At 41.3% G+C, this 70,752-nt stretch overlaps 11 protein-coding genes across 12 annotated transcripts; 2 read left to right on the plus strand and 9 right to left on the minus strand.

Annotated features, from left to right (window-relative positions):
* The first annotated feature begins 6,343 nt into the window (after window positions 1-6,343).
* Window positions 6,344-7,312, plus strand: LOC130490644 (olfactory receptor 4D9-like). Its single transcript, XM_056864456.1, has one exon. The coding sequence runs from the start codon at window positions 6,344-6,346 to the stop codon at window positions 7,310-7,312; it is 969 nt and encodes a 322-aa protein (XP_056720434.1).
* A 4,042-nt stretch (window positions 7,313-11,354) lies between these two features.
* LOC130489665 (olfactory receptor 4D9-like) lies at window positions 11,355-14,146 on the minus strand. 2 transcript variants are annotated; one of them, XM_056863436.1, is made up of 2 exons: window positions 14,128-14,146; window positions 11,355-12,265 (listed from the first exon to the last, which is right to left on the minus strand). In XM_056863436.1, exons 1-2 carry the CDS (start codon window positions 14,144-14,146, stop codon window positions 11,355-11,357), a joined length of 930 nt encoding a protein of 309 aa, XP_056719414.1. The 2 variants fall into 2 exon arrangements, with proteins under 2 accessions (XP_056719414.1, XP_056719413.1); XM_056863435.1 differs by lacking the exon at window positions 14,128-14,146 and having other exon boundaries at window positions 11,355-12,293.
* Window positions 14,147-16,060: 1,914 nt separating this feature from the next.
* Window positions 16,061-17,002, minus strand: LOC130490645 (olfactory receptor 4D1-like). Its single transcript, XM_056864457.1, has one exon. It carries the CDS (start codon window positions 17,000-17,002, stop codon window positions 16,061-16,063), a length of 942 nt encoding a protein of 313 aa, XP_056720435.1.
* A 2,609-nt stretch (window positions 17,003-19,611) lies between these two features.
* LOC130490646 (olfactory receptor 4D1-like) lies at window positions 19,612-20,595 on the minus strand. Its single transcript, XM_056864459.1, has one exon. The coding sequence runs from the start codon at window positions 20,593-20,595 to the stop codon at window positions 19,612-19,614; it is 984 nt and encodes a 327-aa protein (XP_056720437.1).
* A 7,989-nt stretch (window positions 20,596-28,584) lies between these two features.
* Window positions 28,585-29,544, minus strand: LOC130490647 (olfactory receptor 4D1-like). The gene has a single exon (XM_056864460.1). The coding sequence runs from the start codon at window positions 29,542-29,544 to the stop codon at window positions 28,585-28,587; it is 960 nt and encodes a 319-aa protein (XP_056720438.1).
* A 2,654-nt stretch (window positions 29,545-32,198) lies between these two features.
* LOC130489667 (olfactory receptor 4D1-like) lies at window positions 32,199-33,131 on the minus strand. The gene has a single exon (XM_056863438.1). It carries the CDS (start codon window positions 33,129-33,131, stop codon window positions 32,199-32,201), a length of 933 nt encoding a protein of 310 aa, XP_056719416.1.
* A 9,608-nt stretch (window positions 33,132-42,739) lies between these two features.
* Window positions 42,740-43,678, plus strand: LOC130489666 (olfactory receptor 4D1-like). The gene has a single exon (XM_056863437.1). The coding sequence runs from the start codon at window positions 42,740-42,742 to the stop codon at window positions 43,676-43,678; it is 939 nt and encodes a 312-aa protein (XP_056719415.1).
* Window positions 43,679-48,705: 5,027 nt separating this feature from the next.
* LOC130490648 (olfactory receptor 49-like) lies at window positions 48,706-49,781 on the minus strand. Its single transcript, XM_056864461.1, has 2 exons — window positions 48,848-49,781; window positions 48,706-48,734 (listed from the first exon to the last, which is right to left on the minus strand). Exons 1-2 carry the CDS (start codon window positions 49,779-49,781, stop codon window positions 48,706-48,708), a joined length of 963 nt encoding a protein of 320 aa, XP_056720439.1.
* A 4,557-nt stretch (window positions 49,782-54,338) lies between these two features.
* Window positions 54,339-55,280, minus strand: LOC130490649 (olfactory receptor 2G3-like). The gene has a single exon (XM_056864462.1). The coding sequence runs from the start codon at window positions 55,278-55,280 to the stop codon at window positions 54,339-54,341; it is 942 nt and encodes a 313-aa protein (XP_056720440.1).
* A 4,618-nt stretch (window positions 55,281-59,898) lies between these two features.
* LOC130490650 (olfactory receptor 6M1-like) lies at window positions 59,899-60,846 on the minus strand. Its single transcript, XM_056864463.1, has one exon. The coding sequence runs from the start codon at window positions 60,844-60,846 to the stop codon at window positions 59,899-59,901; it is 948 nt and encodes a 315-aa protein (XP_056720441.1).
* Window positions 60,847-66,143: 5,297 nt separating this feature from the next.
* Window positions 66,144-67,091, minus strand: LOC130490651 (olfactory receptor 6M1-like). Its single transcript, XM_056864464.1, has one exon. It carries the CDS (start codon window positions 67,089-67,091, stop codon window positions 66,144-66,146), a length of 948 nt encoding a protein of 315 aa, XP_056720442.1.
* Window positions 67,092-70,752: the final 3,661 nt, after the last annotated feature.

The raw sequence follows: 70,752 nt of genomic DNA on the forward strand, positions 1-70,752 counted from the left end.
CTTAACCACTACACTATGCTGGCTCTCACAGTGACTCTTCCTTCCAATGAATCTCTGAATCCTAATCTCACTGCTCATCCACCTTCCCAACAAACCAATTTGCTAGATGTAGGGGTGACAAAATAGAGGTTGAAGGATCCCATTAACCTCTGCAACACTAAGCAATGGTAATTAAAACTAGGGCTTGTATGACTTTTGTTGTTGTGTTTTTATGCCATTTATACAACACTTGTGCACCATTTATAAACGGGGCTCCGACTTACCCGCAGAGCCCAAGGTTGCTGGGCTGGGCTGTGGCGGGTGCAAGCGAACCGGACCGCCCCCCCCCCCCCCCCGCTCCGAGGGCGGGCGGCTGCTGAACAGGGGGAGCCCGGGGCTTCTGGCCGGCGCGGGCTCCTTCACTCCTCAGGCAGCTGGATGGGGGAAAGCAGCGTCGTACCATGTGCTGCTTTTGCAGCTGCGTGCCTGCCCGCCCGTCATTGGAGGGAGCCAGTTTGAACGAGCCAATCAGGCTCGGGCTCCCAATGGGGGGGGGAGCTGGCCTCTGAGCAGCCGGACCTGAGTTTTTCACTCGGGTCCGGCTTCCCGGCATTTAAAGAGGCCGCGCTCAGGGCAGCCCTCAGTCGGCTTCCAATTGTCCCTCCCACCCACCGCTGTATCATACTATTTGAGGTTTGTTTAATTTGTTCTTGCTCTTTCGTCACAACTTTGTGCGGTTTGGCATGGGGGCCGGATCCAGTTTGGGGGGGAAACTGGCCTGCGTGCCTTTTTTCCCCAACAGGGAGGATCCCAATGAGGGATTTTGGGGGAGGCCGGAAGGGGACAGGCCAAGATGGAAGGCTGCCATGAACAACCCGGTGGGGGCTGTCAGGGGGCATGCCTTGCCATGTGCTGTCAAATGGCCTCCTTCCAAGTGGCGGGGGACCACACAGCTGGCTGCCGCCCTCGTGTGTCCCAGGAACTGCCATCTCAAAAGTGGCCCAGCATGGCTGGGTATTTTCATCGGCCTGCTATGGTGGCAGGCCGATGGTAGGATAACGCTCCCATGCCATGCCAATGCCTTGCTGCTGCAAACAATAAAGTTGTGCCATTCCTCCAAGCTGGTTGTATGTCATCTTTGGGTCACTCTGCTGGGGTATGGCTGGGTTCTCACGCTTAATGGGCCGGGCCCGCTAGAGCGCCCCACACAATTAGGCACTAGCCCGGCAAACAATCAATCCTTTTTTGTAGGAAAGGTTTGGCACAAGGAAACATAATCAGGTGCAAAACTAAAAGTTAAAACAACCACAGGATTTGGTGCTTCTAAAACAGAAACAAAATTGAATTTGTTTTGTTCAAACTGATCTAGCTAGCTTGTCAAATGTGGTCACACCCTAGCTCTACTTTATCCTTGCTCTATCTTTCATCCACCAACCATGATTTTGTGGAAAAGTTCAGCCCCATGTGCACTGAAAGCACATAGAAGAGCACTATAGAAAAAGGACTATCTGCAAACATTGCACTGAAGGAGGCCAGAGAGCAATGCCAGCAGAGACAATTTCTCTTCTTTTTATGTAACTCCACGTATGTGCAATTGAATGATTGCAGAGAAGTATTTATGAATCATACTGGACTGGTAAGGGACATAATATTTTAGCTCTTCAAGTAATAAGCTATTGCCAACAAGAAGAAAGTAGCAGTTTATTTTTATGCAACTTTGACAACCATTTATAGTACATTTTTGACAATACCACAAATTAATGGTTAATATTAGTTATTGTAAATATCTTCTGTTATGGAGAAAAACATTCGTTGGAAATCTTGATGGGAGTTCTGTGATCTGACTTAGTGACGGAGAGTCCATAACAATTTTCCATTGATTTTCTCAACATGCTGCATCATTAGAGAAGCATTGACCTCAGTTTATGGTCATCTGCTATTGCAGCATATCAGCATGTTTACAATGTTGTTGAATGAATGAATGAATGAATACATTTATTTGTATAGCCATAGGCCTTTACAAAGTGTCCTTATAAATAAACAGAATTCTGTACAAGGTTGTTATTGTTGTTGTAAGTGGCAGCTGAGAAAAATGGGAGCTGGCTAGGAAGTGGGGTGTGCAAGTGGCTGGTTGTGGGCAGGTCCTTAAAAAGTGCAACAAACTGTACAGACTACACACACAAAAACTTCAGGAGTCATCCTTCCAGACACATTGCCACAAAGGTGGTATGAAAAAATGCAGCAGAAAGTTAGGAGAAATTCAGCACAATGACTGGCAAGTGATGCTAACTGTAAAGTTGAGGGGGGGGCAATGTAGTTAAGAATCCAAGCTAGAGCAAAAACTCTGTGCAAGTAAGGGGAATAGAAGAGTCTCTGATTATACAATTGGTGACAACTGTAGTGGTGACCACTGTGGTGGTATTAAAAATCCTGGTTTATTCATTTTAATTTGGTGATAATGTATAGTAGGATTCCAGTGTGGCTCCTGTGGTCATGACTTCAGTTGGCTCTAATATCACCCCCCCCCCGACAACCTGCTTTCCAAAAGAAGGTTGCCCTGAGTAGAGGCTTGATTTTCCCACACCATGACTATCTCTTGGAATCAGATTTTTCATGACCACAATAAAGGCCTGCTCACAGGATGTCATTTGCCACAAAAAAAAAAAAATGTTTTCTGTGCCTTATTTCTATTGCATTAAGCCTTTCCCCTCCATTTGGAAGCTCATTTGCAAGGACATCATGCAAAGTGACCCAGAAACAAAGGCAGACCCCAGACTTTGAGGCACCAGCTTGGAATCACCTCTTTTCACCAGTCCTTGGCAACACTGAATTTTTGAACCTGATAGACAGCTCTGCTTGCAAATGCTTGGAGGATAAGGTGACCCCTTTGCAGGCCCATAAAATTGGACCCCCTGTCCCAAAGTTCACCAAACTTTAGTGACTGTTGGAGGAGAGTCCCTTGCAGCCATGCTGGAAATTTGGAGACTCTACCTCCAAAAATACCTCCCCGAGCTTCATAGAAATTCCCATTGACAACAATGGGCTTGAATTTTTCAGGAAACCAGGAAATAAGCCAAATACCCATATTTACTGGTAGGGTCATTTGGCTTATTTCAGGTTTACCAAAAAAAAAAAAATGGCCTGAAAAAAACCAAACCCGAAATTTACTTTTTTTTTTTTTTGCACAACCCTAGTTCTGAAACTCTTGGCTGATTACAAAAAAAATAAATAAAAACAATAAAAACAATTAAATACACTTCATTAGGCAAGAGAAAGCCCCACAGATCAATACATGCAATGCAGAATCTCCAGGGAGGAACATCTTTAACAGTTTATATACACTGACTTTATTTTCCAACAGTGATTCCTTCTCCATCATTTGTTACGCTCTCAGAGCAAGACTCTTTCTAATAACAGATGTGAAGTCTCAAGAGATTTTATAGTATTTTTTCTTAGGGGAAAAAGGATTCAGGGACCTCACAGACTATTTGTGGCAGTGATTTCTGATTCAAATGCTGGGTAAACTTACTAAAGCATCAGCAAGGTGTAACTCAGTTTAGCTGCCAAATGAGAAAGAAACAACACACAGTATTGCTATAGTCAAAAAGGGCAAGAGTCCAGTAGCACCTTAAAGACTAACAAAAATATTTTCTGGTAGGGTATGAGCTTTCGTGAGCCACAGCTCACTTCTTCAGAATTGCTATGACTTAGGAATTAACTGGTTCTGTATCTCTGTCTTTTGGTATGCCAGTAAAGGTTAATGAAATGAAATGAAAAATGAAATGAAACTGGTTCTGTACATGGAGGCATTTTTTCTTCTTCTAGTAAGTACATTTTATTATGCATGACAACCCCAACAACACCGTACTTTCATTATCCTGCTTAATTGTGTGTGAAAAGTGTTGTCAAGTCAAGCTGATTTATAGCAACCCACTAAGGTTTTTAAGGCAAGAGACTAACAGAGGTGGCTTGCTATTGCCTTCCTCTGCATAGTGACCCTGTTATTCCTTGGTGGTCTCCCATCCAAGTACTAACCAGGACTAACCCTGTTGAGCTTCTGAGATCTGACAAGATCAGGCTAGCCTAGGACATCCAGGTCAGGGCCCTATGAAATTACTACCCAACAAATCATAATTTTAACAATGTTCTGCCTTTTAGTTTAAATCAATACGGACTATATTCTGAGAATTTTAAATGCTATAGACTCAGGTAGTCCCTGCAATCTTTAAATGAAGAAGAAAATGATTCTTTCATATTGTCCTTTATCTTGTATGTTGTGATTTTAAAGATTTCCCAGTATTGTATAATAGAGTATACAAACTTTTGAATGGAAGGATGGATGTGTATGTATATGTAAAATGTAAGTATCTGGAAAAAAGCTATCATAACAATTGGACAACCATGGGATATTGACAGTTTTGAAATATATTAAGGTCTGATTCATTTGTTTGAATGGCTAGTTTTGTCAGAGGCAAGAATGATGCGGGTTTTCCAGAAGAAAAAAATTAACCAGAAATGTTTCCAGTGGCCTAGATACATGTGACCTTGTTTAGTATATTTATTTTGTCCTATAGTTACTCCCAAAAAAAGAGTAAGTAATCTTATGTGCCAACAGCAACAAAAACATGAATTGAAATATCTCAGTGAGAAAGATAAATAAATTGGATGTTTTTTCAATGTTATATTTAAACAAATGCAAGGAGTTTTGCGGAAACTATTTTTATTGGACCATCTGCAAAAATTAAAAGACATCATAGCATGTACTTCATTTACCTGGAATACATTTAAAAAGGCACTGAAAGCTGTTGACATACTCATTCTCACTGTACATGATATGCTATCAACTTGGTTGCCCACAGATCTGTTTCAAGAGAGTTTAAATTTCATCCATGGATGTCATTGAGGCTTCTTGGTTTCACTGTCACACTCCATAGCATCACATGCATTGCTTGTTAGTTCCATGTCTGATTGGTGATTACAATATCCCTTCCACTAATGTGAAAGGAGATATATTTTAGCACTGGTTTTGATTAACATGTACCGCCAATCAAGTAAAATCATAACTTCATGGGGTTTTTTTGTTTTGTTTTAATATGGATTATTATAGGTATTTGTGGTTTTATTTCTCCAATCACCTGTAGAAGATACACTTACTCTCTCGCACAATGTCTAGGGATAATCACCTGAAAGACATTAATTACAGTTTGACAACTGCTAATCTTGCCTAATGGCACCTTTTCCACTGTTATGAATTTTATGAAACAGTGGAGTGGCATTTGACAAGTATCACAGCTGGTGACAACTGAGATCAGATTGTTAGCCACTAAATTTGATATGTTGGTTTTATTTTGGCTATCTTGTATAGAAAATGGGCTGGATCTAATAGTTCACCTCTGCTAAGGAACAGATCTTTCCACTAGAAGAAGGAATCTTTTTGCCAGTGTAAGAGTCCTCATGTAATGGAAGGGAACCATTGGATCTAGTCCTATATATGCAGGGGGGGGGGGAAGAGAATAACCTAGACAGAGTAAAATGCCATGTAACCTCTGTTCGTTTTAACAGGAGTATACTTTATTAGCAATGGAATCCATATGAAAATTATGGGCTGGATCCTATGTGCTAGATCCAATCAGCTTTCCTGCTGATGAAAATGGAGCAGAATCCCCTTTGATTACTGAGAAAGATTGCCCAGAAAAAAGCTACATGAGATAAGTGCCATAGTAGCAGGAAATTGGGCAAGACTGAGTGAAAAGATTGTCTAAATCCAACCCTATGACTCCCTTCCTTTGTGCTGAATTATATGATTCCCTTACCACTGCATCTTCTTTCAACAGGGAACAACTTCCTTCAAACAAATATATATATATATATATTTGTTTGAAGGAAGTTGTTCCCTGTTGAAAGAAGATGCAGTGGTAAGGGAATCATATAATTCAGCACAAAGGAAGGGAGTCATAGGGTTGGATTTAGACAATCTATATATATATATATTCCATTGGAGAAGCAGTTGTTCCACCAGAAAAAAAAATCATTCTCTATTGGGATTTTTTTTAACCCTTAAAAGAAGACTGCAGAAGAAAGTCATAAAATCAACCCTATGCTTGCAGTTGTTATTAGAAAAGCTGAGTTAGGATCCAATCAAAGTTGGAGTTGAAGGTATGGGCTTAACTTTTGGCACTGCAATCAGCATATCCAAAAGGAGTTTAACAGAGACTGAATCCTGCCAATTGTTTTTTTAATTACTGCAAAAAAAAATTAAATAAGTGTCACTCAAAGTATTAGCTGAGTAACTGGACAATGGGAGCATGGCTAACTAATTTTAAATCTTATTTCTCTCTGTCTGCCTATTGATTAAGGTTGTGGAATGGAGCGGGAGAATTACACCAGAAGAGTGAGTGAATTTGTCCTCCAGGGTTTGTCCCAAAGTCCAGAACACCAGCACTTCCTGTTTGTCATCTTTCTGTTCATCTACTTAGCTACGTGGCTTGGAAATCTCACAATAATCATCACTGTGATCTGTGACTGTCATCTTCACACCCCTATGTACTTTCTTTTGGCTAACTTGGCTTTGCTGGAGCTTTCTGAATCCACAGTCACAGCACCGAAGTTGTTGCAAATTCTCCTTTCTCAGCACAAAACCATCTCCTACACTAACTGTATTATTCAGATGTTCAGCATCCACTTCATTGGTGGTACCGTCGTTTCTTTTCTTGTGGTGATGGCAGCTGATAGGTACCTGGCTATTCATAAACCATTGCAATATATGACTATCATGACCCGGAACATGTGTTTGAAGGTAATGGTAGGCACTTGGACAGTTGCTTTCATTCATACCATTACTGTGATGTCAATGGTAATTCAATTACCATTCTGTGGTCCCAACATACTTGACAATTTCTATTGTGATATCCCGCAGGTGGTCCAGTTAGCCTGCACAGACACCTACTTTGTTGAGCTGTTTATTATTACCAACAATGGACTGGCTATTACAGGGGTCTTTACTGTATTGCTCTTTTCATATACTGTCCTCTTGTTTAAGATAAGAAACCATCTCTCCGAAGGAAAGCACAAAGCTATTTCCACTTGCGTGGCCCAAATCACAGTGGTGTGCTTGCACTTCATCCCATGTGCCTTTGTTTACGATCAGCCTTTTCAAAAATTTCCAGAAGATAAATTTGTCTCTGTCATCTACACAGTTATTTCACCTGTGTTGAATCCAATCATCTATACTTTAAGAAACACAGAGATGAAAAATGCCATTAGGAGATTAACAGGCAAGATATTTTTCTCCCATAGGAATGTAAAGATGAAGCATGTATTGCCTGTAAAATAGTTATGTATATTGATTATTAATCCAGAATGTTATTAATCTAATATGTATTTGTGGTATGTATTGCCTGTAAAATAGTTTGGTTATAGAGCAATATACAATGAACTTCAGTGAATCACCCCAATTTTTAGCTATTATTTTTGTTTTGTATGCATTCATTTAGCAAAGTTTTATTATGTATATTGATTATTAATCCAGTATGTTATTAATCTAATATTTTATTATGTATTTGTGGTATCCTTGATATGTTTGTAATGGCCTATGGCTAAATGCAAATAAAACCATTCATTCATTCATTCATTCATTCAGTGAACTTCAGAGTGTTCAAAGCATTTCAGGCAGAGTACTTTCTGATCAGTACCAGAACCAACTGAAGTAGGTGGGTATTATTTCCAGATTGCAGATACAGATAGATTAGGCTAAAAGAAACTGAGTTACTCAGTAAGCTCATGGCAAACTTGAGAACTCCCTGATTCATAACTAAGAGCCCATTCCTGAAAATCGGGCCCAGAGCCCTTAGGAGGCTGACTACGGCCTCCGCCGGTGCAGGGGCCCACACCGACGGCAGCCGGAAGGCACACACCGGCGTTAGTGGCCCCAGCACTGGCGTGCAGGGCCGGGCACCACTCCCTGACCGCCGCCACCGACCGGCAGCCTCCAGCCACTGGCACAGGCCAAGGCAGTGAGCCAGGAGGCGTTCTGGCACCAAGGGAGGCATTCCTGGGGCATAACGGCGCCCCAGGAGGTGTTCCCAGGGCATAATGGCGCCAGCTGCGGGGCGGATCCAACGAGCACTATAGGCTCGGGGACGCCCCTTTTTATTTTTGCAAAGATACGCCAGCTTTTACCTTGAGTAGGGTTGCATGGGTTTTTTGCGCCGGGCTGAGATTTCGGCTGTGCCGAAACCTCTTTAGGAGGCAATGCCGCTAGTTTGCCTCCAATGCCCGGCGTGGGCATTCCTTTCAGGAATGTGCTGTAAGACTCTTAGCTGTTACACTACAGCAGCTCTTCCAGATTCAAGATTTTGTAAAGGGGGGAAAATAAAGAAAAAGAGTTGATTGCAAGCTCAGATTTTTCTTTACACTGATATTACTCCTTTGCCTTCAAACATTGCATGTTAGTTTTCCCTAACCCACCAAATTCATAATCTAAAACTGGCCATCAATGAAGAATTCTCCCATATCTGTGTCTTGTGATGCAAAACTGATGTGACTTAGGGATCAATGGGAAGCAAAGTAGGATTCATGGAAGATAATCAATTCATATTTCACCACTTCAGAGAAATTTCAGAGGGAACAGGAAGGGCTTCCTACAGCCCTTCTTATCAGCTGCTTTTTATTGTATGAGGTCATTGGATCACCCATTTCTGTCTTATCTGTTTAGACTGCAAGTTGTTCTCCATGTAGAATGCCATTTTTAAATTGGAGATTTAATCCAGGGGGTGTTATTTATTTATTTACATTACTTACATTATTTATGTAGATTAATTATAGACTGCCTTTTTCAGTGAGACTGAAGGTAGATTAAACAAGTCAAATACCACCAACAGAATGGGACATCCAGTAAACACTGCAGTAGGTGATGCAAAGGTGGAACAAGCATGGTTAAGAGCGTGGTTAAGAGTGGTGGTTTGGAGCAGTGGACTCTGATGTGGAGAACTGGGTTTGATTCCCCACTCCTCCACATGAGTGGCGGACGCTAATCTGGTCAACTGGATTTGTTTCCCCACTCCTAAACATGAAGCCAGCTTGGGCTTATCACTAGGGCTGTTGAAAAAAAATTCGGGAAAATTCGGATTCGGCAAAATCCGGCCAGTTTTGATCCAGGAAATGCCGACGTCCGAACTCCCCCGCTTCGGTTCCGTGGAATTCGGCACGAGATTGCAGTTCAGGAAAATATTCGGCTGAATAAAGCTGGCAGTGGGGATCAGTTTAAAGATCCCACCCGCCTTCTTGGGAGCCCAGAGAAGGCGGGCAGATGGCTCTTTAAACAGATCCCCACTGCCAAGACCCACCTGCCCCCCTTCCTGGGGCTCCCAGGAAAGCGGGCAAGTGGCTCTTTGAACTGCTCCATGCTGCCAGGGTTGGCAGTGCAGAGCACTTTAAGCCCCCCCACCCCCTTCCTGGGGCTCCCAGGAAAGCGGGCGGGTGGCTCTTTGAACTGCTCCCCGCTGCCAGGGCTGGCAGCCCAGATCAGCTTAAAGACCCCCATCCGCTTTCCTGGAAGCCCCGGGAAGGCGGGCGGGTGGGTCTTTGAAGTGCTCCGCTGAGATTGGGGGGAGATTGGGGGGGAGGGAAGGCGATCCCGGGGCCAGGATTGCCCGGGAGATTGGGGGGGGAAAGGGAAGGCGATCCTGTCCCCCGCCGGGTTGAGCTCTCTGAAAGGCAAGCTTGCCTTAAACAAAAGAAATAATCTCCAGTAATGGCTTAGTCAGACATGAGTGTGGAAGTACATGCCATATAAAATTCTGTTTTTTTTTTCTTCACAAAATGTACCACTGCACCAAAAGATTCAAAGATTTCTTTCGTTATTTATTATTATATATTTATTTACAAGGACGACCAAGAGTGCAAAAAAATTCAGAGATAAATGATAAAATCACAGTTTAAAACTTTAATTTAAAAAAAATCAAAACAAAACATATTGTTAGTCACAAGGATGAACAGTGCAATCCTAAACAGTGTGCCCTTCAAAGTGTAAAGCTGTTTAGCGTTGCACTGGTCGGTATTTTATAAATGTATGTTTTACAGTGCTTTCCTGACCTTTAAGGGCGAAAGCCCTTAGGAGGCCAGAAAGATGCCCGGGCTACTTACCACAGTGTTAGTGTCCCCAGCTCTGGTGTGGAGGCCCAGATGCCAGGTGCCAGGCACTGTCATGGCAGCACAACCCTGGAACGCCAGCAAGGCCAGCCACCGGTGTCCTACCAGTGTAAAGGCCTGTGCCAGCATTCTGGAGGGCGTTCCGGTATACTGGGAGGCAGCCTCCTGTCCCCAATCGCCCCGGGTACGCTGGCGGCAAGAAGAGCGAGGCTGCATCTGCTTTTTAGCAGGTGCAGCCTCACTTTTCTCTATGGGTGCAAAGCCCCATTTAAAATTTTAAAAGCCTTTTAAAGATTTTTTTTTTTTTTTTAGTTTTCAGTGCCGGGGAAATGGGTTAGGAGGCGCTGCAGTTGCATCTCCTCCCTGCCATTCCCCCACGCCGAAAGCTCAGGAATACGCTGTTAGTTTATTTTTCTTCTTATTTTTATTCTACTATTAGAGCTGTCTAGGGAGTTCACAGCATCTTCAGTGTAAAAATCATTGGGTTCAGCATTGGGGTGATGAGAATATACATTACTTGAACTATCTTGTCTCCTGGAAATACCTTGAAAGGATGGTCATAAATGAATATCCCAGGCCCAAAATTTAAGCTCAGTACCACCATATGTGCTGTACAAGTAGAAAGAGCTTTGTGTTTTCCCTCTGTGGTATGGGTTCAAATTTTCACTAAAATGACAGAGTATGACACAAGCAAGACAAAAAACATAGCGGCAACGATTAATCCACTATTAGAAACCATCAACAGCTCAGTGATGTATGTGTCAGAGGGAGAAAACAACTGTCCATATGTAAAAGTAACATCATTTTAAGAGATTATTTATTTATTTTATTAAATCTATAACCCACCCTCCCCAGCAAAAACCAGGCTCAGGGCAATTCACATAAATCTGAATTATATCATAAAATACAATAAAATTGTTAAACAATGGTTAAAATCAGCCCTGTAAAATCAGTAATAAGATTCTTTTCACATTAAAAACAATCTAGGTATGATTGGCAGTGGGGGCATACATTTGATAACTTGCATGGTGCACTGTATACATTTTTAAATTATACTATTTTTCAGGAGAACGTCTTATGTGTTAACCTTTCTTCAGGCACAGTAACAGGTAATTTGGTATTCCAGAATCTGGAAAGAAATTCAGACATGAATGAACTATGGCTATGCTACAACCCCAACAGTCTCAAATATCATTCAGCTGCAAATGTGAGGGAAAGGGTACATCTTAATTTCTCTCTGACGATACACTTCTTTTTAATAATCTCCTAATGGCATTCTTCATCTCAGTGTTTCTTAGTGTGTAAATCAGAGGATTCAGCATTGGTGTGAGAACCGTGTAGAGAGCAGAAAGAGCCTTATCCCCTGAAAATGTCTGGAAAGGTCGAGCATAGATGAAGATGCAGGGGACAAAATGGATGCATACCACTGTTATCTGGGCACCGCAAGTGGATAGAGCCTTCTTCTTTCCCTCTGTGACATGCACCCTTATTTTGACCAAGATGATAGTATACGACACAACCAATGCAATGAAAATAATGATGGTGAGAAGCCCACTGTTAGAGAACATCAGCAGCTCTACAACAAATGTATCAGTGCAGGCTAGCTTGATAACTTGAGGCACGTCACAGTAGTAGTTGTCCAAAACGTTGGGTCCACAGAATGGTAATCTCGCCATTAGAACTATCTGGACGAGAGAGTGAACAAATCCTCCCACCCATGCTCCTGCTACAAGTCCTACACACATGCCAGGGTTCATTATAGTGAAATACTGAAGTGGTTTATGGATAGCCACATACCGGTCTAACGCCATCACCATGAGAAGAAAAACCACAGCCCCTCCGGTGAAGTGAAAGAAGAACATCTGTGCCATGCACCCACCAAAAGAAATCACCTTGTGTCGCAAGGGGAGATCCCAGAGCATTTTTGGCACAGTGACTGAAGATTCACTGAGATCTATGAAGGCCAGATTTCCCAGCAGAAAGTACATTGGGGACCGAAGCCGGTGGTCAGTGATCACTGCGGTGATTATTGTAAGATTGCCAAACCAAGTTGTGACACATACTGTGAAAAACACCATAAAAAGGATATACTGTAGAGAACGGTTTGCTGTGAGGCCTACAAGCTGAAATTCTTTCACTCTTCTGGTGATGTTTTCTGGATTCATTACTGAAAACATTTGTACAAAGAAGAATTGCAGTTAAGTGATGTGAGACCTCTGTGGAAGTATTCCCCTTTTTTCATAACTTTTAATTGATATTCCAAATTACCAAATCTTCACCCTCAGCCAAATACAAGTTATGTAATTATGCAGATGTTGGTGGGGGGTGCATGGGTGAACCTTTAATTCAGGATGGCTGATTTCAGTCATGTACCATCCACTTTTTTAATTAAAAAAGAAAAGAAAAGAAAAAGGAACCATGCCAGCAAAAAGAACAGTTTTCCAAATAGTTTCTCAGCCAGTGAGCCTAGTCACAAATCTACTGCTTCACATGGTGCCCAATTGTGCCTCAAAGCAAAGAACTTTTCTCCAGGACAGAGGAAAGCAGCAATCCATTGGGCCAGCAATCATGATTGGGCCAGCAATCAATGGGCTCTTATCCCCATTTAACTTACATTTCAATTAAATGTGTGTAGTATATAATAGGCCCTGACCTGGATGTCCCAGGCTAGCCTGGCCTCGTCAGATCTCAGAAGCTAAGCAGGGTCAGCCCTGGTTAGTATTTGTATGGGAGACCACCAAGGAATACCAGGGTCGCTGTGAAGAGGAAGGCACTGTCAAAAGCACCTCTGTTTGTCTCTTGCCATGAAAACCCCTAAAGGGGTCACCGTAAGTCGGCTGCAACTTGACAGCACTTTACACACACACAGTCTATAATAGAGATGGGGTTGTGGTTTGAGGTACAGCATGTGCTTTGTACACAGAAGATCCCAGGTTCAATCCTGTGAAAGGACCAGTTAGTGGATGATGCAAAAGACCTTTACCTGAGACTCTAGATAGCCAGTACTGAGGTACTGAGGCCAATGGTCTGAGGCCAATGGTCTGATCTAGTAGTAGCTTCATGTGTTTGTATGGGTAATTTGTCTTTTTTCAAAAGTCTGGTTGAGAGACCATGGTATTAAAGATACTGTTGCGTTGTAGCACCAACACATAGATGCTACAGGCTCTTGGTCAGCATTGCCTGCTCAGACCAGCAGCAGATCTTCAGGGTCTCAGGTAGAGGTCTTTTACCCCCTTGCCTAGTTCCTTGAACTGGAGATGCCAAGGATGGAACCTGGGACCTTCTGTATGCCAAGCAGATGCTCTACAATCTGAGCCATAGTACCTCCCCTGAACGAAAGTTCAGAAACTGAGGTACCCCTTTGAATATTGGCAGTCATTAACAGTGTAATCAGCATTCACAACACTCTGAATACTCACTGTAAGAGATGTACATTTTCCTCCACTCATAAATATTTGTTAAGTTAAATCATGCCTTTCAAAATGTTCCATCTACCAGTATTTGTGGCATTGAGCTGCATCCTCTCACGCACCCTACAGCTTTTGGGTTTGGGCACCTGGGTCTTCTATTACATAGTTAAATTTCACTTCTGCACTGCAGCTCAGTATATCTATGGTAGAAGGGATCAGACCCAAGAAGAAGCTTACAGAGTAGTCCTAAGATAGTCTACTCAGAACATCACTCAAGTCTATTCCATGAGGCTTACTCCCAGGGAAGTGTTCTTTGGATTGCACTGTGAACTTTCTAATGGAGCAGACTGAAATTTCGTGATCAAGTGGAATTCTTTGTGAAATTCTTCCCTGATCTCAGGGACTCAATGAACTCTTTCTCATGGTAAATATTTTGACTCTGATGCCCCTATAGAACAGATATACTTAAGCAATAACAAATAACATTTAATAACTTTGTTGTGGACTATTGGGGCAAGGAGATTAGTTCTTCCTTTTGCAGCTTTCCAAAAAAACAGATATAGCAGCTATTGAGAATGATATCCCACACAGTTGTTTTGTGACTTCATGACCTAGCTTGAGAAATGGGGATTGTCAGGAAAACATTTCTTAAACCAGATCTACATTTTTTTTAGAATTATATTTTGTCAAGATTCGAATCACAAAGAAAGTTTAGAAAAGCAATGTTTAAGAACACAATCGAAAACAAATTAAGGATAATCCAACAGTCTGTTCATTACATGTTCTTATTCTTAACTGAGATTATGGCCCACAAGGAAGGTTGAGAAAAAAAGCATTCATCTTTTGCTTCCATTTAATACAAAACTGGTTTAAGGCACTTTCACGCATGCCAAATAATGCACTTTCAATCCACTTTCAATGCACTTTGAAGATGGATTTTACTGTGTGAAAAGGCAAAATCCACTTGCAAATGATCAGTGCATTGAATGTGGATTGCAATTGCACTATCATCTATCTATCTATCTATCTATCTATCTATCTATCTATCTATCTATCTATCTATCTATCTATCTATCTATCAATAGAATACAAAAGGCAGAAGCAGTCTGCCTGATTCAACTGACCTGTTTTGTTTCTGAACTTAAATGCCTCCAATTGTAGACTTCAGAAACTATGAAGTTACATATTCAGAGCTTCCTTCCACATCTCTCCCCTCCCGCACAGTGTAGGGAGGCAACCTGCAGAAGTATCACCTCTTTTATCAAGAAATCCTCCACAAATATGTGCATGTAAAAAATGTGTTCACCTGACCAAGCCAGCTGCACACATCCTAATGAGATTAATATTTATGTGTCATCACGGGATGTGTTCTCTCTCTCACACAAACAAGGCAGTTCATCTTTGGGGATCAGAATAGGGCACTTTACCAATTTTGTGTTTTTTGAACACTGCAGTGAAATTGGAATATTAAGGAGGGTTTATAGGTTTCAGCACATTGAACAAGCAAGTGTTGTTACATTATTGATAAGGTCTTGGGACAGGATTTGGCTCAGTTTCGGTGCCACTATGCTAATAACACTCAATACACAAGGATGCATCCAGCCAGCATTTCTGCTGGTGAAAAAGGGAGAAATGCCCCCCTTTGACCACTCAAAAAGGCTGTGATGGGAATCATGGGACTATGTGGGATGTTGGTTGTAGTTAAGAGAGGAATTTGGAAAACTGAGTGAAAAGCTGGCTAGAACCAGCTCAACATAACCCTGCAAGTGCACATCTTTAAATATTGATATATGCACATTACACTTAGCAGCTACCAGGACATTTTGTGGTAGTACTCACTGGTAACAACTACCGGAAACCTTTGGGGGGCTCTCCCAAGTGCTGATCCTTGCGCACTGGACTGTCCCCCACAGCCAGAGAGAGTAGACCCTGATATACAGCCCAGTGGGACTCTTCAGAGGGAGGGGGGATTGGTGGAAATCGGTGCAACCTTATGTATTAGTACTAGCACTCATTTATCTTTTTTTCTTTTTATGAAAAAAGCACTAGCAGATACAATAGGGCATATATTAGTTAACCATATATTGTGCAGCATTAGTAATACATACATTAAAATAAGGATATATACCTTTTAAAAAACAACATATACTGTTAGAGCCCATTCCTGAAAGGGTGGGGCAAAGCTCGTTCAGAGCTGGCATAACCCTGCACTGGCATAGGTGCCACCAATAAGATGCTGCCAGCCCCCAATGCCAGTACAGACATGCCAGCAGGGCTTCCCCAGAAGCGGAAGAACATGTGGACATGGGGGGGCATTCCTGGGGGTGGAGCTGCCTTTAGGCAGCTTCCACGGCCTTTTTGCCTTGGGAACTCCCCCTTGAGGGATATTCAACGGGGCTCCCCCCCTTTTAATGTTATTTTTGCCTCTGTGGTGGTCAGGGAAGACTCTGAATTCTAGCAAAAAAGGGGGGCACTTAGGGTGAAGAACCTGACCTGCATTCCTAGGACTTTTTGTGATGAAGTCATTGTAATAGATCTGTCCTTTTGTCAAGCAGACATTTTCTCATTAGCTTCCTAACATTGTTTTTCATTTCCGTGTTGCGCAGAGTGAAGATCATTGAGTTCAGCATTGGGGTAAAGAGAGTGTAGAGGACTGAGACTATCTTGTCCCCTGGAAATACTTTGAAAGGCCGGTCATAAATGAACATTCCTGGAACAAAATTTAAACTCATGACCATAATTTGTGCACCACATGTAGAAAGGGCTTTGTGCTTTCCTTCTGTGACATGTGTCCTAATCTTCACCAAGATAATGGTGTATGACACAAGTAAGATGAAAAAGATAAGTGTGAGGAGTAGTCCACTATTAGAAACCATCAGCAGTTCTATGGTGTATGTGTTGGTACATGCCAATTTAATGAGTTGAGGGATATCACAGTAGAAATTATCCAGAATGTTGGGTCCACAAAATGGTAGCTGAACAAGAATCCCAATCTGGACAATAGAATGAGCAAAACCACCCAACCAAGCACCTGCTACTAAACCTATACAAACACTATGATTCATGATAAGTAAGTATCGTAATGGTTTGTAGATAGCTATGTACCGATCAACAGCCATTGCTATGAGTAGGAAGACCACTGTACCACCAGTTAAATGGATAAAGAAGATCTGGGCAATGCACCAGTTATAGGAAATAATATGGGAATGGGAAAAGAGGTCCCACAGCAGCTTGAGTGACGTAACTGATGATTCACTAATGTCTATCACAGCAAGATTTGCCAGCAGGAAGTACATGGGAATGTGGAGGTGGGGTGTAGAGATCACAGTGATAATAATGGTGAGGTTTCCAAGCCAGGTTGTGCTGTAGATGGTGAGAAAAAGGAAGAAGAGAACAAACTGTACTTTAGGATTCTGAGAGAGCCCTAGGAGGACAAATTCTGTCACTTGGGTGTTGTTCTCCATTCGGCATCCTGTTGGAGGGACAAGAGAGTTTTGCAAGTTACCAGTAGCACAGCCAATGATGGCTTGAAAAGATTTCCAAGACATTAGAAGCTTACTCTGAACTTAGTTATAGAAGTTAACTAAGAGGAAAACCAAGATGCAAGTCTCAATCCCATTGAAAACAAGCCCTTTGATTTGACAGCGTACAGTACATTATCCCCGAAGTTTCCCCACATCCCCCACAATTCAAAGTTAGATTTATGCTGTTCTTAGAGACTCATCCTCATCCTGAGGCAGCTGGAAGTATACGTAGACACAGTACTTATTGTTAGCTTCTGAAGATCATTTCTTAATTTTTAGTATCAATAACATATAAAAGTTATTTTAGTAACAAAAATGTTGCAAAATGTGCAGTCACAATAGCTGCTCCAGTATATGTTAATGACGATGACTAGTGTTATATTATTCATTATTTTGACTGTCCATATAAACATATTATTCTGCATATATTTTAGTAAATAATATATGTTGTCACATAAAACACTGTTATTTTTTTAATGTAGTAAATTGTTTTTCATGATAGATAGGGACTTAAAAAACCAATGTAGGATTTAAAAAATGAAACAACCAATAATCAAACAGCCTTACATTAATTTCACTGGGTAGGATCCAAACAGCTTTTCTGCTTGGATAAAAAGGTAGGTGGGTGCTCCTTTTTAAGCACCCAGAAGGTTTGCTGAAAATCATGGCACCTGCATGGAGCAAAGCCCTATAAAGAGAACTGGGCAAGACTGAGTGAAAAACTGGCTGGATCCCACTGGCTGAATGCTGTTTTATGCATTAATCACATAAACAGATTACTGGGTAATTTTGGATGTTGAATATGGAAGTCCAGAGAGTCTTTTCATCCAAGAGTCCAGCAGATTTGCCAGTAAGCAAAAGTGCATGTTTTCAGGCAAATTATATAATTCGGTACAATGATTGTTCCTCAAACCACAACCGGCAAAACACAGTTGGCTTCATCTACCTTTTAATGTCATCAGGCAAGAATGCAAGTTGGAAATCTTTGATTCTGAACACAGGAAAAGAATTCAGTCATAATGGTCTTCTTTCCAGATGCAGATACGTCCCAGTTATTAGAGCAACTTTTTTCTCACAGCCTTCCCAGTCTCGTCCATTATTTTTGTCCTTGGGACAAACAGATTGGCTTCAGTTATTAAAACACTGAAATTGGGGCCAGGAACGCCAGCAACCACTGTTAAACAGTCAAAACAGGAAATAACCATCACAGTATTTTGCCTTCCTGCTTAGTGTGAGGTAAATGACCAAATTTTCAGTGTTATTAAAAACATATTCAGTGTTCTTTTAAAACTCTGCTCCCCTCCTCAGTTGATGTGAGACTGTGAAGTTGCCTTGAGACTTTATCAGACTGAAGAATTATGCTGTTTTGTTTTCTTATTGAGGAATAAAGTCTCTAGAGGACGTATTAATGTACTGTCTGTATCTTCGAAGTCATAATTGGGTGAATGCAAAGATTTCCTTCACTTCACCATAACGAAGATTTGTTCACACTATTGATTCACTTAATGAACAGGAAACTAATGGAATGTGATAGCCACACCCAAACATACTCAAAATAATCTGTTGCCCCAGAAGGTCGGACCAGAACTAATGGGTTGAAATTAAATCAAAAGAGTTTCCATCTAGACATTAGGAAGAATTTTCTAACAGAGCGGTTCCTCAATGGAAGAGGCTTCCTCTGGAGGTGGTAAGTGCTCCTTCCCTGGAGGATTTAAGCAGAGGCTAGATGGCCAACTGTAAGCAATGCTGATTCTATGACCTTAGGAAGTTCATGAGAGGCAGTTCATGAGAGGGAGGACATCTTAGCTATCTTCTGGGCCTGGAGTAGGGGTCACTGGGTGTGTGTGGGGGAGGTAGTTGTGAAATTCCTGCATTGTGCAGGGGGTTGGACTAGATGGCCCTGGTGGTCCCTTCCAACTCTATGATTCTATGATAATCCCTGAAAGTTCAGTCTTGAAACTCTGTTTTTCCTTTCCCTCAAAATTTCTCACATTACACAAAAGAAATAATCTCCAGTAAAACATGAGCGTGGAACTACATGCTATAACAAATTCTGCGATCATTTTAATTAACTTTTTTTCTTTACAAAATGTACCATAGCACCAAAGATTCAAAAACATTTCTCTCATCATTTATTATTATATATTTATTTACAAGGACTACCATTTGTCAAAGACAAATGGTAAAATCACATTTTAAAACCTTTAAAACCATCCCCTCCCAAACATGCATCATTAAAACAATTAAAAACAGAGTTAAAATACACAACACCAATCTAAGCAAAAAAAATCAAAACAAAACATATTGTTTGTCAAAATGATGAACAGTACAATCTTAAACAGAGTTGTGCTCTTCAAGGTGTAAATTTATTTAGCATTGCACTGGTAGGTATTTGATCAATGTAAGTTTTAGTGTATTTTTCTTATTATTTTTATTCTACTATTAGAGCTGTTTAAGGAGTTCACAGCATCTTCAGAGCTAATAATTAACTGACTGAAAATATTTTCTACATTTCAAGAACTCACAACCACTGTCTATTTTTCCCACACTTATTTTTCAGTGAAGTCTAGAGACAAAGGATTTTTCCTAGCAAAGATTCTGCTTCTTGAAGATACAATTTTCCTTTTGAGTTTCCTCATAGCATTTTTCATTTCTGTATTTCTCAGTGTAAAGATCATTGGGTTCAGCATTGGGGTGATGAGAGTATACATTACTTGAACTATCTTGTCTCCTGGAAATACCTTGAAAGGACGGTCATAAATGAATATCCCAGGCCCAAAATTTAAGCTCAGTACCACCATATGTGCTGTACAAGTAGAAAGAGCTTTGTGTTTTCCCTCAGTGATATGGGTTCGAATTTTCACTAAAATGACAGAGTATGACACAAGTAATACAAAGAACATAGCGGCAACGATTAACCCACTATTAGAAACCATCAGCAGCTCAGTGATGTATGTGTCGGTACAAGCAAGCTTGACAACTTGGGGGATGTCACAGTAGAAATTGTCCAATATGTTGGGTCCACAGAAGGGCAGCTGAATGAGGATCCCAATCTGGACAATGGAGTGAACAAAGCCACCCAACCAAACAGCTGCTATCAACCTTATGCAAACCCCTTGATTCATAATAATTAAGTACTGCAGTGGCTTGTAGATCGCTAGGTACCGATCGACAGCCATGACTGTGAGCAAGAAATCCACAGAAGCACCAGTAACGTGGAAAAAGAAAATCTGAGCAATGCACCAGTCATAGGAAATGGTATTGGGATGTGATAGCAGGCCTGCTAGCAACTTCAGAGCCGTCACAGTGGAATCACTGATGTCTAAGGCAGCAAGGTTGGCCAATAGGAAGTACATAGGTGTGTGGAGCTGATGTGTGGATATCACTGTGAAGATAATGGTGAGGTTTCCAAGCCATGTTGTTACATAGATCGTGAGAAAAATCAGGAAGAGGATGAAATTCCATTTTGGATTCTGTGAAAGACCTAACAGAACAAATTCTGTGACTTTTGTAGTCAGGTTTTCCTGAGCCATCTTGAACCTTCACAATGTACCTGCAACAGGCAGAAGACAATGAAATATGAGATGACATCATACTTCCTGATAGAGATCATTGGGAAGAATTGCTTGAGTTCTTGGTTTGAGAGCAAGAACAGGCGTCTTAATCATTGGCGTCTTAATCATTGGTGCTGGGCCTGGGAGACACTTGCTACTGTTGTAGGTGACTGGGGTATTAAAGCTAATAATGGAGTATTAAGTCGAATTCTTTGCTATTTTCTCTGCAACTGGCAAAATAAATGGTGAAAAGATATTTGTGACATGGTTGAATTAATATGAAATTGGCAATGAAGGGAAATTCAAGATCACAACGTCCATCTCATTATGGTCAGTGAGGTTTTTTTTTTTTTTAACCAATACAACCTTTACAACAAAATGGCCAGCTCATTATTACTAGAACATAAATGGGAATAACATAGCTTTGTTTTTAGTCATGCTGTGGGGAAGCCAGTGATTGGGAGGTTCCTATCATGAAGAACTCATTTAGCTCAGTTTTGTATTTCTAGACTTTAGTGATTCCCAGTTCCTTTATCTATATCTTTCATTTTCATACTTTGTCAGTCATTAATGATTTTTTTTTCTTGGTTGAGTTCTGGGGTTCCTTCCTTCCTTCCTTCCTTCCTTCCTTCCTTCCTTCCTTCCTTCCTTCCTTCCTTCCTTCCTTCCTTCCTTCCTTCCTTCCTTCCATTCTTTCTCCTTATTGTTATGGGTGTTTGGGGGCTTATCTAATATTTACAATGGAAGTGTATCCAGAGTTACTCTAAGTCCACTGGGGCTTATCTAATATTTATGATTAAAGCGTATCGAGTTACTCCCATCTAAGTCTACTGAATATTTACCCTGTAAACTATGGCTAAGCATTTTCCACAGGTCACAATTAATCCTTCTGAATTTCAGCCCTCTCTGACAGACATGTCCTTGTGCACTTTGGTATGATTCAATATGCTTGAGCATCAGCCCATAATTTTATAACATATAATCTGTTTAAACTTGGCCCTAGATGTGATGGGGAGCAGGGGACAATGCAAGAGAGCATCTAAAATCCCACCAACCTGTCTAACCTCTCACACCACTGGCCAACACATTGTGATGTGATATGTGACAATGAAACCAAATTAAATATATATAGACTCAGACTGCGCGCTCAGTATTCCAGATAAAAGCCAAGAATCTATCATGCAATCTGAATGTCCCTACATTAGATTTGCTGCTCTTTGATGAATGGTGCTATATGGCTATTCAGTAGCATCAGAGGTACTGGGTGGGAAGGTGAGACACATTCTTTATGGAGCTGTGACCTGGAACAGCTATTAAATAGCAAGGTCCAAGTTGATACACATGTGAAATCTAAATCTATGAGAATATAATATAGTACCAAATTCTTTGGTAAAGACAATTGATGCAAATATATAACCGAATTCAATGGAATATCAATATGTTTTAATAACAGCCAGTTTATGTTGCTCAATCCCACCCAACTCTATTCCTTACTAGAGCCCCCATAACACATAGCATTTCTCCACAAAGGTTCCATGATTCCCAGCATACCCTTTTTCATTGTCAAATGGGCCCCCTTCCTCTCTTTTTCACAAGCATCGAAGTTGATTGGATCCAACCCAATACCTTTTGCAAACCAATTTCCTTGTTGTTTTACATTTGGATAAAATAAAGTAACATACCAAGTAATAAATCCTAGGACATCTCAGTTGGGTCCATGCCAATGGGCACTCCCACAATTCTTGATTAAAGTTCTTGATGTTCAACCAATAATTCCATATTTCTTCCCAAAAAGGAATTGGTTGAGAAGTGACAGTCATGAGACCCTGGTTCTTTCCCTATGTCGTAGAAATATAACTGATAAATTATTTCAAAAATGAGTAAATTTAAATTTCTCTCAAAAAGAATGAGGCAAACTCATCTACTGCCTGCTCCAGAATCATCTCATATTCACTGTTATACTTAAGGCAGGCATGTACCTTTCTAATAAATAATATTCTAAGGCTTCTTTCCACAGGGCTGGACAGTGTGCCTAAAATGACTTCCTGAGAAGCCAAGATATTGATAGTCATTCACCTAGTCATTTGTCAGTGAATGTACTGTTTAAATAATCTCTATTAACCAAATTCAAAACCAAAACACGTATACAGCAAAATAGTTAGCATCATTTGAAAACGGTACTCTTCCACTCAACGGCTATGATTGAAATTTATAAGATTGCACAGAAGAATGTTTTCTTTCTTTTTTCTGTGAATGGGGAATCAAATCACAAGGGGGGCCATTAAAATACTTTCTACACTTTAAAAGTCACAATTGGATAAAGGCTATGCAAATATTACACCTGAGTGCTAATTTTGTCTTTCCTTGAGCAAAAGCAAGATTTACACATATAATTGTTTGAAAGAATGAGTGAAGAACCTAGAGAGTATGATAGAGATACCCAGATTTCTATAACTTTTAGTAATCTTATTAAATTTATTTTTTACTTCTGCATATTTCACCCAAGCAAAACATTCACATTTTCTTCACGTCCTGCCCCCCCCCAGACAGATCAGGGGCAGGACACAATATGTAGTTCCATAATCCTTTTTATTATTTCTTATTACTTTAGAGAGTGCATAGATAGATAGATAGCCTTTATTTGGTATATAACCAGCAAAGTTACAAAAAGTCCCTAATCCTAATACACTGTTAAATCTAACCCGCCATCCAAATACAATGGATGGAATACAACACCCCACAGTAAAATTTAAAACAAACATAGGTATAAAATGCACATATAAAGCCCTTCCAATCACCTAGGTAACAACCTTTCATTTAAATCACCAATTTATCTTTACGAATTCTAGCTAAAAATCTAGCACAATTCAATATGAACTCCGGGTTTACGTCAAATAGTAATTTCTGGCTTATTTCCACATCAGTAATACCATGCCATCACTTTATTATTGGAGAAATAAGCTTAATTCTACTTGCTTCATAGAACCTACAATGCAATAAAATATGGTCAATCGACTCAATCTTCCCTGATCCACAGGGGCAAAATCGCTCTTCCAATGGTAACTTTTTATACCGGCCTTCTGTTATAGCTGAAGGGAAAGTGTTACATCTTGCCATTGTATATGCCCTACAGCAGGGGTGGGGAACCTTTTTCCTGCCAAGGGCCATTTGCACATTTATAACATCATTTGGGGGCCATACCAGGTGTAGATCTCTGAGTGTGGGGGGGAGAGGCTAGGGTTGCCAGGACTCCGGCCACCACCTGGAGGTTGGCAACCCCAGGGGAGGCCACACAGAAAAGGCCTGGAGGGTGCCCCCACTCCCCTGGTCTTCCCCCCTCCCAGGCAGGAGGGCAGCCAGCAGTGGGCCTGAGCAAACGAGGCACCAGGGGGGCACAGCCCGTGGTCAATCGGCAAGGGAGGAAGGGAGGAAAGGGAAGAAGGAAGGAAAACAGAGAAAGAGGAAAAGGGAGAGAGGGAGAAAAAAATGGAAAGGGGGGAGAAAGAAAAGGACAGAGGGAGACAAAGAAAGAGACAGGCTCCATGCCCTCCCCTCCCCAGAGTCCACAAAAGGCCCCCTGAAGCCCGATCGGCTCCTGCGCGCATGCTCTGCCGCCCTCTCGCTGCTCAACAGCCGACAGGCAGCTAGAGGGGCTTACAGTGTGACCCGGCGTTCCTGCACGCTGCGGCAATAGGGGGCAGCCTTGGGGGAAGCCTGATCGGCTCCTGTGTTCATGCTCTGCCGCCGGGAGCTGTGGGCCTCTTTCCCCCCCCTCGCTGCTCAACAGCCGACAGGCAGCTAGAGGGGCTTACAGTGTGACCTGGCGTTCCTGCATACTGCGGCAATAGAGGGCAGCCTTGGGGGAAGTGTCCCTCCCCCTCCTCTCGCTGACCAACACCAGTCAGCAAGAGGAGGTCCAAAGGGCGCCGCAGCGCCCCTGCAAGCCGCAGCCCCAGGAACACCCTCGAGGAGGGCCGCCCTATGCCGTGCCTCAGCGGCAGGGCCCTGGAGCTCCCGAGGGCCACAAAAATGTCCTCTGGGGCCGCATATGGCCCTCGGGCCTGAGGTTCCCCATCCCTGCCCTACAGTGTGATGGAACCTCTAAAAGTTATAGATATAGTGCTTAGGACATCAATATATTTTGTTCTCTGTTGGGCCCAATATATAGAAACACTTGCAATGTCATTCTGCCTTTCTATGTCAAATGAAAACCCAAGTAACTTTAGAGAGTGTAATAGCTAGGAGTGGTTTAAAGGGATAGAGTCATATGTAGGTAGCGGCTATTTAACCCTCCCCATTAGCCCTTATTCCCCACTAAAAGTTCTTCCCCTGGGTATTTGATGGGTACACTTAAGCATTCTTTCACAAAATGGTAAAAGTAGTTGGGATATATGTATGTGTATTTTTCAGTGAAACAACAAAGAAAAGTGTGTAGTGGTTAATCATGTTGGACTAGTATCTGGAGGACCCAGGTTCAAACCCCCACTTGTGCCACGGAAGCTTGCTGGATGACCTTGGGCCAGTCACACTCTCTCAGTCTAACCTACCTCACAGGATTGTTGTGAGGATAAAATGGAGGAGAGGAGAATGATGTAAGCTGCTTCAGATAGCAATTGGGGAGAAAGGCTGCGTATGAATGAATGAATGAACGAACGAACGAACGAACGAATGAATGAAATAAGGGGGGAGGATTAAGAACACCCTTCTTCCATCACTGTATAAAATAAAAGATCACTTAAAATGACAGCTTTGCCTTCAGTAGCAACTTACACATATTTGGAGTACCCACTAATAAATTATTTCTTCTCTTGAAATTCTGCAGATATTTTCTTGGAATAGGAGCCTCCACATTTCACATTTTCTATCAGATGAAATTGGATGGCAAATCTTGAAGTAACTTGAGTTATTGGTATACTTTCAAAATGACCCTCCCTGATTACAGAGATAATCAACAATTGTATGGTGTGAATCACTTCAAGTTAATACTGCAATTTTAATGACACAAATCAATAAATATAAAGATCTGTTTTAAAATAATCTTCAGATCCATGCAAAATGTGGTTAGCAGTTTGAAGAAGAAAATGTTACTCATTGGTGATTACAAATTAACTGTGGAATTTGTTGAAGTAGATGACAGTTTACATTCTTCATAGAACTGTCATGGGCACTGCTACTCAATCCTCCTTCCCAATACGGACATTGAAATCACCTGCCATCAGAATTTTTGTCTTAGGATAGCGGCTAATCAGTCTTATCTATTAAATTCCCTAGCAGGGACCAGACCTGGTTTAAAAGCATTTTATTCGGAATGGGGGGAAAGTATCCCCATAGAAGTCTGAAATGAGGAAGTCCACGCTTTAGTTGCTCCTTTTAGGAATTAGGTAGTCATCCACTGGGTAAAAGGTCACATTATGTATATTTCCTTCAAGGAAAAAAAAAGATGGAAGCTGGTTTTGTAAAGTTTACATATTATGTTGTTGCTGTTGCTGTTAGCTAGCTGACATCCTGTATGCTAGCCGGAGGAAGGCTGACTCAGGAGTTTTATTATATATCGGTTGGCCATTCTTACTGAAAGTTCCCTTGGCTACAGTGACTGACCAACTTCACTGAGTTTCCCTTTGGAGGTTATTGCTGAATGGTTGTGCAAAAGCTAAATATACATGTGCCATATCAGCGATTGCTAGTCCAAGACATACTGTAGGCAGAGCGCCTACAAACTACTGAAAGAAGGTCACGCCCCTCCCTTGTGCTCACAAAATGCCTTTGCCCCCCCTTTCTAGAAATGAAAAAAGCTGAGCTTCTGGGTGGGCCTTTGAGGAGACTGGGATCCTCATCCATTCAAGGGGAGGCACCAAGAAAACTTAAGATACTTGCGCCTTCTTGAGAACTGCACTCACCATGTGGCAAAGTGAGATTAGCTGGTTGCTTCAAGTCCAATTAAGAATTTGTTGGGCTCTTTCAGGCTGGCCACAAAAGGTTTTTGAGGTTTTCAAAATCTGCTTCATTTTGCCAAAACTAGGTAATACGCATGAAAATAAGTCTTGTTTAGACTGGTTAGGTCTTATTGGGGTTGGGTGGTACAGTGCGGGCTTTTGCTGAAGTTGCAAATGTCTGATGATTACCCAGAGACACCTTGTGATGGAAAAAGCTTCCCCAACAGGTAGGGTTGCCCACCTCCAGGTACTAGCTGGAAATCTCCTGCTAGTACAACTGCTCTTCAGCCAATAGAGATCAGTTCCCCTGGAGAAAATGGCCACTTTGGCAATTGGACTCTATGGCACTGAAGCCCCTCCCCTCCCAAACCCCACCATCCTCAGACTCTACCCCTAAAATCTCCAGGTATTTCCTAACCTGGAGCTGGCAACCCTACTGGCGGAGTAACAGTTCCTCTTAGCATACCAAGGAAAAGCTTTGGGCAGATCAATTCCACTCTGTGTTTAGGGCCAGGTGAGATTGCACATAATGCTGGCATACCTTTGGGAACCCAGTCACTAAGGTGCCCCCATTGGATCTGGGCTATAATGAGGATTAGAACAGCTACTGAATAAAGACATTTCTGATTAACCCACTTTTTTGTCGATAGCTTTATTTCTAGTCAGTATCTTTATTTCTGGGGACCAGGGGACAAACCTCTAACCACAGAGAAATCCAGACTTCCAAAAACTGAAAGGGTGATTTTAAAAAAGAGGGCACATAAATAAATTTAACACCCACCCACATAGCTCTCCCACAACATTGTATAATTGCACTTACCATACTAGCCACAGCCACCATAATTATATGACCAATGTGGTAATTTACCTCATTGGGGGAAAAAAGTATCAGTATTCACTCCAAGTATGCCACCCTAGCCTTAAAGAAACTAGAATTCCCTATGACATTACAAAAGCTATTTTCACAGTGGTATGGTTTAAGTTTTTGTTTGCATTTTCCTTTTTCTTCTCTGACAACAAAGCTATCAGGAAGTGGAAGACTAAGCCTGACTTTCAAATGTATGTTCCACTTTTCAAAATTTTTGAATTGAAGCCTAGACTAGACTTGTACATGGGAGTTTGTTTCATATGCTTTTTAAAAAAATAACTATTAATTCCAAAGAGACAGTTTCATTATTGGGTTGTTTTGTCCCTTTTTCTATCCACATTGATGTTTCCTTTTCATAATGCTATTTTATTAATATTTCCCATTGGTTTCAATGGAAGGCCCTCTCCTTCTCAGGTCTGTACCGTCATGATTTTCCATCCAAACTGGACAAAACGCAGAGAGATTGTAGTGTGCCCCTAGAACACCTATGTTGCTAAATTTCAGGCACATGGACTACTCTCCCACCCAAGGCAATGAAAGGCATGTTTAACATTAAAGTCTATGGCTAAATAGACAGGAATGATTTCAGCCAGTAACGCAGACAGCTCTGCAGCCTCTTGGATTGAAGAACAGTAGCACAAGGAATAAGCAGACTGACAAGGAGGGAGGCACAAGGAGGGAAAAGCATCTGAGCAGGCAGGTAGAAGGAGGAGAGCCTTGAGGTAGATTTGCTTGTTAAGGTTTAGAAAGCAATAGACAAGTAGAGGAGTGCATTAGGAAAAGACATGTCTCCCAATATCCTTCTGGACTGGAATGAATATCTTGCATGGATATGTAATTCTCGTGGCTACAGCTCGCAGTCAATCAAGAAAGCCAAGAGCCTCTCCCACATCTGGCTAAGGAACACCGTGCTTTTCTCTCTGTCCTTGTTAGAAACACATTGGCTGCCTTGTAAAAGTGGAAACAAATAGAAGCAGAGACTGCAATAATGAAATAAATCACAACAAAATAAAATTGTTGGTTTGCCCCCCTTCTTATAGACTTTTTAGATGGGGAATTTGTTTTATTTATTTATTTTCATATTAATTACAAGCATTATAAAGCACTCCATTTTTGTAATTATTGTAATTAATAACAGAAGTCGCGCCTGGACAGCAAGAGTCTTCTCTAATGAAAGTCCTTTTTCTTGAAGATAGAATTTGAAGACTGAATTTTTCCTTTGAGTTTCCTAATAGCATTTTTCATTTCTGTATTTCTTAGAGTGAAGATCATTGGGTTCAGCATAGGGGTGACGAGAGTATACATTATTTGAACTATCTTATCTCCTGGAAATATCTTGAAAGGACGGTCATAAATAAATATCGCAGGCCCAAAATTTAAGCTGAGTACCATCATCTGTGCTGTACAGGTAGAAATGGCTTTGTTCTTTCCCTCTGCAACATAGGTTCTAATCTTGATCAATATAAAAGAGTATGATACAAGTAAAGCAGGGAAGATTATTATGAGAAGTAGTCCACTATTAGAAACCATCAGCAATTCTATGACATATGTGTCACTACAAGCCAATTTGAGGACTTGTGGGACATCACAGTAGAAATTGTCCAATACGTTTGATCCACAGAAGGGGAGCTGAACAAGAATGCCAATCTGGACAATGGAGTGAACAAAACCACCCAACAAGATTCCCGCCAAGAAACCTATGCAAATGCCTCGATTCATGATAAGTAAATACTCCAGTGGTTTCACAATAGCTATGTATCTGTCAACGGCCATCAAAACTAGCAAACCATTTGAAGCACCTGCACTGAAGTGAAAAAAGAAAATTTGAGTGATACACCAATTATAGGAGATGGTATTGTGTTTTGAGAGAAGGCCTACCAACATCCTGAGAGCAGTGACTGTGGAGTCGCTAATGTCTTTGGCAGCAAGACTGGCCAACAGGAAATACATAGGTGTGTGGAGATGAGGCATGAATATCACTGTGAAGATAATGATGAGATTTCCAAGCCACGTTGTTACATAGATCGTGAGAAAGATCAGGAAGAGGAGGAAATTCCATTTTGGATTCTGTGAAAGACCTATTAGTACAAATTCTGTGACTTCTGTGGTCAGGTTTTCCTGAGCCATCTTGAACCTTCACAATATACCTGCAACAGGCAAAAGACAACAATGACAATAAAGTTTGAGATGACATACCTCCTGATATTACTCAGAGATAATTGGGATTAATTGCTTGGGTTTTTGATTTGAAAGCAAGAACACTACACTGTTTGCTTCTTGGCATGTTAATCATTGGTGCTGGGTATGGGAGATACTGGTGTAGATGACTAGGGTATTAAGGCTAACTGCAAGTTGCTTTTCTATTTTCACTGCAGATGTAAGACACACAGTCCAAGAGCCATTGTTAAATAATTGCTAATTTTATCTGACGTGAAATTTATTGAAATACACAAGAGCCCCCAACCCCCGTAGACACAAAGGCTGGATGAAAACAGGTCTCCACCTCAATGAAACCAGGATGTATCTTTAATAAATATCACTTCTAAATCACCTTCATTTTCGTTTCCGTCCAAATCAATTGAGGCACCATAGCAAGCAGTCAATGTCAGGAAGTCTGGTTTGCATCACTGCCAAATGGATTCTCCAACAATTCTTGGTTCTTCGCTTTCCACCGAGACACATGTCATTCTTCCAGCAGTGGAACTGAACTAGAAGTTACAACTTTCTCTCTTATTGTTTTAGTTCTATAGCTGGTAGATTTGTCTACAAAGTTACATGAACACATGAAGCCGCCTTATACTGAATCAGACCCTTGGTCCATCAAAGACAGTATTGTCCACTCAGACAGGCAGCAGCACTCCAGGGTCTCTGGTAGGGGTCTTTCACATCACCTACTTGCCTAGTCCCTTTAACTGGAGATGCTAGGGATTGAACCTGGGACCTTCTGCATGCCAAGCAGATGTTCTACCACTGAGCCACAGCCCCTCCCCATTCTTTTATGGTTCTCTGAGACAGAGTAAGATGGGTTCAGTTATTTGTGTACTAGAATTATTACTTACTAAATGTGCATTATAAAACCTAGATAATAATGATAGGAACAAGTCCCATAATCTTTGTCTGTAAACTTTCTCATCTGCTATGGTAAAGCTTTATTAGACAAAGAAGAATGTTGTCTCTTATGTAGCCTTCTCTCCATGTGAGTGAATGGGAAATAAAATCACAAAGGAGCCCATTAAAATACAGCCCAGGTTTTAGAAATTAAAACTGCAGTGAAAGTTAATTCAGATTTTACTAATGAGTACTATTTTTTCTCTTGCATTTTGAGCACACATGAAATATACTCATAGAATTAAGTGAATATAATGAGAAAGAGATGAGAGCCAGCTTGGGATAGTGGTTATGAACCGAGCACTCTGGAGAACCGGGTTGGTTTACCCACTCCTACACATGAAGCCTGCTGGGTGTCCTTGGGCCAGTCACAGTTCTCTCTGAAGTCTCTCAGCCCTGCCCACCTCACAAGGTGTCTATAGAGGGGAGAGGAAGAGAAGGCAATTGTAAACTAGTTTGATTCTCCTTTAAAAAGGTGGAGAAAATCAGGTCATAAAAAACAACTCTTCTTCTTCTAAGATAACAGCAATACCCAGAAATGTGAGGCATCAACTTGAGAACATTAATTGGCTTTATTGAAACTCATATCCCCTCCCCGCAAAAAAAAAAACAAAAAAACCTTTTTAGGAACTTCTTAATCTATCTCAAATTTTTAGGCAAAATTGTAGTGTGGTGTATTCATTGGAGTGTCAAACTAGGATCTGGAAGACTCCGTTTTGAATACCAAAACACTGAAAAAGGGCAATGGTTCTCTATGGTTAGACTGTAATTTGGGTACCCAAAAGATTGGGTGAAATAAAATTCAATTAAAAAATGAAATGTATTTATTACAAAGCGCTCATGCATATAAATGTTAAAAACAATCCCTTATGGCAGCAAATGCAGGGTTGATAATCTAAAACCACATGCCAAATGTGTTTCGGCCCCCAGGTCTTCCTCAGATGTGTGCTCATACAAGTCAAAACCATACAAACATTCCGCCTGTGCTATGTCTAGTCTCTAAGTTAGCCACAGAGTAGGAGAAAAATTCAGTATCACCAGTGCCGCCTAGCATTACAAATTGGCCATGTGGAGTTCTGCAAGAAGGAAGAAGCAAGTTCAGCAGCAGTTCTCTCATCAGTGTGGATCCCACGTCACTACACATGCTCTTTCTCAGCTTTTCCATGGGTGCAAAAAGAAGAAGAGATCCATTATTGGCTACCAAATGGCTATGGGATAGGGTTGCTAAGTCCCTTTCCTCCCTTTCCTCTGGTGGGAGGCTTTTGGGTTGGAGCTGGGGCGGGGATTGTGTGTGTGCAGTCACGTCGACACAATTACATCACTTCTGGTTTACACCTGGAAGCGCCACATCGTGATGGGCCGTTTTACCACTCAAACCCCGGGGTTTCAGTGGTAAATGGCCTGTCACAATGTGGTGCTTCCAGGTGTAAGCCAGAAGTGACACAATCGCATTGGTGCGGCCATGCGCTCATGCTATTCCCCCCTCCTGAACTGGGTGATGGATTGGCGGGCAAGTGGCTTGGCAGGCCCACCAATCCAAGCGACCTGGCAACCCTACTATGGGAAATCACAGGAACTGCAAAAACAAAAATTATATGTGATGGAGAATGAAATAATAAAAGAGAAATTGACAAGATTTAGCAAAAACGCTGGCTGGAGCGAACCCATCATTTTCAGTCTTTTATTGTGAATGCTATCATTTTTCTAATCAACTTTCTAATCGTATCTTTCATTTCTCTGTTTCTCAGAGTAAAGATCATTGGATTTAACATTGGAGTGATAAGAGTATAGAAGATGGAGGCTATCTTGTCTGCTGGAAATACCTGGAAAGGACGGTCATAGATGTACATTCCTGGAACAAAATTTAAGCTCATGACTATGATTTGTGCAGCACATGTAGACAGGGCTTTGTGCTTCCCTTCTGTGACATGCGTTCTGATCTTTACCAAAATGACACTGTACGATACAAGTAAGATGCAGAAGATTAGTGTGAGTAGCAATCCACTGTTTGAAACCATCAGCAGCTCTGTGGTGTACGTGTCTGTACATGCCAGTTTGATGAGTTGTGGGACATCACAGTAGAAATTGTCCAATACGTTGGGTCCACAGAAGGGCAGCTGAAGTATTAATGCTACCTGGACAATGGAGTGCGCAATGCCACCCAACCAAGCACCTGCAACCAACCCAACACAAACTCCTTCATGCATAATAAGCAAATATTGCAGTGGTTTGTAGATTGCTATGTATCTGTCAACAGCCATTACCACTAGGAAAAAAACCACAGTCCCTCCAGTAAAATGGAAGAAGAAAATTTGGGCAAGACACCAGCTGTAGGAGATGGAATTGGTATGGGAGATGAGATCCCACAGCATTTTGACTGCAGTCACTGTGGAGTCACTGATGTCTATGATAGCCAGGTTGGCCAGAAGGAAGTACATTGGTGTGTGGAACTGAGGCACAAAAATGACAATAATGATGATTGTCAGATTCCCCAGCCAGGTTGTAATGTAAATAATGAGAAAAACGAGGAAGAGGATGGTCTGCACCCTTGGACTCTGCGAGAAGCCTAAGAGAATAAATTCTGTTACTGTTGTATTTGCTGCCATTTTACCCCTTGGGGGAAAATATTTGAAAACTGAGGATTCAGTTTCTGTGTACTACATAATTAGATTTCAATTCATTATTTTAGAATGTCCATAATTCATTATTTTAAAATGTCCATAATTTCTGTATTCTGTTATGCGCAGAAGTGAATTTCTATTCATTGGGTCAGCTGAGCACAATCTTAAATTAATTTCAATTATATCTTGTCATAAGTAGACACAACAAAACAGTTCTGTTTATCTGGAGCCCAAACTTCAGTGCTGGAAAAAATATAATCATAAAGCAAAATTAGTTAATTCAAAAGCATAAATAATGCTGCTGTGCTGAGCAGAGTTAGGCTACTGGTCATATTAACTTGAATGGGATTCAAAGCAACATTGATTGCAATCCTAAAAATGCTTCTTTCCTGGAATTAAGCCCCATGAAATAAAAATGAGACTTACTTATGATTAGATCAGTTTTAGGTTGCTCCCCAAATTTCATAGTATACAACTGTCATCTCTAGTGTGAAGGAAACCAAACCTAACTAAGCTGTAGTTATTGTGATCATATGGAACCAGTGCATAAAACCATTAGTCTACTCCCATCATGTACCCCACTATGGCTTCTTTCTTGCTGGCTTGGAAAATTCACTAATAAACAGATTATCCAGATTATCTTTGGTGAACATAATTCATAAACCAACCAGTAAACAGTGCCCTCCTAAGCAGATACATTCTTCTAAGGTAAGGTCAAGGTGGGGGCTTGAATGCGAGTGGGTGATCTGTAAATATCACACACCCCCCCATTTTGTGAACAGAATTGCCTTCTGTGAGCAGAGAAGGAGTAAAGGGAGTTGGACTAGATGACCCTGGTGGTCCCTTCCAACTCTATGATTCTAAGCCATACTAGTAGGGCTGTTGAATTAAAAAAAATTCGGTATAGTTCGGATTCGGCCGAATTCAGCCCGTTTAGATTAGGGATATGCCGAAGTCCAAACTCCCCCACTTCGGATCCGTTCAATTCGGCGGGAATTCAAAGTTCGGAAACAAATTCGGCCGAATAAAGCCATTAAAAACACAATCGCGCCTTTCCGCGGCTCTGGGGGGGCATTTTTGGGGTTAGAGGTCCCAAACTTTCGGCAGAGCTTCAAAGGACGTTTATTGAAAGACTCCCCAAGTTTTGTAAAGATTGGGTCAGGGGGGGCTGAGATATGGGCCCTGAAAGGGGTTCCCCCCACCCTTAATGTGCATCTCTCAGCAGAGCTTGCCGCCCACGCATAAAGCTCCCAGCCCCGACAACAGCTGAAAAATTTGCAAAGCAACTGCAAAACAACACAACCTTGTTAAACAACACCTTTGCAACACACAACTGAAACCTCCCCCCTCAAACCAGGGAGCGAGAGACTCGAGGGGGAACACACACCCCAGGCAGAACTGACGAAAGCCTCCTTTGGCTTCCCCCCCACCCACAGAAACTGCTCCCTCCCCACACACACACAGACTCTGCTTTCCCCCCCCCACACACACACACATACACAGGAGAAAAATTATAGATTAAAGCCCCCAAAGGGGTCTTACTGTGGCTGTCTTCTGTTCCATCAAGAGGGGCTGAAGAGGACTTGTAATCCAAGATGATTCCAATTAGGCACGGGACGTTTTGCTCTGGAGATGCACAGGATCGGCTGATCCATTCATCCCAATAGGGGAAAGGGGAAAGGGGAAAGGGGAAAGCCCATATCTCGGGACCCCCTGACCCAATGTTCACAAAACTTGGGGGGTATCTTAAGAACACTGGTCTGAAACTCCGCTCAAAGTTTGGGATCTGCACCCCCAAAAATGCGCCCCCTGCAGCCATGGAAAGAGAAAAGGGGGGAGGCGATATTTCTGCCCCCACTGAACCCATCTTTACAAAACTTGGGTAGTATCTTAAGAATAAGTGTCTGAAGCTATGCTAAACGTTTGGGGGCTATATCCCAAAAAAGCGCCCCCTGCAGCCGCATAAATGGAAAAAGGGGGGAGGGAAAATGGGGAGAGCCCATATCTCGAGACCCCCTGACCCAATGTTTACAAAACTTGGGGGGTATCTTAAGAACACTGGTCTGAAACTCCGCTCAAAGTTTGGGGTCTGTACCCCTAAAAATGCACCCCCTGCAGCCATGGAAAGAAAAAGGGGGGAGCCCATATCTCGGGACCCCCTGACCCAATGTTTACAAAACTTGGGGGGGTATCTTAAGAAGCTTAATCTGAAGCTCCAGTGAAAGTTTTGTGTCTGTACCCCCAAAAATACGCCCCCTGCAGCCACAGAAAGGAGCGAATGTGCACAAGCACCCCACACACACACACGAGGATTTCGCTCTCTCTCTCTCCCTGGCCAGGCCGCACATCAGCTGATTCCTCCAGTATGCAATCCTGACTGATTGGCCAGAAGAAGACCCAGCTTGGCCACCGATTGGCCGGGGGAGGAGAATGCTGCTTACTGACGGTTATGCTGCTTACTGATGGCCAAATTTGCCGAATTTATTCGCGAACTCCCGAACTCGCTGAATTCGGCCCCCCCGGTTGCCCGCCAGTTTTGAGTTCGGTTCCTCCCGAACTAAAAACCACCGAATCAGGGGAAATTCGGCTGATTTTCAGTTCGGGCCGAACCGAATTGACAGCCCTACATACTAGAAACTTTTATAAATTTATAGAAACATCTATAAATCCCAAATTTCTGTAGCTTTTATTGCCATCCGAACTAAAAGACCTCACTGGTTCCTGTGGTTACCATCTTCATTGCCAAAGAAAGGATGATTGAATACTTGTTATTATCTTACCTGCTGAGTACTACAATTCTATGCTTGAGGGATGTGGGCGTATTCCTTTCTCCATTTCTATTTGTTTTCATTTGTTGGAGATATGAGTTATTCTTGATCATTTTCCCATATCAGTTGTTTCTTTTATGCCTTATGCACTTTTTCTGTGTCATTCATCATTTATATGCTAAAAACAGATTTGACAAGCATGTACATTTAATTGGAAAAAATCAAGACAATGAAATAGAAAATGATGCCGTTTTGAACATTCTTGTGTTTGATGAGCACAAGGGAGAAGCACTTACTCTGAAGTAAGTGTGCATAGAATTGTGGTCTTCAGTATTTCACAGAAGAAGAGTATGGTAGCTATGTTAAAATCTAGCAGAATTGTGATTCTGGTGAACTTTTTCACTTTACAGCTTCAAATATTCTGCAGTTGCCCAATATACAGTATGCGCTATAGTGCAGCCCTCAACAGATCCTACTCTGTTGAAGTCAGTGGATTTAGAAGGGCACAACTTGGCACATTTTAATCATAGTATAATAGGCTGGAAGACAACTTTGCTAGAGGTGTGGAGTAAGCTTTTTTTTAGCATACTATTCATAGTAAATGCCTTCTTTCTTTGTCTCTTTAAAATGGATATGCTCTATTCACTGCCATAGAAGTGACATTCAACATGGTGCACAATCATTATAAAAACTTTGGGTTGGATCCAACCAGCTTTTCTGGTTGGTGTTCCCTTGACCACCATGATCGCCAAAGGCAGTTGCATGATCTGTAGTATTTTTCACTTATAAAGAGTTGAATATGTATTGGGCACACAATGGACAAATTCCCGGATACTAACCTGGTCTGTTGTTTCATACTGAATGAACTGAATGATTCATACTGATCATTGACTGGCTTTAGGTATTCCTTTGCACAGGTACTGCCACTACGATAATCAAGCAATCCACAAGCCTTCCTCATATCATAGCAGGATTTGCCATGTCTACATATTCAGGGAGATAAAAAATACATCTTTAACCCCCAAGGGAAATCCAGTGACATATTGTGAAAACACTATTTGAATGGTTTCAATGGTGTTCCTATTTATCGCACAAGAATACTGCCTCGCTCTAGCACAGTGGAAAGATAATCAAGGGATTTCAACGATATGGGGATTAGACCACAAGGGACATAATTAAAAAGTATATGCATAACTAAAGTTTCTTTTTTTATTTGAATATGCTGCTTGTGTATCCTTAGATGAGCAGATATGAAACAAAGGTTACTAGTGATTTGGACATGTAAGATTTCAGATCTTACCTACGGATAGGCCATTGAAGCAATGCATTAATTTCAATGGGATACATCCTACCAGCTTTTCCACACTCTAACCGGCTTACAATCACCTTCCCTTCTCCTCCCCACAACAGACACTCTGTGACGTAGGTGGGGCTGAGAGAGTGTGACTGGCCCAAGGTCACCCAGCTGGCTTCATGTGTAGGAGTGGGGAAACAGATCCAGTTCACCAGATTAGCCTCCACCACTCTGATCTCCAGATCGGAGTCCACCGCTCCAAACCACCGCTCTTAACCACTACATCACGCTGGCTCTCAAAGAGAAGAAAAGGGTTCCGTGTGGACCCTGAAAAGGCTATACTGTGGATTGTGCATATGAACAAAGCCTTGCTTGCATTACATGTTTCCCAGGGCCATCATTGGCAGGTTATAACACTATTTAGAATTCTTTACATTTGAGTGAATGTGCTGCTGCTGTGCCGGAACAATTGGAAACATTGTTTAGTCTCAGATGGTGAATGCTTTTTTCTGCTTCCAAAAACAGAAGGGCTGCAATCTGGTTTGGCATCTTGATAGGGTTGCCAACCTCCAGGTGGTAGCTGGAGATCTCCTAAGATTACAGCTGATCTCCAGGTGACAGAGGTCAGTTCATCTGGGGAAAATGGCCCCTATGGAAGGTCCCTTCCCACCCCTCACCCCGCCCTCCTCAGGCTCCACCCACAATATCTCCAGGTGTTTCCCAACCCAGAGCTGGCAACCCTACATCTTGGCCCAGCAAGTTCAGAATTGCTTTGGGAGAGATTTCAGATCTTCATTGAGCCCATGCTTGCAATTTCACTCGACCTGAGACTTTGGTAACCTGCTTTGCTGTTATAGCAGAGGAGTGGAACATTTTCCCTACTGTTTTGCAAGATGTATGGTGTGCCGTCCTCCCTAATCCAGAAAGGGAAGGGCTGCAGCTTGCTTTGGTGCATTGGCCAGCAGGATCAGGACTGCACTACTAGAAGACTGAAGATCTTCACCAGCCCTGATGTTCTAACATCCCAAGACCAGAACACCATTTAATATGTTATACATAATTCTTTACTCCAAAACAACAGAAGAATCCTGCCCAATAAAATCTCTTATCTCAGCATAAATACATTACATTTAGGCACAACTACAGTCTAACATGGGATAGAGTAAAGGCAGAGAGGAAGCAAGGAGAAGATGAGTGAGCAGAAAGCAAAAGAAAATATCTCAGTTTGACAAAGCCTGGCTAAGGAACCATTATAAAGAGTATTAGCTGATCAGCTCTGGCCTATTATACAGCGAGACTCACTTGGTTTGCTTGATTCAAGGGACAATTTCAGTGAGGCCATGACCCAATGGCAGAGCCTTTGCTTTCCATGTAGAACATCCCTGGTTCAATCCCCAGCATCTCCAGTTAAAAGGATCAGATACTAGATGATGTGAAAGGCCTCCAGCTGAGGTTCTGGAGAAACACTGCCAGTCAAAGTAAACAATACTGACCTAGATAGACTGATCATTTGACTAAGTATAGGGCAACATCACGTGTTCAATCATGGTTATGTGAGCAAATGGGTTGCCAATCTTCTGGACTGGTCATGGCAACCCCAGCAGATGCGTGCCTCCGCCTTTTCAGACCAAGCGGCGAGCCCATGTCACCACGGAAAGGGTGCCTCTTCATCCCGTGAACCCGGCAGTCAAGGAACAATGGCCAGGTCAACCCCTCTAGCGAACCAGAGGGAACCCATTTTCCTGTGTGCCCCATTCCCGCAGAAGCCATCTTGCAGGGAGCTGTCAAGCACGTAGTCATCGTCAACACCCCCCTCCCATTGCCTCATCTGCATGATTAATAGCCCATCGGAAGACATCGAGATACCAATGAAGGATCATTCTCCTGGCTATGCAAAGTGACACGCCCCGGATACAGCTATGCATGCTTTTGTTCACGATCGTTAATCCCATCTGCAAGCAACTCCCGGTCTTCCTGGAATTGCACAAATCAATGGAAATAGGATAGTTTTCTCAATTGCCCCCTCGCCCCACCCCGCAGCCGACCATTAGTTTTTTTGTCACCTTTTGTTTACAATGGGAACCACGAGAGGGTAATCTCATTACTCCACCCCCGGTAAAGAGTATATCTGGGGTCCCCTCAGCCCATACGTTACCTTATGTCTTCCCCTGGCATACTCGCCGTCACTCTGTTGGTTTGGGTTTTGCACAGCCTGATCACGCTCCCCTCCCGCCTCGCTGGTCGAGTCTCCAGGAACCCCTCTTTCTCACCCCTCTTTCCCAGTATCTTAGCCTACAGAACCCAGGACAACTCTGCTCCAGGACAGGTGCAGTATTTCCCATCTTCAGAGTGCCTGCCACATTGGCAAATGTTTCTAAATCTACTCTCTTTATTTCCTAGACTCTCTGTGTTGGTGTGTGTATGATATTTGAGTGCTTGTGCACACATTTTAATAAGTAAACCTTTGAAACTAAAATCCATTGTTCTTTGAATCGCTTTATTCTTTGAATCACAGTTTGGACTCCCATAGACACAGGTTAGATCCTGTAGGTTATGCCCATAACCGGTTATTGAATGCTAATTTCCCCATATAAATATTCATAACCGAGTAATTTGGCTAACAGTTACACCTCAGGATCTGCATCCTACCGCCAAATCATTATTACATCTCCAGATCTGACCTTCTCACCAATCAAATATAAAACTGCTGATTCAGGACTCCCTTCCTATTGTCAGTGTGCCTTTCTTGTAAGATGATGATGATGATGATGATGATGATGATGATGATGATGATGATGATGATGATGATGATGATGATGATATTACATTCTTACCCCACCCTCCCCAACCTGAAGGTTGACTTATTGACTTTATCCATAGTCCATCTTTCTCAAAGAAACTCAAAGCAGATTTCCCACGGGAATGAGAAGCAGAGATATAGCACTGGAAGATGGAGCCCCTAGGTCAGATAGCACTCAATCAGCTACTGGTGAAGAGCTGAGGTCAACTACGAATAGCACTATTCTTAATTATGCAACTGGAATAAAACCACCCGAGACTAATTGTTCAGGCACAAAAGCAGCACACTCACTCTTATGTACAGAATTTAAAATAATGCAATAACCTGCCAATGATGACCCTGGGAAATACATAATGCAAGCAAGCTTTTGTCCATATGCACAATCCACAGCATAGCTTTTTTGATGGTCATGAGTGGAAAAGCTAGTAGGATGCATCCCATTGAAATGAATGTATTGCTCAGTGTCCTGTCTGTTGGTAAAATCCCAGGGGTTCTACATTTCCACAATTTAATGAACCGTATCACCAATATTTTTTCATATCTGTACATCTAATGATACGGCATCAGCATATTCAATGGAAAAAAGTAACTTAGTTATGCATATACTTTTAAATGATGTCCTTTGTGGTCTAATCCCCAAATCGTCGAAATGTTTTGATTATCTTTCCGCTATGCCAGAATGAGGCAGTATTCTTGTGTGATAAATAGGAACACTGTTGTAACCATTCAGATCATGACATTCTTTTTTCAGGACATGTCATTGGATTTTTCTTGGGGGTTAAGATTTATTTCTTAATCTCCCTGAATATGTGGACATGGCAAATCCAGCAATGATAAGAGGAAGCCTTGTGGGTTGCTTGATTATTGTAGTGGACATACCTGTGCAAAGGAATACCTAAAACCAGGAAATGATTGTAAAATTCAGTATGAAACAAGGGTCAAGGTTAGTATCCAGGAATTTTTGTATTTGGCATCATGGGCTAGCTGGTCGCCTGTTGGGGCCAAGCAAGAATTTTTGGGGTTCCCCCTAGTTGGCCAGTAGGGATGCTGTTTTTCTTCTGCGTCATGATGTTGTGGTGATGGGTTTTTTCTGTAAATAGGCTTGGTATTTTGTCTGTGTAAGCCATGACTAGTTTTGGCAGGGATTGAGCAGGCTGATCATGAGAAGTAGGGATTATCAGCAGTCACCCTGAGACATCCATGTGGTGGAGGGAATGTCCAGAACACAGCATGGTGGGCAGGGTGCATCTGGGAGTGAGCAACTCTTGATGATGAGCAACATCTTTCCAAACCTGGTCGTGGCTATGCATCACATCATGTGAGGGGACTGGGGCTAGGCACCTCTCGGCACATGGTATCCAGGGAATGATAGACAAAGGCCTTTTAATGCATGGCTGTTTCCCTCACCTTCATCCCTTTAACAATTTCAGGTCTTTGTTTTGATTATGCATGCCATTTCTGTCAGAGGTTGCCTCACTCTCCAAATCTGCACCATTTTCTATTTTGTTGGATTTTTTCCAATTAAATGTACATGTCTGTAAATTCTGTTTTTAGCATATTGACGGTGAATGGCACAGAAACAGTGCATAGGACATAAAAGAAACAACTGCATTGGGAAGACGATCAATGCAAATGGGCGGAATGAAAAAACAACAACTCCCATCTCCAACAATTGAAACAAATAGAAATGAAGAAGGGAATATGCCCATTTCCCTCATAGGCACAGAACTGCAGCATTCAATAGGTAAGATAATACCATGTATGAAATCTTTAGCCACTAAGGTGCTAAGCAAAGGAACCTGGGAGGTCTTTTAGTTTGGGTAGAAATTAAAAGCTCCAGAAATTTGGGATATAATTTATAGAAATTTCTACTATGGCTTGAATCATTTATTCCTTCTCTGCTCAGATAAGCCAATTCACAAAATTGGGGGAAGGTGGTATTTGTAGATTCTGCACTTCCACTGAAGTCCCCCAACCTTAGAAGTGTGTATAAGATGAGGAGGGCATTATTTATTGGGTGGTGTACGAATTATATTCATACAAACCAAGATGTGCACTGGATAACCTGTTTATTAGTGGATTTTCCAAATCAGCAAGAAAGAAGCCACATGATAGCAGTGTACTGATGATTTTATCCATTGGCTCTATATGAACACAATAAATACAGCTTAATTAGGTTTTGTTTCCTTGAGACTAGGGATGGCAGTTGCATATTATACAATTCAGAGAGCAATGCTAAGTAGGTCTAATCATAAGTAAGTCTCATTTTATTTCGCGGGGCTTACTTCCAGGAAAGAAGCGTTCTTAGGATTGTAGCCTATGTTGCTTTGAATCCTTAATAATATTTATTGTCACAGTAAAAGACCAGTACAAATATAAATGAATCTATTCAAGTTAGTGTTAATGGTAGCCTTATTCTGTACAGCTTGACAGCATCATTTATGCTTTAGATTCACCGAATTTTACTTTATGATTTGCCTTTTTTCAGCGCTGAAGTTCGGGCTCCAAACAAACTGATCTCTCCTGGTGTGTCTACTCATGGGAAACTATAACTGAGACTGATGTAGAATGTGCTCAGCTGACCCAATGAATAGAAATTCACTTTTGCTCATAACAGAATACAGAAATGATACAGAACCTGAAATAATGAACTGGGCAAAATCTAAGACTGCAATATGCAAAAGATAATTCCTCACATTTCAAGTATAATTTTTTTTTTCATAAGGGAAAAATGGCAACAAATACAACAGTAACAGAATTTATTCTCTTGGGCTTCTCGGAGAGTCCACGGGTGCAGACCATCCTCTTCCTCATTTTTCTTGCCATTTACATCACAACCTGGCTGGGGAATCTGACAATCATCATTATTGTCATTTTTGTGCCTCAGTTCCACACACCGATGTACTTCCTTTTGGCCAACCTGGCTATCATAGACATCAGTGATTCCACAGTTACGTCAGTCAAAATGCTGTGGGATCTCATCTCCCATACCAATTCCATCTCCTACAACTGGTGTCTTGCCCAAATTTTCTTCTTCCATTTTACTGGAGGGACTGTGGTTTTTTTCCTAGTAGTAATGGCTGTTGACAGATACATAGCAATCTACAAACCACTGCAGTATTTGCTTATTATGCATGAAGGAGTTTGCATTGGGTTGGTTGCAGGTGCTTGGTTGGGTGGCTTTGCGCACTCCATTGTCCAGGTAGCATTAATACTTCAGCTGCCCTTCTGTGGACCCAACGTATTGGACAATTTCTACTGTGATGTCCCACAACTCATCAAACTGGCATGTACAGACACGTACACCACAGAGCTGCTGATGGTTTCAAACAGCGGATTGCTACTCACACTAATCTTCTGCATCTTACTTGTATCGTACAGTGTCATTTTGGTAAAGATCAGAACGCATGTCACAGAAGGGAAGCACAAAGCCCTGTCTACATGTGCTGCACAAATTATAGTTATGAGCTTAATTTTTGTTCCAGGAATGTTCATTTATGATCGTCCTTTCCAGGTATTTCCAGGAGACAAAATAGTCTCTGTGTGCTATACTTTCATCACTCCAATGTTAAATCCAATGATCTTTACTCTGCGAAACAGAGAAATGAAAGGTACTATTCGAAAATTGATTAGAAAAATGATGTCACTCGCAATAAAAGATGGAAAATAATGGGTTTGCTCCACCAATTTCTCTTTTATTATTTCACTCTCCATCACATATAAGTTTTGTTTTTGCAGTTCCCATGACCCCCTCCAACTATTTGGTAGCCAAAGGTGACTTTCTTTCTATTTGCACCTGTGTGAAAGCTGAGAAAAAGTGTATGTGGTGGTGTGGGATCTGCCCTGATAAGCAAGCTGCTGCTGATTTTACTTCTTCCTTCTTGTAGAACTCCATATGGCCTGGGGGTACAAGCCAAGTTTTAATTCTAGGTGGCACTGATGACACTCTATGATTTTTTCCTTCTAGTCTCTGTGGTTATCATAGTAGAGCATCATTGCCATTTTTCCCATGCTTAATAAATCAATTGGTATGGGAAGGCATCTGGTATGAATTCTCTTGGAGTAGGCATTTGGCAAACCTACTCCAAGAGAACTGATTGCTGTAGTCTGGAGATCTGTTTTCATTCTGTGAAAACTCCAGGCTCCAGGGAAATTGGCCAAGCAAGCAAACGAATGTCCATTAGAATTCGCCCTATTCTGACATTATGATAGAGTGTGGATGGAAAGTGGTGTCAGAGCTGGAGATGGTGCATTCAATGGACAGGGAGTTACAGTGCATTTTCCCTCTGTCTCCCATTTCTTAGTACACATCGAGCCAAATCTGAACAATGTTTTCAACAGAAAAAATGAATTGGTCTTATATGGCCCCTGTCCGGAAGGGTAAAGTAACTCTTGCATGTGCCAGCAGTCCAATTTATTCATTTCACCTGATACAGCATATTTGCTACATGAAAATTCCAAAATTCGTCCCAAAGGGGCGACCATGTGGTGACAGGTAAGCAAATGCTAAGAACCCACATCTGTGTCCCCGTTCCCTTTGCATGAGACTGGTTGCCGCCCCAGTGATGCAGCCTCCCACAATCAAGCCCAGCACTGCATTCACGTGGGGTGGCATGAACCACAGTGTCCCAGCACCATGGTCCCTCTCATGCAATGGGAAATGATCCTAGGAAAGTTTCCTGGGCAAACTGCTGGGGGAGAGGGAATGTTTTCAGCCCCACACTGAGCTGTTAGCTCATCCTTTGGCCTATTACCTCCCCAAGTGGAGGGCAGTGCTCTTCAGTGATTTGGGGGGTCTGGCAGCTGCCCCTTTCTATTCAGAGGACCAGCTTGCTGGGCGACCCTTGGACTCATTCCCTTGCAGGGTTGGAGCCTTGTGCAGCAGCTGGAGCTGCTGCGGTGAATAGTTGTCACGGAGCACTTCAACATAGGATGGGTGAGTGTAAATTTGGACAGCACCATCATCTGCCTCGGGTGGGGGGTGTTGAAGCAAAGTCCCATGCCATGGGGCTGGGATTGTATACCTGCTAGGGTACTATAGACAGGGCTGAAACCAGCATGGTTCTTGTACCCGGTTCCATTGCTGCATGTGTCTGTTTGGCTTTCCTGCAGATTCAACAGGGAGGCTGATAGCTGAGATCTGTTATGCGGAAAAGCTCCAGCGTGGTGTAGTGGTTAAGAGTGACAGACTCTAGTCTGGAGAACTGGGTTTGATCCCCCACTCCTCCACATGAGCTGCAGACTCTTATCTAGTGAATCAGGTTTGTTTCTCCACTTGTCCACATGAAGCCTGCTGGGTGACCTTGGGCCAGTCACAGTTCTCTCCTAACCCTCTCAGCCTCACCTAGCTCACAAGGTTTCTGTTGTGGGGAGAGGAAGGGAAAGTGATTGTAAGCTGCTTTGAGACTCCTTAAATGTAGAGAAAAGCAGAGTATAAAAAACAAATCTTCTTAACACACCTTGTGTTATTGCTCTGTTCCAGCAGTCAGCTGTCTTAATCTCATTTCATCAGACTTAGGGATGTTGAAAAAAAAATTCGGTATAGTTCGGCTTCAGCAAAATTTGGCCCGTTTTTATTCGGTCCGTGCCGAAGTCCAAACTCCCCTGCTTCAAATCCCCGGAAATTCGGGGGGATGCTCTGAAAATTCGCCCCCCTGCGCGCCTTCAGGGGGATTCCCTGAAGGCGCGCGGGGGGTCCTTTAAACAGATCTGTGCCTCCCGGCCGGGAGGCACAAATCTGTTTAAAGACCCCGCATGCGCCTTCAGGAAAGCTCCCTGAAGGCGTGTGTGGGGGGGGGGAGATCTGTGCTTCCCGGACAGGAGGCACAGATCTATTTAAAGGGCCCCCTGTGCGTCTCCAGGGAAGCTCCCTGAAGGCGCGAGGGGGGGGGAGAAACAGATCTGCGCCTTCCAGCTGGAAGGTGCAGATCTGTTTAAAGGGGCTGAATTTGCCGAATTTATTCAGGAACACCCTGAACTCGGCGAATTCAGCTCCCCGGTTTCCCCCCTTTTTTGAGTTCAGTTCATTGCTGGAAATTCAGCTGTTTTTTGGTTCGGACCGAACCGAATCAACAGCCCTAATCAGACTGTGAAGAAGAATATTGGATCTTTTGCGAACAGGGAATCAAATCACAAGAGAGATTACTGAAATAATGTTCATGGTTTGAGAAGTCATACTTACATAATGATATATACACAGAGAGTGCAGAGGGGTTTAAAGACCCCTCCCCCCCTCCCGGGACTCCTGGGAAGGCAGGCGGGGGGGGTCAAGCACCTCTGCACTCTCTGCACAGAGAGCACAGAGGGGGTTGAAGACCCCCCGCGCGCCTCCAAGGAAGCTCCCTGGGGCTTCCAAGGAAGCTTCCTGGAGCTAAAGGGCCCGCCGCGCGCCTCCAGGGAAGCTCCCTGGAGGCACGCGTGGGGGTCTTCAAACAGATCTGTGCCTCTCGGCCGGAAGGCGCAGATCTGTTTAAAGGGCCCGCCGCGTACCTCAAGGGAAGCTCCCTGGAGGCGCGCGTGGGGTGTGTGTCTTCAAACAGATCTGCGCCTCCCAGCCGGGAGGCACAGATCTGTTTAAAGACCCCCGCGCACCTTCAGGGAAGCTCCCTGAAGGTGCGTGGGGGGGAGATTTGTGCCTCCCGGCCGGGAGGCACAAATCTATTGAAAGGGCCGCCCGCGCGTCTCGAGGGAAGCTCCCTGAAGGTGCGCGGGGGGGGGGGGGAGAGAAACAGACGCAGGTGCAGATCTGTTTAAAGGGGCCGATCTGTTTAAAGGGGCCAAATTCGCCGAATTTATTCAGGAACACCCCGATTTGGCGAATTCGGCTCCCCGGTTTCCCCCCTTTTTTGAGTTTGGTTCGTTCGAACTGAAAAACCGCCGAATTGCTGGAAATTCAGCTGTTTTTTTGTTCGGACCGAGCCGAATCAACAGCCCTAATCAGACTGTGAAGAAGAACATTGGATCTTTTGCGAACAGGGAATCAAATCACAAGAGAGATTACTGAAATAATGTTCATGGTTTCAGAAGTCATAGTTACATAATGATACATACATATATTGTCACTGATTGCATTCTGTGTGTGTGCACGCACATGTGTGTGTCTTTCTCAGTAAACAAAAGATTTGTTCATATAATTAATGGAAGTTATAAGTATTGAAGATCTGCGTGATCACAGTTTGGGACAGTTCAGTAATCTCTAGGGTTGCCAACCTTCAGGTGGTGGCTGGAGCCTTCCTTCTATTACCACTGATCTCTAGGCAATAGAGATTAGTTTACCTGGAGAAAATGGCCACTTTGGAAGTTGTGGGGAGAGGAAGGGAAGGCAACTGTGAGCCGGTTTGAGTCTCCTTAAATATAGAGAAAATTGGGGTATAAAAACCAGCTCTTCTCCTTCTTCTTCATGGAACACAGGGTTGCATCTAGCCAGCTTTTGTTGTTGTTGTTGCTCTATCTCATCCAATTCCCCTCCTTTCTGCAGTCCCCATCCCAATGGCTTAGGCCCAACAAAGCATTTTTAGCAGTGAAGGGGACCCCCTCCATCCTTTTTCGCCAACAGAAAAGCTGATTGGATACAACCCAGAGTCATTTGATCCAACAAACAGTGAAGTGGTTTGAAGCAACCCATTATGATGACTGTGCTTAATTCTTTACAATGGAATCTAACCTTTCACAATAAAAAATATTATTGGAAACAAACTGAGCCAACATGAAGGGAGGGAAGACAAAAATATAGAAACACCACTTTTAGAATAGTTTTATTTTTATGGAGTTATGAGAAATCAGTACTAAATCACAGAATGTGTATGTAATTTGTTGATTAAAAATGTTGAACACATGCCAGTCTAGCCTCAAAGGATGTGACCCACTAAACTCACTTGTAAGTGGCATTTAAGCACAAGATTTAAATGTGCCTGTTGATTTATTACAATTTTATCCAACTATGATTCCAAGAACTGGTATACTTGGAATTGGATGCAGTATGTTTTTTTGCACAATCTAATCAAATTCTCCTTCTTATTATAGTCCTGTCCTACATGATTTTTTTCATGCAGGTCTCATTATGTCCAGTATAGCCTTTTTTGGTTATCAAAAAAGGATCACCTACTCTTTTTTCATCTTCTGAAAAGCTCATTGGATCCACTCCATAGTTTCTACTAGCAAACCAAAAAAACCACCCTCATAATGCATGATACAAACACATAATATGGCATTTCACAAATGGTTATATTCTGAATAATGCAAAACATGTCTTAAATACAAAGAAAAATACACTGTTAAAATCTTAGTTTCCCTAAAAAAAACCTGAAACTTTATCCTAAACAAGAATTTCAAAATTACATGTATCAATTCCTTTTGAAGTGACACAACTTACAACTCATAATTACTCTGCCAGAACATGATTTTATCTTCACAACAACCCTAGGAAATAGATACGGTTAGTCCAACATCACCTAGTATGCTCCATGGCTTAGTGTAAATTTAAAACTGGGTCTCCCCAGTTAGTCAAATATTTAACCCACCATACCATATTTCCTATTGAAATAACTTTCAAGTCCTATCTATTTTGATAGGATATATAATTTTGCTAGCTTCGGCTGACTTGTGCTTTAAATGTCCTACTCACTTTTAAGAAAGACTGCGGTCTTCTTGGGGATGTGGAATGGCACAGTATAGCCTGATCTCATCAGATCTCTGAAGCTAGGCATGGTCGATACTTGGATGGTAGTCTACAAAGGAAATATTTGCAGAGTAAGGCAATGACAAACTGCCTCTGCTTTTCATCTGCCTTGAAAACCCTATGGGGTCGCCATAAATCGGCTGTGACTTGATGGCACTTTACACACAAACATGGCCTTCTTGAGGATACTTCTCAAGGAATCCTTTACTCTCTCATTTCTGAGACTATATATGAAAGGATTTAGCATAGGGGTCATCATTGTGTTCAACACAGTGCCTACTTTGTTGAAATCCAGAACATTCCCTTTGGTAGGACGGACATAAATGAAGATAGAGCTCCCATAATACATTGTAACCACAGTCATATGAGATATGCATGTTGAGAAGGCCTTCTTTCGGCCTTTTGCTGATGGTATCCTCAAGACAGCAATAATGATGTAAACATAGGACACAACTGTTATAAGAAGTGAGCCCAGAAGCAGTATGCAAGAGGTCCCAAAGTCAACCAGTTCAGCCAGTGATGTGTCAGCACAGACAAGTTTGAGCAATGGGGCGCTGTCGCAGAAGAAGTGGTCAACAATGTTTGGGCCACAGAATGGCAGGCCAGCTGTCACAATGCTGGGAACTAGAATAATTAAGAAGCCACCCGTCCATGACCCCAAGAGGAGCTGGAAACAGACCTTGCTGTTCATGATGGATGCATAACGTAGTGGGTAACATATTGCCAGATAGCGGTCAAAAGACATAACAGCCAGGATGAAGAATTCAGTGGAGCCCATGAGGAAATAGAAGAATGACTGTGTAAGGCAGCCCACAAAGGAGATGGTCTTCTTCCCTGTAATAATATTTACTAACATCTTAGGCATGACAGTGGAAGTGATCATGAGTTCCAGGAATGAGAGGTTACTCAAGAAAAAATACATGGGTGATTGAAGGTGGTGACTGGTCAATACTAATACAATTATTATTGCATTACCTGCAATGGTCAGTACATATACAAAGAAGAAGGCAATGAAGAGCAAAATGTTTAATGAGTGAGTGCTCTGAAATCCCAGAAGGATGAATTCAGTCACAATTGTTTTATTACTTTCCTCCATATTTTAGTGCATCATATTTCCTATAAAAAAACAGGGTTGGGGAAAGAGAATGAAAATAAATTATTCTGGGAGTGAGGAAGAAGAAGAAGGGTTGGTTTTTAAACCCCAATTTTCTTTGCCTTTAAGGAATCCCAAACCAGTTTACAATCACTTTCCCTTCCTCTCCCCACAACAGACACCTTGTGAGGTAGGTGAGGCTGATAGAGTTCTGAGAGAACTGTGACTGGCCCAAGGTCACCCAGCAAGCTTCATGTGTAAGAGTGGGGAAACAAATCCGGTTCACCAGATAAGAATCCACTGCTCATGTCGAGGAGTGGGGAATCAAACTCAGTTCTCCAGATTAAAGTCCACCACTCTTAACCACTACACCACGCCGGCTCTCTAGCCTTTATTAGCCATTGGTTGGATCCATTCAACTAACATTGGAAGTTTCCTTTGGTGCAAGAAACTTTCCACTGGTTGAATAAGCCTCTTTCAATGGAGAAAGGTTCCACTAATAGAAGAATGGAACTTTTGGATCCAACACCTTATTCACCATTTGATACTATTGTGCTTGGGGATTCTACACATTGAACAATAATGGTAATACTTTTTCCTGGGTTCTACTACTTCAAGCTGAAGATGAGGAGTTTGCATATTTGAGTGCTTAATCAGAAATAAAATCTTCTGTGCACCCTAAAAAGATCAGCATATTCTAGGCAGAAGAGTTGGATGAATTCTTCTCTTTGAGAAACTAGTACATGTCTATCATCCTCTGTGTGTTTGTTTTATAGCAGTGAAACATTTCCTCATGTGGTTCCTTACTTGCAACCTGAACTGATACCCTCCAGGAAAAAAAAATACCACTCAGTTTTCCTTTATGTATAAACAACTTAGCTTCTTCTTCTCAACAGGGAACTATACTTTCCTATTTGAAAGATGCATTCTTGGGTTTTAATGGAGATACATTTATACAACACTATATTAACATTGCCCTGGCCTGAATGGCCCAGGCTAGCCTGATCTCGTTAGATCTTGGAAGCTTAGCAGAGTCAGCCCTAGCTAGTACTTGGATGGGGAACCACCAATAAATACCAGGGTTGCTAAGCAGAGGAAGGCAATGGCAAACCACCTCTGTCTGTTGCCTTGAAAACTCCTTAAGGGGTCGCCATAAGTCAGCTGCGACTTGACAGCACTTCACTCACACACACAAATTAACATTAAACAAAGAAATCAGAATAGTTAAAATCTGCAGCTCTCAAGATTAGGCCATTAGATGCATCTGAAAGCTGGAATTAAATATCAATGGCTTTCTAAAGAGCAAGAAAATAGGAAGCTTCTGAGTGCACATTTTTGTCATTGTATCAATGCCTGAAACAATGATGGAACCCACCTGAAGATGCTCTTCTTCTTTTCTGGTTTCCAAAGACGTAGGTGGAATCTTTGACATAACGCTGAGATAGGTGACTAATTAAACCCTAAAACATTAATGGAAGTAGAATCTTCCATCTATTTCCATCAATTTTATTTCTGAGAATTCTTTCTTTAAAATGGAATGTTCTTGATGAGGTTTGTTACTGTCATTCATTAATATTTTCCAAAAAATCTGTCATATTATTCAAGGATCCTTGCCAGGTTCTGCAAGCAGGTTTGGGGATACCTCAACCCTCCCTTCTTGCTTCTGCATATGTAGGAAAACCTGACAGGTTATCTTCTGAGGAGCTGCCACTTATCTGAACTTGGAATCAGTAGAGTTGATAAATCTAGGCTATTTGTGAATTATCATTTCTTGAAAGCACTCAAGGGTGTTTCCTCAAAACATCTAACCATCCTTTGAGAATCAATTAAAGCTTTACTGGCCAGAATCTGAGACATAAGAGAAGAAGGCAGCAAAATGCTCAATAATTATTATTGCTCTGCTGCGTTTAACAAACCACCACAGCATGTTGCTGCTGTTGCTACCACAGCTGAGGTAGGATTCAAACCTGGGTCTCCTTGCTCTGAGTCAGACACCCTAACCACTACACCACACTGGATGTGATAGCCCAGGAAGGTCCTTAACCCTCTTTCTTTTTAATGGAGGAAATCCATTCTGTCACCCTTGTCTGGGCTGCCTTTCTCCCATGGGTACTTAAAAGGCCTTCTCAGATGTGACACCAAAATTTGGAACTCACTCCCCAGGGCGATTCATCTGTCTACGTCTGTTTTATGCCAACAGATGAAGACTTCTTTGTTTCATTTGGCATTAGGGTTGCCTAGTCCCTCTTTGCCACCAGTGAGAGATTTTTGAGGTGGAGCCTGAGGAAGGTGGGGTTTCAGGTGTGTGTGGGGGCTTCAATGCCATAGAGTCCAATTGCCAAAGAGGCCATTTTCTCCGGGTGAATGGATTTCTATCAGCTGGAGATCAGTTGTAATAGCAGGAGATCTCCAGGTAGTACCTGGAGGCTGGCAACCCTATTTGGCACACTCCCAGTAAACTCTTATTGATCCTCCTCTCTGGCTGTGTTTGTTGTTTGTATGTTGTATGTGTGTTGCCCCAGTACCCAAAAAAGACATGAGATGGCAACATGGGTTTAACTAGTTTATTTAAAACAGCTGATCTATGTCATCAGTTAACTATGATAGTTGCACTAGGCAGCCTAGCCAGGGCTTACTTTTTATTTTTGGCAACTTCACCCTGGCTCCAAACTCGACCAGTGGCTGCCGCCAGCCTTTTTTGTCATTACCCACGGATACTATGTGAAAAGGTTCCCAGTCCCAGCCCCCTTCCCTGATGTGCCATGAAGCCATTACCAGGTTCAGAAAAATGTTGTTGAACACCTGCCAGAGAAGAAGAGTAGAAGAAGAGTTTGTTTTTATACACAGTTTTTTCCCAACCATAAGGAGTCTCAAAGGGGCTTACAATCGCCTTTCCTTCCCCACCCCACAACAGGCATCTTGTAAGGTTGGTGGGGCTGAGAGAATTCTGAGAGAACTGTGACTAGTCCAAGGTCATCCAGCAGGCTTCATGGGGAGGAGCGGGGAGTCAAACCCAATTCTCCAGGTTAGTCTGCTGTTCTTAATCAATATACCACGCTGGCTCTCAACCAGAGACAACTATAGCTTCTAAAGCAAAAAGCAGGGGGAGGGGGAGGGTTTCTGGGGATTGAGAGGACCAAGGTTTCCCTGCACCCTTCATTTTTTTGCCAGTGCAACTCCCACTAACATCCTGAAGCTGTTAACCAATCTTGAGGAGACTACCTTTATTTTCTGAGGATTTATTCTTTTTTTTTAATGGATTTTTTGGGGGTACAGAATAAAACTGGGACAGGAAGGGAGGGGAAAAATAAAATGGGAATGTATCCCTGTGACAAACCACCACATCTAATAATTAACTCATTAGCACATTACATTTAAAAAATTCTTTACACTTTTTACCTAAAATCAATATACATATTATCCTCAGCAATTTCTATTTGTCTCTACTATTGATCTCTATATTTTTCATTATCTACTGTTACAAAGTTTTATAATATTACACTCCGTACTATACCAAACTGAGCTATGACCAAATTACATTGAGTTCCGCTATCAACTTTTTATTTATTTAAATTCTGGATAGCAAGTGGTCTTGGTTTTAGTTATCATTTGTTCAAACTCTGTTAAGTGTCTCATATTTCCTTTTATGTAGCAATCAGTTTTCAAACTATGAACTATTTTGTGGTAAGTAAACCATGGAATTTCTTGACTCCCAGCTTGTAGTTCTTGTTTGGTTTACACTGTTCCTTCTGTAGTGATAAGATCTTGATAAAGAAGAAAGTCAATGTTTTTCCTTGTTGCAAAACCGAGATATGCTTCTGTTGGAGACATTATTCTTGGAGGGGAAGGGCTCAAAATTCTTTTTAAATTATCCCATATTGTCTTCAGATGATCTCTTATATCAGTGTCGAAGACTTTTAATTCCGGGTTTTTAAAATCTCCAGTTTTCCATAACAGATAGTGTAGTCCTTTCTCCAATCCAATTTTTTCCAGTCTTATCTTACGGTCTTCTGGTCGTAGTATCCAATCTGTCAGAGTCACCAATGCGGCTGCTTGATGGTACAGCTTGAAATTTGAGACTGCCAATCCACCTCTTTCTTTCTCATCTTGCAAAACTGTGAATCAAATTCTTGGTTTTTTCCCCATTCCAAATGAATTTGTTTGTCTTTTGTTGCCATTTCTGTATGTTATCAGATTTAATAGAAATGGGGAGCGTCAAGAAGAGAAAGTTCAATTTGAGTAGGACATTCATCTTCACAACTGCAATTTGACCCAATAGCGATAATTTCAGTCTGTTCCACCTTTCAAAATCTTTCTCGATTTTCCCCCGTACAGCTTTGTAGTTCTGAGGATTTATTCTTGGCACAGATGAACAGACAAGCAGACGGATAGATTTTTTTAATATTATAGATAAACACTCTGTATCCCAGCTGCTTCTTAGATGTAAGCGCATAACTCAAGATACTGTGCAATAAGATGATTTTGAGCTGTTGACAATTGAATGCATATTGGAAACACCAAGCTGATGGAAAATGCACCTCCAGTCTTACTAGTCAATTACTAGAGAGCTTTGGGCAACTTATTCCTTCCAAAGGCCCTCATTAAGGACTCCTTGACTTCATTATTCCTGAAACTGTATATAATGGGGTTCAGCATCGGATTGATGACAGCATAAAATACAGAAACCCACTTGTCTTTCTCTGGCGAGTAACTCGATTTGGGCCTCATGTACATAAACATGCCAGTACCATAATAAATGGTCACTACTGTTAGATGAGAAGAGCAAGTGGAAAAGGCTTTGTGCCTGCCCCCTGCAGTGCGGATTCTGATGACAGCCCGGATAATGTGGCCGTAGGACACAAGGACCAAGATGAAAGGCAGCATTAATGTGCTGATACCTGACAGTAACATTAAGAGCTCATTCAAGGAGGTGTCAGAGCAGATCATATGCAGTAGAACGGGAGCTTCACAGAAAACGTGGTCAATGATATATGGTCCACAAAGAGGAGGCAGGCTTAATTTGAGTGGGACTACAGAAACTAGAAAACTCAGCGTCCAAGATGCTGCTGCAATCCTCCCACAGACATGGTGGTTCATTATAATGGTGTAGCGCAAGGGGTGACAGACAGCCACATAGCGATCCAAAGCCATCACAGCCAGAAGGACACATTCTGCTGCTCCCATAAAGGCAGAGATGTAAGTTTGCACCATGCACAGTAGGTAGGATATGGTTTTCTTAACAGATATGAGATTGGACAACATTTTGGGGACCACCGCAGTTGTGTAGCAAAGATTCAAAAAAGCCAGGTGCCTAAGGAAAAAATACATGGGGGTGTGTAAGTGGGGATCTGCTGTGGCTAGGACAATGACACCAAAGTTACCAAAGAGGGTTGCCATATATATGAAACTGAACAGCACAAAGAGTAATGGTTCCATTCTGGGATGATTAGAAAAACCCATCAGTACGAATTCCAAAACTTCTGTTTCATTCTCATGTCTCATTATGTCCTGTCGAATCTACCTAAGAAGAAAAACATAAGATAATGCCCCAAAATAGCTATACTGTAGTGTCTGAGATATAAAAAAAGGCATTAGAGACAATAATGGTCACATCAAGGCTTCTCCTAAAGAGAGCCAGCGTGATGTAGTGGTTAAGAGCTGTGGACTCTAATCTGGGGAACCTGTGCCATCCCAGCCTGGCAGCGTAAGCATAAACAAAGCATTAGCTATTTTCTATGGCATCTTGACACCCTTGTTTTCCCCACTCCTCCACATGAGCGGTGGACTCTAATCTGGAGAGCTGGGTTTGTTTCCCCTCTCCTCCACATGAAGCCTGCTGGATGACCTTGGGCTAGTCCCAGTTCTCTCAGACCTCTCTCAGCCTCACCTACCTTGCAAGGTGTCTGTCGTGGGGAGGGAGATGCTTTGAGACTCCTTAAAGGTAGAGAAAAGCGGGCATAAAAACCAACTCTTCTTCTTCTAAAGTTCTAAATAGAAATGGACTGGGAAATAAAATAGCCCTTGATCAAACCAGAATGAGTGGTCCTTGTGGCTCTATAAACCAGGGCTGCAGGGACCACTGAGTCCATCAGCTCCAGAAGTGGGCCTTTGCTCATCAATTGCTTCCTCTTTGACCCTGGTGGTCCCTTCCAACTCTATGATTCTATGAAACTGACAGCAGTACAGGAGACAATGGATGAACTAAGACTGATTACTATTGGGGTTTTTATTTTATTTTAAAAGATTTTATTTTTGTTAATTAAAATAAAAATAGACACAGAGACATAAAAACGAAACATAGAACCAAAGAAACATAGAATATAATACTGTTTCCTCAAAATAAATAGAAAAGAAAAAATATACATATAATAAGCAATAAATGGTAATAACAATAATAGTGAACAGTAAATGGTGACCTAATAATAAATATTGAGTGGCAATAACAATAATAGTAAATCTAAGAATACATTTCTAAAAAATAATTTGCTGATATTGGAAAATAAATCCATATATAATTGTCATCTTCCTGGTATTCATTCGAATGTTTTTCTCTATTAAACAAATTTTAATACACAATAATAAAATCTAAGTATAGTACATGACATAAATGTCACTTCAGCTTCTTCTTCCTCCACTTCCCATTTCATGAGAATAGTATGAACAATATGCTTTCCGTCTATCTTGAAATTCAGTGGTTAAGGAGTTAAACCATTCTGCATAGAGTTGCACTCCTTTTGAAGGTTCCCTCCCTGGAGGTGCTATTAGATCTAAAGGTACAGAAGGAGGCTCAGTATTTTCTGTGACATTGCCCAATTTCAGTTGGTGTGCAAACTACAATCTTTCTAGGAGAAGTGCAATTTGCTCATGCTTACCTGTTCTCTCTCCACATCCAGGTGACTGGACTATTGGGCTGTGCACAGGGACGCCAATGAGAGTACATCTTGCCAGTGCTAAAGGGACAGCACTTGTTTTCTAATTGATTCCACATATTACTACTTATGCTGGTTATTACCTTTAAAACCATGAATGGTTGGGACCAGGATACCTGAAAATAGATCTCTTCCCAGTTAACTGTCTTTCAATCAAAATCTTTATCAGAAGTCCTGCTCAGTATTTTTGCATCTCCAGAGTCTAGGTTTCTGTCTGCCAGAGACAGACTTCTCAGTTGTGTCACCTTTCTTATGTTACTCCTTTGTTACACTGGCTCACCTGGCACCTAGGGTGGTTGTGTGTGTGTGTGCGTGCTAAGTGTTGTCAAGTCACTTCCGACTCATGGCAACCCTATGAATCAGTGTCTTCCAAAATGTCCTATCTTTAACAGCCTTGATCAGGACTTGCAAACTGAGGACCGTGGCTTCCTTTATAGAGTCAATCCATCTCTTTATAGAGTCAATCCTAGGGTGGTTAGTTTGGTTATAGATGAGGACCATGCTTTGGGTAGATTCCCACCACTATGTTTCTGCCAATGCCTGATTTGAAATTCATAGGTTTTATGGGCTAGTTTGTTGGGATATTTGTGATTTTCAGGGTAGACTTCTGTTGGAAGTTTAAAATTAAAAACACACAGCATCTTTGGCCACTCCCAAAAGAACAACCCACTCTAGTTTTACTATCAGCCTAATCCATTGGGTTGGAGAAAATAATAGGTGGGAAATCATAATGATGAAGGGTTGGATGCATTGCTGCTGTCACACCATCTCATCTATGTGTAGATGCATGCTTAGAACAACATTTCCTAAACTCTAAACTACAGCAAATCATATTAAACAGTTCCTTGAGACCAAAGTGCTCATTCGTTAGTTTATCCAAAACCATATTTTAAGCAAATAAAAAGAACTAGACTGAATTTTGCAACCTACCTGTACACTGTCCATTTCTATGACACTTGAAGTCAGAGGAGGTAAAATAAAAAATAAAAAACCCTTCTGCATGATGGTTTTATTAATGTTCTAGTGAGGAGATCTCATGTGGCCAATTAAATAGACATCTCAAACTTGTACTTTACTTTCTTAATTCACAGAATAGAGGCCATACTGGAATGGAGAAAGTGGCAAGCAGAGTAGGCCCAAAGGTTTTTCCTGGGGCCAAACTAGACCTTTAAAATCAAATATGAGTGTCAGATGGGACTGAACCCCAATTCCAATGAGTGTATCAGAAAGAGTCAAAGTTCAGACCATTACATTTTACACTCCCGGTTTGGGTCAGGATTAGAGTTGCCAACTTCCAGGTGGTATCTGGAAAGCTCCAACTATTACCACTTATCTCAAGGCAACAGAGATCAGTTCATCTGGAGAAAACAGCCACTTTGGCAATTGGACTCTATGGCATTGAAGTCCCTCCCCTCTCCAAACCCCACTCTTCTGAGGCTCCACCCCCAAATATCCAGGTATTTCCCAATCTGGAGCTGGCAACTCTATGTTTCAGAGAGGTAGAATGCCCAGAACCTCATTAGGGCTTGGGGCTAGGGTACCCGAAGGACCATCTCCTCCCATACTATCCACCAGTTAATATCTACCTCTCAAGCCCTGTTCTTGGTGCCCCCACCTTCAGAGATGAGGTGGGTAGCTGCTAAAGACTGGGCATTTCTTTGGTGGCACCTTGTCTTTGGAAAGCCCTCCCCTTTGAGGCTCTCATGGCACCTACTTTACTTTCTTCTATGCACCCGGCCATTCACTTTACAGTGAACTGGAAGAGGGAGAGTTAGACCCAAAAACATATTCCTTAATAAAACCAGTGGAAATAACTTTTGGGCAGATTTCCGCATATGACTAGAGAGATAAGTTTATTGTAACTATGTGGTCATAAGAAGCATAAGATCAAAAGTCAAAGCTTAAGCATAAAATCCAAATAAACTGTGCAATTATAAAATACAAAAATGGCTAGTTGTGAACTAGTTTTATCTCTGATATCAAACAACCTGATCCAAGTGTTTAAAGAAAGAAAAAACCACACACAGAATAAACTTGATTCTGAATCTGTCAAAATTTATGTCTGCATAGATGGAAAAGAGGGAACCATACAAATTTCATGGTGCATTATGAAAAGTGTATCTTGAAAGAATGAAACATATGAGAAAAAAATGTCAAAATGTGATGCATTGCATTCTGACTCAGAGTTTCATGAGTCTATTTCTACATCAGTTATGCTCAATTTGAATTCTCTCTAGGAACCAGGAGGGAGGAAAAGCCATTTATTGAAAACAATTGAACAGATGTGTCTTTGTTCAATTAACACCCCACATTTGTATCATGTACTTTAAAAACAATGACACATGTCTGCTAAGTGAGGAGAATTCCACTGACAGAAGGAGATCTGCATTGTAGGAAGACTTCTCAGCAAAAATTAGTCATTGCACCCAACCCAAATTTTAATCAAATCATTTATATTCGGGGGGGGGGGGATCTTGGTAGTATCCTGCTCTTCTCCCATACCAGTTTTTAGTGGTCAAGACAACTGTAGAATATCACTCAACTCATAAATATTTCAACTGATATCACAATTGAGCTTTCCTGGGTGGGGCAGGTATACTGTAGAGAACAGTTTGTAATTAATGGACATTCAGAATAAGAGCAATCAGTAGGGTTCTTAGATCCACCAACTCTCATGGATTATCTCTCATGATTTTCTAATCTCCAAAGATATGACTTATCTAGGCTGGCGCAGAATGAGTGTCCAAACCCAAATTTAGCCTAGCATGTGCACTTGCTATCCTAATGTCAGTGAGGTCAGTTGCTGGATATGGACACTGAGGCAGGATTTTTATCTGAGAACTGAATATGGGGCTTGGAAAGCTGGAATTTGAATAAAAAAAAGATAGGGTTCTCATGATCCATCAAGGATGTAAAGCTAGGCTTCTAAAATTTAATTCTGAACTGCTCTCTGCAGTAGATGAATATTGCTAGCCATTCATAAGAGCCAATGTTGCACACTGTTCTTTCAGTGCCTGAAGTTGTTTCTTGGCAGTAAGCAGTACCAAGTAACTCACTTATCTAGCTCCTAGACTCATGCTATCACGTTCCCAGATAAAGCCCTTAAATCCAAGAAAGGTTTTTTAAGTCAAGTGTTTCAATCACTGTGAGGTTCAGAGCAAGAATTTTATTCTGAAATCATACTTAGGGAATCAGCCGTCCTTTATTTTTGAAGCTATTCTGCTTAGGATATCTCTAAACGCTTCTTTCATTTGTTCATTTCTCAGGCTGAAGATGAAAGGATTTAACAAGGGAGTCAAGATGCCTGAGAAAACAGCTAATGCTTTGTTCATGCCCATGGTGTCAGCCTGGGATGGTCTAACGTACACAAAAATTGAGATTCCGTAGCCCATGGAGACAACAGTGAAGTGAGAGGCACAGGTGGCAAAGGCCTTCTTCCTACCCTGAGCAGAAGGAATCTTAAGAATGGTTGTAATGATGTAGACATAAGAAGTAGCAGTGAATGAAAGGGACCCAAGCAGCAGAAGTAAAGAACCAACAAAGTCAATCAATTCAATAAGGCTTATGTCCGTACAGGCAAGATGTAGCAGAGGGGCACTGTCACAGAAGTAGTGGTTGATGACATTAGGTCCACAGTAAGGCAACCTCACCTTCAGCACTGTTGACAAGAACACAGACAGGAAACCACCGATCCAAGAGCCAATCACCAACTTGACACAAACAGTCCCAGTCATGAGTGTAGGGTACCTAAGTGGGTAACAGATGGCCATGTAGCGGTCAAAGGACATAGCGGCAAATAGGATGAACTCAGTGGAACCCATGAAGAAATAGAAGTATGATTGAGCAAAGCAACCAGCAAGTGAAATGCTTTTTCTCTTGGACAACAAATTGGCCAGCATTTTCGGCACCACACAGGTTGTCATGAGTATCTCGATGAAGGACAAATTGCTAAGGAAGAAATACATGGGGGAGTGGAGGCGAGAATCAATGCCGATGAGCACAATGATGAGGGCATTCCCAAGCACAGTCACTATATACACAAAAAGAAAAACCAGGAAAAGGACAATCTCCAAAGCAAGGTCATATACAAATCCAAGCAAAAAGATTTCAGTGATTGATGTCACGTTGCCTGTTTCCATGTTGTGGCACCTGGAATGTGTGAGGGAAATGAACAGTTATTAAAGGGGAAATGGGAAAGATATCAAAACTTGCAATCCTAAATACATTTTCTTCGGACTGGAATTAATAGCTACTTCACTTATCAGGTCAATTACATGTCATGCATCTATCTTAAACATTCATCAAGACCAGCCAAATATGCAATAAACTGTATTAGTTCCAATATAATGTTCTGGAGTAATGGATGCTAGCATTGTAATTCACAGTCTGATATATACAACCGCAGTAACCAAATTCCTTGTTAATTGTGTTAAATAAATGAATGCTTTACATTTGACATTGGGTTGGGTCCAAACAGCTTTTCTGATTCGTCCATTCATTCAACCAGCTTTTCTGCTTGTGAAAAACGAAGGTTTACTTTGAGTACCCTATGATAGGGAACACAGGTTGGCTAGCTGAACAAACTGTTTTTAAAAAGACAATGTTTTATTGAGAGGAAGAATTTTCTGTGAGGGAAATTATGAAGAGGGGAGACATAAATTCTCTACTAACTGATAGAATTTGCAGTTGCCACAAAAAGAAACAGGAATCTACTGGAACCTCATGATTAACAGAGTTTTATTTCAGCAAAAACTTTTAAGGACTAGAGCTCTGCTCTTCAGATGCAATGAGTGGATCCTCATTATGCAGACATTTATTTCTGAGGCATACATTAAAAAATCACCCTACTCAGAAACCTATAGACAAACATTTCAGCCCCCCCGAAAACTCTGTTGCTGATGTGAAAGTCACCATTCTTAATCAAAAGAACTTCAAAGGGATACTCCAGCATGAAATTCTTCCTCACTATGGCTGTTAACTAAAATCTAGAAACCGCCAACCATCCCCATCCAGTACAAGTGTTAACTAGCTTAACTAGTGAATAGTTTTTGTAGCTTTCCTGATTGGATTTGAATTTTATTTAAGGATATTTCACAGTGTACTTCCTAGTTTTCATAGCTTTTTGACCTGGACGTTTGCTTGGATCAGTCACATACTCTCAGCCTAATTTACTTCACAGAGGAGAGGAGAGGAGAATGGGGTGAGCTGCTTTGGGTCCCCATTGGGGATAACAGCAGAGTATAAATGAAGTAAATAGATAATAAATCAATCAATGAACAGTGAGGATCCACATATTACATCTGAAGAAGTGAGCTCTTGTCCATGAAAACTTACATCGAAATAAATTTTGTTTTCAGACTGCCAACAGACATGATCTGAGTTTGATACAGTGTTACTCAGCGACATCACTAGAAAGAACAGAGAATAAATGATGATCCAAGTGAATTAGAAGTTCAGAAATGCTTCTCCCCCCTATATCCTCATCTAAATATTCTGGATATTAATAAACCCTTTTAAAATCTCTGAAATGCTTCAGTTCGTAAATGAATAAACTAAGTATGTATGAGTACCCCCAAATGACATTTTGTATCAACATATTACCTTATTCATCTTCACTTTATTTTTTTTATGCAGGTGGAAGATAGCTTGAGAAATGCTGGGATTTTCCAAGCGCTTTTCTTCATATACTGTTTTCTCAAATAACGTATCTTGGTTATTTTGGGGCCCACTATTATAACTGTAGAACCGGAGGTGGTTCTCCATTGAAACTCCATACCCATAATTATCAAATATCAGGTTAATATCATTTCCAGCTCTAAACTTCAAAGAATAAAAGCAGTTAATTACAATTTAGATGTGCTCCCAATCCCAAATATAGATAATAATCTAACTCTACGAAAGTTGGAGCCCTTTTCCTCTTATAGGTTTGTATAAGTACTGGTGAATTTCACTGTTTCATTGTATAATTTCTCCTCTTAGAGGAATTTGCCAAAGGACCTGATTACACCCCTGGGAAAAAAAGATAACAAGGGAAGTGATTAACCTCATACTTTTATTCACAGTGAGTGATACAACCTATGCATACAGGAACACCTGTCTAGGAAGGAACCCCCCATAATCAAATCAAAAGGCAAAAAGAATCTTTTCTTTTATATATACTTTGGATTCCACCAAAAAGTTCTGTGGGCTGAAGGCAGCTATTTTAGCCAATCTCCCCCTCCCATGGCTGACAGCTGACTTCCCCCAACTACTGCCGTGAAGGCTTCATGTCCCCCCAGCAGTGTTCCAGGGGGAATTTTTTCACTGCAGCAGAGCTGGGAGTAGAAATGCCACACCCCACAGATGGAAACTCTTCCATCCATAGAAGCTTTGATTGGGATCTAAGCCGGTCTGCAATAAAAGTCAGAAACATTTAATCTCTCTCATCACTTTTTCATCTGTTCATTTTATAGCTATGAGAGAGAGAGAGAGAGAGAGAGAGAAAGAGAGTTAATCTATACTAGAGGGAACCCGCAACAACTTCTAGGAGGCATCTCATTTCCCTCTCCCCCACTTTTTCCTCTTTCCCTTTCCCGAAAGCCTCCATAGCCTCTCCTTTTTTCCAGCTTCCTTCAATCCTTCTAGGGTCACCAACCTCCAGGTGTGGCTTGTAGATCTCCTGGAATCACAACAGATCTCCCCACTACAGGGATCAGTTTCTGTTTTGGGTTGCCAGCTGCAGGTTGAAAAATTGCTGAAGATTTGGGGGGGGGGAGACTTGGGAGGACAACGTGAGGGGAGGGAAGCGACCTGCACATGGTATAATGCTATAGAGTCCACACTCCAAAGCAGTCATTTTCTCCAGGGGAAATGATTTCTGTCATCTGAAAAGCAGCTGTGATTCCAGGTTATTTCCAGTCCCCACCTGGACGTTGGCAATTCTAATTCCTTTGGAGGAAATGGCTGCTTTGGAAGGTGGAGTTGATGCCATTATACCCCTCTGAGGTCCCTCCCCTCCTCAAACCCCACCTTCCCCAGGCTCTACCCCCCAATTGCCAGGCATTTCCTAACCTAGTGCTGGCAGCCTTATCTCCTTCCCACCCAACAGCTAAGCTGCCTTTATCTGCCCCTATGTTTTAAGCTTTTCGTTACTTAAAGCTTCAGGCTCCCCTTTTATCATTTTAAGTTTTTTTTAAAAAAAAACCACTCAATGTATATATATATATATATATATATATATATATATATATATATATATATATATATATATATATATATATATATATATATATATATATATATATATATATATATATTAGATTTCATATTTTTTTGCAAACCTGGGATCTTTTTCACGTTTTTAGAAAGATCTGTCCTGCCCATTCACAGCTCCAATCACTGGATTTAAGTATCCAAAAATGTGGCTGACTTCACTATTAGAATATAAGATATTTCATACATGGTATATTTTATGTTTTTATCTGTTCACTTTATGCTTACTATATTAATCCCAGTTCTAGACAAAAATATCTGAGGAAATACCCACATGTTCAGATCAAAAGGCAGAGAGAACCATTTTATTCAAAATAAAAAATCCAAATTACTGTAGCTGAGATATATATCAATGGATAAATATTCACATAAAAATGACTGACGTTCTCTGAAGGAGTGTGTGTGTGTGTGTGTGTGTGTGTGACATTCTCATTTCGACTTGCCTGGACATCATTCCTCTCTTTCTTAACTTGATAGATGGTTAAAAAACAGAGGACCTTCTATAGCAGCACCAAATCTCTGCAATACTTTGTTGAAAAAGGCCCATCTCTGCTAGTGTCCTCCTATATACTAAAAATGCCCCTCTTAGGAGGGCTTTTATTGATTATGCCATTGACTACTAATCATTGGTTAGCCCTGTGGTTGTAATGTTCTCTGGAACTCTCTTCCCAGGGACACTCATCCATCCTTTTCTGTTGCTGGTGAAGCCTTTTTTTTTGTTGTGTGTGGCTTTTCTTTATTAATCTCTCCTACTTGCCCTGTGTTTTAATTGCTGCTTTTATATGTGAATGTTAGCTTTGCTTTCAATTGCTTTGATGAGTTTTTTGGGGTGAGAGTTTTAATGTGTTTTGTGTTTTTATGATATATGTGATATATGTTTTTAATCTTTTAGGCGCTGAAGAGGGCAAAAAGGTGGGGTATACATTTTGTAAATAAATAAATAATGCTAAAATCAGTGGGCTGGATCCAAGGATTTCCTCCACCAAGAAAAAGCCCCTGCTCACTGAAATGAGTCTTATTCTTTGTATCCTTATCCAAGTCTCCTGGCAATGCAGTAGAGGTCCTCAATCTCTGCCTGGCCGCTGTAGTAAAATGGCTTAGAGTAAAAAAATGGAAACTAAACCTTGAGAAGACAGAAATAATGTTAGTTGGGAAGGTAGTAGGGTTGCCAGGTCCCTCTTCGCCAATGGTAGGTTTGAGGAAGGGAGGGACTTCAATGCCATAGACTTCAATTGTCAAAGAAGCCATTTTCTCCAGGGGAACTGATCTGTATTGGCTGGAGATCAGTTGTAATAGCAGGAAATCTCCAGCCAGTACCTGGAGGTTGGTAACCTTAGAAGGTAGAGACCATGAAGGACATTGTGCTCCCAACTTTTGATAGATTTCAGCTGATCCTTGGTGACTCGATTAAGAGCCCTGAGGTTATAGTGGACCCAAATCATTCATATTTGAAAATTGTTTTTTTTCATGTTGGTTTCCTTCCATTCTTTCATACACATTTTTAACTGTCAAGAATATAATTTTTCATAAATATTTATACCAATATCACAATCATGTTTTTTAGGGTGGTAGTGAGGTGGGGTGGGAAAACTGTAGAGTACAGTTTGGAATTCATAGAAATTATAAAATCCTGAATAAGAGCTATTGATGGGGTCCTTAGATCCACCAACTCTCATGGATTATCTCTCACGATTTTCAAACCTCCAAACATATGACATATCTAGGCTGGTGCAGAGTGAGTGTCCAAACCCAAATTTAGCTTAGCATGTACATTTGCTATCCCAATGTCTCTGAGATCAGTTGCTGGATATGGACAAGGACAGGATTTTTATCTGAGCACTGAATATGGAGCTGGGAAAGTTGGAATCTGAAGTGGAAAAAAGATGATCCATCAAGGATGTAAGGCTAGGCTTCTAAAATTTTATGCTAGACCTTCACTGCAGTAGACTAACATTGCTAGCCATTCATAAGAACCAATATTGCACATGGTTCTTTCTATGCCTGAAGTTTTTTTCTTGGCAGTAAGCAGTACCAAGTAACTTACTTATCTAGCTCCCAGCCACAGTGAAGTTCCCAGACCAATACCTTATATCCCAGAAAGTTTTTTTTATTGAGTTAAATATTTCAAAGGACTATGTTGACACTGTGAGGTACAGAGTAAGAAATTTATTCTGAATTTAGGGAATCAGCTATATTTTATTTTTGAAGTTATTCTGCTTAGGATATCTCTCAGTGCCTCTTTCATTTGTTCATTTCTCAGACTGAAGATGAAAGGATTTAACAAGGGAGTCAAGATGCTAGAAAAAACAGCTAATGCTTTGTTCATGCTCATGGTGTCAGTCTGGGATGGTCTGACATACACAAAAATTGAGATTCCGTAGCCCATGGAGACAACAGTGAAGTGAGAGGCACAGGTGGCAAAGGCCTTCTTCCTACCCTGAGCAGAAGGAATCTTAAGAATGGTTGTAATGATGTAGACATAAGAAGTAGCAGTGAATGAAAGGGACCCAAGCAGCAGAAGTAAAGAACCAACAAAGTCAATCAATTCAATAAGGCTTATGTCTGCACAGGCAAGATGTAGGAAAGGGGCACTGTCACAGAAGAAGTGGTTGATGACATTAGGTCCACAATAAGGCAATCTCACCTTTAGTACTATTGACAAGAACACAGACAGGAAACCACCGATCCAAGAGCCAATCACCATCTTGACACAAACAGTCCCAGTCATGAGGGTAGGATACCTAAGTGGGTAACAGATGGCCATGTAGCGGTCAAAGGACATAGCGGCAAATAGGATGAACTCAGTGGAACCCATGAAGAAATAGAAGTATAACTGAGCAAAGCAACCACCCAGTGAAATGGTTTTTCTCGTGGACAAGAAATTGGCCAGCATTTTCGGCACTATGCAGGTTGTCATGAGTATCTCGATGAAGGACAAATTGCTGAGGAAGAAATACATGGGGGAGTGGAGGCGAGAATCAATGCTGATGAGTACAATGATGAGGGCATTCCCAAGCACGGTCACTATATACACAAAAAGAAAAACCAGGAAAAGGACAATCTCCAAAGCAGGGTCATATATAAATCCAAGCAAAAGGATTTCAGTGATTGATGTCATGTTGCCCATTTCCATGTTGTGGCATCTGGAATGTATGAGGGAAATGAACAGTTATTAAAGGTGAAATGGGAAAGCTATTCAAACTTGCAATCTTAAATACATTTTCTTAGGGCTGGAGTGAATAGCTACTTTACCAATCAAGTCAATTACATGTAATGCATGTATCTTAAACATTCATCAAGACCAGGCAAATATGCAATAATATTCCAATATAATATTTTGGAGTAATTCCCAGTCTGAAAAATACAATACAACTGCAGTAACCATATCCCTTGTTAATTGTGTTAAATAAAGGCATGATTTACATTTGACTTTTGGTTGGATCCAACCAGCTTTTCTGCTTGTAAAAAAAAGAGGGGTTTATTTTGAGTACCCAGACTGATTATGATAGGAAACACAAGACCTGCATGGACAAAACTGTACAGCGTGAGGCCTGTAGTAAGGGGAGGAATTGGACAAGATGGAGTGAAAAGGCTGGCTGGATCTAACCCCTTGTAGGAATTGCTACATATTTCTCTATTTCCTGTTTTTTTGTAAATGAGAGAAGAAAATCAAAGAGAAGAATGATAGACAAATGTTCTGAATAATACACCATAATAGCCTCCACTTTAACTGGTTGGCTCACTGAATGAACTGTTTATTAAAAGACAATTATTTATTGAGAAGAGGAATTTTCTGTGAGGAAATTATGGAGAGGGGAGACATAAATTCTCTACTAACTGATAAAATTTGCAGTTGCCACAAAAAGAAACAGGAATCTACTGGAACCTCAAGACTAACAGAGTTTTATTTCACCATAAGCTTTCAAGGACTAGAGCTCTGCCCTTCAGATGCAATGAATGGATCCTCATTATGCAGTCATTTATTTCTGAGGCATGCTTTAAAAATCAGCCTACTCAGAAACCAATAGATGAACATTTCAGTCTCCCCGAAACTCTGTTGCTGACGTGTAAGTCTCTATTCTTAATCAATTCTTAATGGACACTCCAGCTGTTGCCAGAAAAAGAAACAGGAATCTAGTGGAACCTCAAGACTAACAGAGTTTTATTTCATCAAATATTTTCAAGGACTAGAGCTCTGCTCTTCGGCTGCAATGAGTGCAGACATTTACTTGTGAGGCATGCATTAAAACTCACCCTATTCAGAAAGCAATAGACAAACATTTCAGTCTCCCAAAAAACTCTGTTGCTGATGTGAAAGTCACCATTCTTAATCAATCAATCAATCAATCATCACCTTTATTGGCATAAAAAGGAATAATCAGAACAGTCTAAATACATCCAGCATCAAGTTTAAAAATTTTCCAGTTAAGATACAAGCTCCCTAATGCTTATTGCATGTTGTACGAATTCTGCTACTCAATTGGTTAAGTCTGGGTTCTGGTTATCCAATAAAAACAATAATTTGTATTTATCAGACGACACCTTTTTTTTACTTAGCAAGAGTAATAAGAATTTGATCCGGATTTCTGCAAACAAGGGGCAATATAACAAAACATGAGTAACAGTTTCAACATGAGCATACTCACAAGGGCAGAGTCTGTTCATATATGGAACTTTACGATATCGCCTCTCTCTCTGCACTGAGGGCAAAAAATTAAACCTGGCCAGCACAAAAGCTCTTCGTTGATGCAGATTAGTTAATACGAAGCATCTGAAGAAGTGAGCTCTAGTCCATGAAAACATATGTTGAAATGAATTATGTAGCTTTTAGGCTGCCAACAGACATTATCTGAGTTTGATACAGTGTTACTCAGCGACACCACTAGAAAGAACAGAGAATAAATGGTGATTCAAGAGAATTAGAAGTTCAAAACAAATGCTTTTTTTCATATCCTCACCTAAATATTCTGGATATTCATAAATCCTTTTAAAATGGCTGAAACACTTCACTTAGTAAATGAATAATCTAAGCATGTGCTGTAAGTACCCCTAAATGACATTTTGTATCAACATATTACCTTATTCATCTTCACTTTATTTTCTTAATGCAGGTGGAAGATTGCTTGAGAAATTCTGGGACTTTCCAAGAGCATTTCTTCATATACTGTTTTCTGGAATACCATATCTCGGTTATTTTGGGGTCTGTTATTATTACTGTAGAACTTAAGGAAGTTTGCAATTGAAACTCCATACCCATAATTATCAAATATCAGGTTCATATCACTTCCAGCTCTAGATTTCAAAGAATAAAAGCCATTAATAGCAATTTAGATTTACTCCCCATCCAAAATATAGATAATAATCTAACTCTACAAAAGTTGTAGCCCTTTTCCTCTTATAGTTTTGTATAAGTACTGGTGAATTTCACTGTGTATAATTTCTCCTCTTAGAGGAATTTACCAAAGTACTGGTGAATTTCACTGTGTACAATTTCTCCTCTTAGAGGAATTTACCAAAGGACCTGACTACACCCCCGGGGGGGGGGGGGAAGATAACAAGGGAAGTGATTTAAATCATACTTTTATTCACAGTGAACAATACAACCTATGCATACAGAAACTCCATGAAGAACTAGGAAGAAATCCGCATAATCAGATCAAAAGGCAGAGAGCATATGTTTCTTTTGTATGTACCTTGGATCCCACCAAAAAGTCTGATGAGGTCAGGAAGACTCCCACTCTCCTGGCTTTCTGCAAACTATACAAAATTGAATTATTCAAGAGAGCTTTTCTGCTCAGGAAATAGAGTTGCATTGTACTAACTTATTCACAAAGTTACTTCTGTTGCTGATTTAATGGTTATCATTCTCCTTCAGATGAACTTCAGTGAACATTATGAAAATGCTGATTAAGAATGCATGAAATGCATTAACAAATTCCCCAGGCTTCAATAAAAACCTTGGTTTCCTCAGATGATGCCTCTGCAAGATCCACACCTTATAGGGGTTAATGTAGTCAGGTGCACCTTAATATAGCCTCAATACTGCCCTACTGAATTCATTGATAATATGTCTTACACTGTATATCCCTTAAGTAAATTTTGTATACTGTACCCTGCCTATCTGTCAACAGCTGGCAGATCTCAATCACTCTAAACTGATTGATTAATCATTGATGACTTCTTTTCTTACACTGGTCTCTCGCTGTAATTCTCCGTCTCCCTTTTCTGTTGCTTGAACCCTGGGGATAAATTTGGATGTGTCTTTGGACAGACACTCCTAAATATCTGAAGAAGTCAACTCTGACTCAAAAAAAGTATGCACTTTCAATCCACTTTCATTGCACTTTGCAGCTGGATTTGACGGTGTGAAACAACAAAATCCACTTGCAAATCCATCATTAAAGTGCATTGAAAGTATATTGAAAGTACATTATTCAGTGTGTGTGAAAGTGTTAGTCTTTAAGGTTCTCCTGGACTCCTTGTTTAACCTTAATACGTTAGGAATCAGTAGAGCAGAACAATGTAAATTTTGTCACCCAACGTTGGCTCACTAAAATCCTTTGGATCATTAAAGATTTTATTTCTCCTGGGAATTCCTTCTTCTCTTAATACTGAATATTACACTAGAAACTAACACAAATACTTTAAAAAGAACTTAATTATCAAGAGACTAATTAATACAATTCACATTTTGTATTAGAAGTGAGATGTTTATTTTCATTTGGGACCTAGTGATTCAGGGAATATGCTGTATGTTTGTTCACTTCATCTGTACTTCCTTCCCTTTTGACATT

The sequence above is a fragment of the Euleptes europaea genome, chromosome 18 (genome assembly GCF_029931775.1).
Source record: "Euleptes europaea isolate rEulEur1 chromosome 18, rEulEur1.hap1, whole genome shotgun sequence".
NCBI lineage: Eukaryota > Metazoa > Chordata > Lepidosauria > Squamata > Sphaerodactylidae > Euleptes > Euleptes europaea.

Coding starts and splice junctions, on each gene's coding strand:
- LOC130490645 (XM_056864457.1), bottom strand. CDS start 17,002: ATGGAGAACAACACCCAAGTGACAGAATTTGTCCTCCTAGGGCTCTCT.
- LOC130489667 (XM_056863438.1), bottom strand. CDS start 33,131: ATGGCAGCAAATACAACAGTAACAGAATTTATTCTCTTAGGCTTCTCG.
- LOC130490650 (XM_056864463.1), bottom strand. CDS start 60,846: ATGGAAACAGGCAACGTGACATCAATCACTGAAATCTTTTTGCTTGGA.
- LOC130490651 (XM_056864464.1), bottom strand. CDS start 67,091: ATGGAAATGGGCAACATGACATCAATCACTGAAATCCTTTTGCTTGGA.
- LOC130490646 (XM_056864459.1), bottom strand. CDS start 20,595: ATGGCTCAGGAAAACCTGACTACAAAAGTCACAGAATTTGTTCTGTTA.
- LOC130489665 (XM_056863435.1), bottom strand. CDS start 12,293: ATGAATCCAGAAAACATCACCAGAAGAGTGAAAGAATTTCAGCTTGTA.
- LOC130490647 (XM_056864460.1), bottom strand. CDS start 29,544: ATGGCTCAGGAAAACCTGACCACAGAAGTCACAGAATTTGTACTAATA.
- LOC130490648 (XM_056864461.1), bottom strand. CDS start 49,781: ATGGAGGAAAGTAATAAAACAATTGTGACTGAATTCATCCTTCTGGGA. Junction 48,735..48,847: donor CAAGAAGGCCATGTTTGTGT/GTAAAGTGCCAT, acceptor TTTCCTTTGTAG/ACTACCATCCAAGTATCGAC.
- LOC130489666 (XM_056863437.1), top strand. CDS start 42,740: ATGGCAACAAATACAACAGTAACAGAATTTATTCTCTTGGGCTTCTCG.
- LOC130490644 (XM_056864456.1), top strand. CDS start 6,344: ATGGAGCGGGAGAATTACACCAGAAGAGTGAGTGAATTTGTCCTCCAG.
- LOC130490649 (XM_056864462.1), bottom strand. CDS start 55,280: ATGAGACATGAGAATGAAACAGAAGTTTTGGAATTCGTACTGATGGGT.